Genomic DNA, 72,089 nt, shown 5'->3' with positions numbered 1-72,089 from the left:
TCTTTCCCATTCTGTTGTTTTCCTCTATTTCTTTGCACTGATAGCTGAAGAAGGCTTTCTTATCTCTTCTTGCTATTCTTTGGAACTCTGCATTCAGATGTTTATATCTTTCCTTTTCTCCTTTGCTTTTCACTTCTCTTCTTTTCACAGCTATTTGTAAGACCTCCCCAGACAGCCATTTTGCTTTTTTGCATTTCTTTTCCATGGGGACGGTCTTGATCCCTGTCTCCTGTACAATGTCACGAACCTCATTCCATAGTTCATCAGGCACTCTATCTATCAGATCTAGGCCCTTAAATCTATTTCTCACTTCCACTGTATAATCATAAGGGATTTGATTTAGGTCATACCTGAATGGTCTAGTGGTTTTCCCTACTTTCTTCAATTTCAGTCTGAATTTGGCAATAAGGAGCCACAGTCAGCTCCTGGTCTTGTTTTTGCTGACTGTATAGAGCTTCTCCATCTTTGGCTGCAAAGAATATAATCAATCTGATTTCGATGTTGACCATCTGGTGATGTCCATGTATAGTCTTCTCTTGTGTTGTTGGAAGAGGGTGTTTGTTATGACCAGTGTATTTTCTTGGCAAAACTCTATTAGTCTTTGCCCTGCTTCATTCCGCATTCCAAGACCAAATTTGCCTGTTACTCCAGGTGTTTTTTTTTTTTTTTTTTCACCATCAAACATTTTATTTACTCAACATGATGATATTTCCTTCTTTCAGAAGGCATTAATTTTTTTTAATTTTTTAATTTTTTAATTTTTTTTTTTTTAATTTTCAGGTATACACGTGCTCCCCATCCTGAACCCTCCTCCCTCCCCCTCCCCATACCATCCCCCCTGGGCCGTCCCAGCGCACCACTCCAGGTGTTTCTTAACTTCCTATTTGCATTCCAGTCCCCTATAATGAAAAGGACATCTTTTTTGGGTGTTAGTTCTAAAAGGTCTTGTAGGTCTTCATAAAACCGTTCAACTTCAGCTTCTTCAGTGTTACTGGTTGGGGCATAGACTTGGATTACTGTGATATTGAATGGTTTGCCTTGTTATTCTGTCGTTTTTCAGATTGCATCCAAGTACTGCATTTCGGACTCTTTTGTTGACCATGATGGCTACTCCATTTCTTCTGAGGGATTCCTGCCCACAGTAGTAGATATAATGGTCATCTGAGTTAAATTCACCCATTACAGCCCATTTGAGTTCGCTGATTCCTAGAATGTTGACATTCACTCTTGCCATCTCTTGTTTGACCACTTCCAATTTGCCTTGATTCATGGACCTGACATTCCAGGTTCCTATGCAATATTGCTCTTTACAGCATCGGACCTTGCTTCTATCACCAGTCACATCCACAGCTGGGTATTCTTTTTGCTTTGGCTCCATCCCTTCATTCTTTCTGGAGTTATTTCTCCACTGATCTCCAGGAGCATATTGGGCACCTACTGACCTGGGGAGTTTCTCTTTCAATATCCTATCATTTTGCCTTTTCATACTGTTCATGGTGAAAGTGAAAAGTAAACTTGTAATAAAAAAACATAGATTATATTTTGTAGCAGAGAAGCTTCATCAAGAAAAAAAGAAAATATGGCAGGAGGAAAGATACCGTGACTCAACAGGAAAACTTACCTGTGTTTTGCAAAGCTTTTTATTTCAGTAACAGGATATAATACGAGACATTAATAAGACACTACATATCTGCTGCTAAGTCGCTTCAGTCCTGTCTGACTCTTTGTGACCCTATGGACTGTAGCTTGCCGGGCTGCTCTGTCAGTGGGATTCTCCAGGCAAGAATACAGGAGTGGGTTGCTATTTCATATCACTCAAAAAAACAAATACAATAATTATATAATAGATATTAACTGGTACAATTAACTCAGAATTTCATGGTACAAACATTATAAACATGTCAATGCCATACATACTAACAAAGTATACAGAATCAGTTTTTAAAAGGCTACAGGTATCTAAAAATGCACACTGAGACCATGTGACATAATTTCAGAATGTAAACAGTTACTCTTTTTTGTCATTTTAACAAGAATTTAAAATATTGTTAGAATTTCTTTTAAATGAACTTGTATTTACTAGAACATGGCACCAAAAGTTTACTTTTATTTTGTCTGCAATAAGCAATATGTATTAACCTATCCAACTTTGCATATAAACTAATTGTAATTATTAAAATCCATGTAATTTAGCAGGTTTTTTAAAAAAAAATTACACCCAAGCAACACCTTTCCATATGGCCAATTAGTAGAGTCGTAAAATGCAACAAATATATGATGCTGTATTGAACATCTGTGTTGGTTATCCTATGGGAATTTTTAATAAAGGACCAAGCAGCATATTGATGTTAATTCTACGTTACCGGGACTTTAAATAAAAAACTAAAATAAATAGCATCCATTAAACTGATCATACTGTTGTAACTCAAATTGTGTTTATTATGCTAATGGAACATGAAATTAAGAAAAAGACCTTTATGCCAGTGGAATTAATTAATGAGCTTTATGAAGGCATTGGGATGTAATTTATTTCTAGATAAGTAAGTCTAATTTGCAGTTCCATGGGTCTCTGCAATGCTGATTGTAATAGTTATTCCTGCAGATGTGCAACTCACAGCATGTCTTTCCATTAGAACTGAACACCTCATTATATAAACTGTACCTAATTAAACATAATACAGTGGTGACTTGTTAAACTGGCCTTTTTAAGTCAGCAGCTGCCTAAGCTAATAATACCATACACAAGATTTATATCATCTTTCCTATAATACTGATATTAAAATATACTGCCCAAGGGATTGATAACTAATTTACCAGTATGTAACAGGTACATTTCTGATTCTGTGATAAGAAATTAAAGACCAGCAGCCCATAAAAGTAAAATGAATTCAAGTCCATTTGAAACTCAAGAGTACTTGGGAAACTTTATTAAAACTACATAACCATTTTAAAAAATCAGTAAAATAGTCATGAAAGAAAGTGAACACTAAAAGTAGAAAATATAAATAAATAAATGTGAAAGATATAGAGGTCCTTTGGGTATTTTTTCAAGTGTATGAAAAATTTTCTCAGAGTCAACAAGACACAGTTACATTCGTAAATTATAGTCATATCTGGATATGAAATATGGCATTTACCACTAGAGATAAGAAAAACACTTATAATAGCAGATCTTCCTTTTTTTAAACTAGGATTTTATTAGACATCTTTATAGACACCATAATACTCTTCTTTTTTTTTAATTGTTGACTGGCAAGGTGAAAATATAGTCATAAGACTTGAGCTCAGTAATACAAAGCACATACACAGAAATACTCATGCTAATTCATGTTCTTCTCCAACTCCCCATTCATATGGTTCAACTATTCACACTTCACCACTCAACTTCGTACTAAAATGCTCTGAAAAGTTATTCTTGACCACCACCCAATCTATCTTAGCTATTTTTCGTTATATCTCCTAAATATCACTATTTCTATTTCAGGTAAGATACTGCACCATTATAAATGTCCAGAATGTGTTTCTATCTTTTCACTCCTGACCACTCATAAGACAAGGTCTATCTATAATTTATCACTTCAACCCAACTCCTCTTCAGAACCTAGTGTTGCTTAATAAATATTAGTTGATTGGATGATTTAAATATGTAACTTTGCTGTTAATCCATTCTTCACCTAACTCTTTACAACTTTATAAGGATATAGGAGATAACTTGGTAAGTATTTTTCAATTTAACCCATCAACAGACCCTATTAAAACCATAGTCCATTTAACTGTGAACCATATTTAAACATCAGAAATTCCACACTTGACCAAACCTGGTACATCTCATTTCCAACAGCCACCTCACTTAAAATATATACTATTTGAATATAAAAGAGTCTTCTTTCAGCAGTTCCAAGTATCATATACTAGAAATTGGGCTTCCCTGGTAGCTCAGGAGTAAAGAATCTGCCTGCAATGCAGAAGATGCAGCTTCAATCCCTGGATCAGGAAAATCCCCTGGAGAAGGAAATGGCAACCCACTCCAGTATTCTTGCCTAGAAAATCCCAAGAACAGAGGAATCTGGTGAACTATCATCCCTGGGGTCTCAAAAGAGTCAGACACGACTTAGCAACTGAACAAAAAATAAAAATATTGCAAAGAATCCGTATGGCCATTTTAGAATTTTAAACATAAGGCATAATAAGTTTTGACAAATTGGTATTTATTTGTAGTATATAGTGGAGCCACCACAATCCCTATTATTGTTCACTCCTCCTAAAATGTCCTAAAAGTCCTGCTATCCTTATTTTAAGTTAGCAAAAGGCATTAATCAAGGGTTAAAAAATAGTCATAGGCTAGCCAAGGACTAGCAGCCAAAACAGACTGACTTTAAAAAAAAAAAAAAAAAAAACTAGGCAATAGTAGGGGACTTTAACACTCTATTTACACCAATAGACAGATCATCCAGACAGAAAAGTAATAAGGAAAAACAAACCTTAAATGATACATTAGACCAGATACACTTAATTGATATTTATAGGACATTCCATCCAAAACAGCAGAATACACTTTCTTCTCAGGTGTACACAAAACATTCTCTAGGATAGATCACATCTTGGGTCACAAATCAAGCCACAGTAAATTTAAGAAAACTGAAATTCCATCAGGCATCTTTTCTGATCACAACATTGTGAGATTAGAAATTAATTATAGAAAGAATACTCTAAAAAACGCAAATACATGGGGCTAAATAATATGCTACTAAATGACTAATGGCTAACTGCAGAAATAAAAAAAGTAATCAAAAAATGCTATGCTATGCTATGCTAAGTCACTTCAGTCGTGTCCGACTCTGTGCGACCCCATAGACGGCAGCCTACCAGGCTCCTCCATCCATGGGATTTTCCAAGCAAGAGTACTCGAGTGGGGTGCCATTACCTAGAAACAAATGACAACAAAAACACAACCCAAAAGACTACAGGATGCAGCACAAGTGGTTCTAAGAGGGATCTGAGAGCAATTTATTGACAGCAATAAAATCCTACCTTAAGAAACAAGAAAAATTTCAAATAAACAACCTAACTTTACACCTAAAGAAACTAGAGGAAGAACATCAAATCCCAAAGTTAGTAGAAGGAAATAAATCATAAAGATTAGAGCAAAAATTAAGGAAGTGGAATTGAAGAAAACGGTAGCAAAGATCAATAAAACTAAATGTTGCTTCCTTGAGAAGATAAATAAAACTGATAAACCCTTAGCCAGATTCATCAAGACAAAAAGAGAGAGAGCCCAAATCACTAAAATTAAAAATGTAAAAAGAGAAGTTACACCTGACACTGCAGAAATATAGAGCCATGACAGACTACTACAAGCAACCACATGCCAAAAAAATGGGCAACCTGGAAGAAGTGAACAAATTCTTCAGCTCAGTTCAGTTCAGTCGCTCAGTCGTGTCCTACTCTTTGTGACCCCATGAATTGCAGCACGCCAGGCTTCCCTGCCCATCACCAATTCCCTGAGCCTACTCAAAGAACCTGGAAGAAGTGTACAAATTCTTAGAAAGACAAATTCGTAGAAAACTTTCCCAGGCTGAACCAGGAAGAAACAGAAAATATGAACAGACCAATCACAAGTAATGAAATTGAAACTGATTTAAAATTTTCCAGCAAACAAAAGTCCAAGACCAGATGGCTTCACAGGCAAATTCTATCAAATATTTAGAGAAAAGCTAACATCTATATTTCTCGAACTCTTCCAAAAACTTGCAGAGAAAGGAACACTCTCCCACTCATTCTATGAGGCTATCATCACCCTGATACCAAAATCAGATAAAGATATAAAAAAGAAAATTACAGGCCAATATCACTGATGAACATAGAAGCAAAAATTCTCAACAAAATACTTAGCAAACAGAATCCAATGACACATTAAAGGATCATATGCCCTGATCAAGTGGGATTTAGCCCAGGGATGCAAGGATTCTTCAATATATGCAAATCAACCAATATGATACACCATATTAACAAATTGAAGAATAAAAACCATACGATCATCTTAATAGATGGCCAACAAGCACATGAAAAGATGTCCAATATCACTAATTACTGCTGCTAAGTCACCTCAGTCGTGTCCGACTCTGTGTGACCCCATAGACGGCAGCCCACCAGGCTCCCCCGTCCCTGGGATTCTCCAGGCAAGAACACTGGAGTGGGTTGCCATTTCCTTCTCCAGTGCATGAAAGTGAAAAGTGAAAGTGAAGTCACTCAGTCGTGTCCAACTCTTAGCGGCCCCATGGACTGCAGCCCACCAGGCTCCTCCATCCATGGGATTTTCCAGGCAAGAGTACTGGAGTGGGGTGCCATTGCCTTCAGCCATTAAATGAATGAAACTGTGCAATTTGCAGAGAAATGGGTGGACCTAGAGACTGTTAAACAGGGTGAAGTAAGTCAGAAAGAGAAAAATAAGTATATAATATCACTTATATGTGGAATCTAGAAAAATGATACAGATGAACTTATTCACAAAGCAGAAACAGAGACACATAGGTAGAGAGCAGATGTATAGATTCTAGGAGGGGAAGAGAGGGTGGGATAAACTGGGAGATTGGAATTGACATACATACACTGCCATGTATACAGTGGATGGTTGGTGAAAGCCTGCTGTATAGCATGGGGAGCTCTGCTCGGGGCTCTGTGGTAACCAGGATGGGAAGGAAATTCAAAAGAGGGGGGATTTATGTGTGCATGTGGCTGCTTCACTTTGCTGTGCAGCAGAATCTAGCACAGCATTGTGAAAAGGCTGTAGTCCAATAAAAATTAGTTTTTAAAAAAAAGACTCCATATCAATCCTTCAGTGTTTTTACTCTAACTGGAAAACACCTGCCAGTCTTTTTTTTTTTTTTTTTTTTTAGTGTATGTGATTTGCAGGTTGTGTTGTTTTCAGGCCTGCAGCAGATTGGGTCAGTTATGCATATGAATATGAAAGTCTTAGTCGCTCAATCGTGTCCGACTCTTTACAACCTCATGGACTATAGATTGCCAGACTCCTCTGTCCATGGGATTCTCCAGGCAAGAATATTGGAGTGGGTACCCATCCCCTTCTCCAGGGAACCTTCCTGATTCAGGGACTGAACCTAGGGTCTCCCACATTGCAGGCAGATTCTTTATCATCTGAGCCATCACGGAAGCCCACAAATGAATACATCCACTCTTTTTTTAAATTCTTTTCCCATGTAGGCCATTACAGAGTACTGAGGGAGTTCCCTGTGTTATGAAGTGGGTTCTTATTGGTTGTCTGTTTTCTGTATAGCAGTGTGTATATGTCAGTGTGTTTTTGGAAGACCTGGCCTTACTGTCAAAGAAGAATTTTAAGCTAAAAATAAAAGTCCAGAAAGACCGAAAAAAATAAATAAATAAAGTGCAGGAAGAATGTAAAAATAAGATGTATATACATGGATGTTTCCAGACAATGCATAGAAATTATTTTCGATCATTACCATATATGACTTATGAAAGAAATCTGGACCTCCAAATACTGATTATGGAAGTCATTTTTTGATTCTTCAGATACTTTAGGCAAGGCTTTTAGTTATATATAACCATGCAAGAAGAACTACACATGATAAGAACACAAAGGAATAAATAATGATGAAAAATTCCTGATTTTATAGTTAATAATCTGGCACTGTAATTTACACTGAACAATAAAATTATAGTCAATGTTAAGTTAAAAAATAAAGCTGGCAAATTACATTTTATTTTCAACAAAACTGGAAAAATAAACATGACTGGTTAGTTAGAAATGACGTTGCATGTGAAAATATTCACAGAATTGGGTAAGAGCCGTAGCAGGCCAAAGCTATTTACAAGCTAAAGATGTGAGAGAACAGAAAAGGCATAGAGTACAAGAACTGGAAAAGGTCAGTTTTCATTCCAATCCCAAAGAAAGGCAATGCCAAAGAATGCTCAAACTACCACACAGTTGCACTCATCTCACATGCTAGCAAAGTGATGCTCAAAATTCTCCAAGCCAGGCTTCAGCAATATGTGAACCATGAACTTCCAGATGTTCCAGCTGGTTTTAGAAAAGGCAGAGGAACCAGAGATCAAATTGCCAACATCCACTGGATCATTGAAAAAGCGAGAGAGTTCCAGAAAAACATCTATTTCTGCTTTATTGACAATGCCAAAGCCTTTGACGGTGTGGATCACAATAAACTGTGGAAAATTCTGAAAGAGATGGGAATACCAGACCACTTGACCTGCCTCTTGAGAAACCTGTATGCAGGTCAGGAAGCAACAGTTAGAATTGGACATGGAACAACAGACTGGTTCCAAATAGGAAAAGGAGTATGTCAAGGCAGTATATTGCCACCCTGCTTATTTAACTTCTATGCAGAGTACATCATGAGAAACGCTGGGCTGGAAGAAGCACAAGATGGAATCAAGATTGCCAGGAGAAATATCAATAACCTCAAATACGCAGATGATACCACCCTTATGGCAGAAAGTGAAGAAGAATTAAAGAGCCTCTTGATGAATGTGAAAGAGGAGAGTGAAAAAGTTGGCTTAAAGCTCAACATTCAGAAAACTAAGATCATGGCATTCAGTCCCATCACTTTATGGCAAATAGATGCGGAAACAGTGCAAACAGTGGCTGATTTTATTTTGAGGACTCCAACATCACTGCAGATTGTGTTTGCAGCCATGAAATTAAAAGACGTTTATTCCTTGGAAGGAAAGTTATGACCAACCTAGACAGCATATTAAAAAGCAGAGATATTACTTTGCCAACAAACGTCCGTCTAGTCAAGGCTGTTTTCCAGTGGTCATGTATGGATGTGAGAGTTGGACTATAAAGAGGGCTGAGTGCAGAAGAATTGATTCTTTTGAACTGTTGTGCTGAGAAGACTCTTGAAAGTCCCTTGGACTGCAAGGAGATTCAACCAGTCCATCCTAAGGGAAATCGGTCCTGGGTGTTCATTGGAAGGACTGATGTTAAAGCTGAAAGTCCAGTATTTTGGCCAACTGCTCTGAAGAGCTGACTCATTTGAAAAGACCCTGATGTTGGGAAAGATTGAGGGCAGGAGGAGAAGGGGATGATGGAGGATGAGATGGTTAGATGGCATCACCAACTCAATGGATAGGAGTTTGGGTAAACTCCGGGAGTTAGTGATGGACAGGGAGGCCTGGCGTGCTGCGGTTCACGGTTCACAAAATGTCGGACACAACTGAGTGACTGAACTGACTGACTGACTGACAAGGCGAGGTGAACTCTTGGTCAAACAAGAACAGTACAGTCACTCAATTGGAGTAGAGATGTGACAAAAGAGACCTCTGGACTTCCCTATACAATTTCAATCCACACAAGAAAAAGTCTTCCTTTTCTTCAGGCAACCTTAGTAGGCATCTGTTTTTTATACTTAAAAGAACCAAAATCAAATGCATTATTAGATGAGAGGCATATAAATTAGTATAACGCTAGTTACTATAACAAACAAGGTCCAAAACTTCAGTAGCTGTTCTATTAAAAAGTGTGTAATCTCATGGATGCATTCAAAGGTCAAAGAAACCAGTATTTCCAAACCACTACCAACAATTGAGCTAAAAGTGTTTGGTTCAATGTGAAATGAAGATACCAACTCTACCAAGGAGAAGAAATAACTCTGACAAAGACAAGAGGGAGAGAGATTTTTAAGTTCTATTTGTTTTTTAATACAATTCACACTATGTGTGCATGCTCGGTCATGTCTGACTCTTTGCAACCCCGTATATTGCACCTTGCCAGATTCCTCTGTCCATGGGATTCTCCAGCCAAGAATATTGGAGTGGGTTGCCATTTCCTCCTCCAGGGGATCTTCCCAACCCAGGGGTTGAACCCGTACCTCCTGCTTCTCCTGCATTGGCAGGGTCATTCTTTATCACTGAGCACCCACAATGCATGCATAACATCACATAATATTGGATCCAGACAAGGGAAAGTAGATTATGAAACTTAATAAATGTGAAAACTTGACTGAACATAACTGAAACTAACAGAAAATAAACTTCATGTTGCAAAACATGTAAGGAATGCTATTTAATTTTAGATACTCACGTTAGCAGCTTCTCTTCTTCACTGTTCTGTCACTATTGGGACTACCTTGAAGGTAAGCAACAGGGAGTCATGGAAGAAATCAGGGACCTGTTTGAATTCTTTCTTAATAGTTATGGAGCGTTTAGAAAGCTTTTGGAATATTTCTGAGCTTAAGTTTCCACATGTAGAAATAAAGTAACAACAGCAATCAAATAGCATAGAATGGACATAAAAACAAACACAGAGATCAATGTAACTGAATAGAAAGCCCGGAAATAAACCACATGTATACGTTTACTCCTTGGAAGGAAAGTTATGACCAACCTAGATAGCCTGTTGAAAAGCAGAGACATTACTTTGCCAACAATGGTCCGTCTAGTCAAGGCTATGGTTTTTCCTGTGGTCATGTGAGAGTTGGACTGTGAAGAAGGCTGAGTGACAAAGAATTGATGCTTTTGAACTGTGGTGTTGGAGAAGACTCTTGAGAGTCCCTTGGACTGCAAGGAGATCCAACCAGTCCATTCTAAAGGAAACCAGTCCTGGGTGTTCTTTGGAAGGAATGATGGTAAAGCTGAAACTTCAGTACTTTGGCCACCTCATGCGAAGAGTTGACTCATTGGAAAAGACTCTGATGCTGGGAGGGATTGGGGGCAGGAGGAGAAGGGGACAACAGAGGATGAGATGGCTGGATGGCATCACCGACTCAATGGACGTGAGTTCGAGTGAACTCCAGGAGTTGGTGATGGACAGGGAGGCCTAGCATGCTGCGATTCATGGGGTCACAAAGAGTCGGACATTAATGAGCGACTGAACTGAACTGAACTGAACTGATATGGTCAGTTAATTTATGACAAAGGAGCCAAGAATATACAATGAGGAAAAGACAGTCTCTTTAATAAATGCTGTTGGGAAAACTGAACAACCACATGCAAAAGAAGGAAAATAGACTATTATCTTACACCATACACAAAAATTAATTCAAAATGGATTAAAGACTTGAATCTAAGACCTGAACTAAAACCACAAAACTCCAAGAAGAAACCATGGCAGTAAATTCCTTGACATCAGTCTTGGCAATGATTTTTTGAATCTGATTCCAAAAGCAAAGGCCACAAAAACAAAAATATACAAGCAGGACTACACTAAACAGAAAACTTTCTGCATGGCAAACGAAAATTATCAACAAAATGAAAAGTCAACCTACTGAATGGGAGAAAATATTTACAAATCATATATCTGATAAGAAGCTATATCCTAAATATGTAAAGAATTCATATTAATACAATTCAATAACATAAAATATCCAACTTAAAAAATGACCAGAAAACATAACTAGACATTTTTCTAAGAAATATAAATGACAGACAAATACATGAAAAGATGTCAACATCCATAATCAAAACCACAATGAGGTAACACCTGTTAGAATGGCTATTACCAAAAACAAGTGTGTCATGGATGTGGAGAAAAGGGAACCCTTGTATACTGTAGTGTGAATGTAAATTGGTGCACCCACCATGGAAATCAGTGTGAAAGTTCCTCAAAAAATTAAAAATAAAACTACTATATGATTCAGCAACTCCAATTCGGGGTATTTATCCAAAGAAAACAGAAACACTGATTTGAAAAGATATATGCACCTCCTGAATTTCACTGCAGCATTATTTAAAAGCCAAGATATGGAAACAATGTAAATGTTCATTGATGGATGAATGAATGGATAAAGAAGATGTGGTATGTCCATACATACAGTGAAATACTATCCAGCCATAAAAAATAATGACAGCTTGTCACTTGTGACAACATGGATGGAATGTGAGGGCATTATGCTAAGTGGAATCAGTCAGATAAAGAAAGATAAATACTCTATAATCTCACTTACATTTGGAATTTTTTTAAAAAGCTTATATATTCAAAGAATACACTGATGGTTGCCAGAGGCAGGGGTTGAAGATGAGCAAAAATAAACAAGGTATGAACTTTCAGCTATAAAATAAATAAATCATGGGGCTGTAGGTACAGCATGACAATAGTAATTAATAATACTGAATTATATATTTGAAAGTTGCTAAAAGGACAGATTTTAAAAGCTCTCATAACAGGAAAAAATTATTTATCATTATAAATAAAGTTATTCTTCTTAAACAGTATCAGATCAGATCAGATCAGTCGCTCAGTCGTGTCCGACTCTTTTCGACTCCATGAATCGCAGCACGCCAGGCCTCCCTGTCCATCACCAACTCCCAGAGTTCACCCAGACTCACGCCCATCGAGTCAGTGATGCCAACCAGCCATCTCATCCTCTGTTGTCCCCTTCTCCTCCTGCCCCCAATCCCTCCCAGCATCAGAGTCTTTTCCAATGAGTCAACTCTTCGCATCAGGTGGCCAAAGGACTGGAGTTTCAGCTTTAGCATCATTCCTTCCAAAGAAATCCCAGGGCTGATCTCCTTCAGAATCGACTGGTTAGATCTCCTTGCAGTCCAAGGGACTCTCAAGAGTCTTCTCCAACACCACAGTTCAAAAGCATCAATTCTTCAGCGCTCAGCCTTCTTCACAGTCCAACTCTCACATCCATACATGACCACAGGAAAAACCATAGCCTTGACTAGACGAACCTTTGTTGGCAAAGTAATGTCTCTGCTTTTCAATATGCTATCTAGGTTGGTCATAACTTTCCTTCCAAGGAGTAAGCGTCTTTTAATTTCATGGCTGCAGTCACCATCTGTAGTGATTTTGGAGCCCAGAAAAATAAAGTCTGACACTGTTTCCACTGTTTCCCCATCTATTTCCCAAGAAGTGGTGGGACCGGATGCCATGACCTTCATTTTCTGAATGTTGAGCTTTAAGCCAACTTTTTCACTCTCCACTTTCACTTTCATCAAGAGGCTTTTGAGTTCCTCTTCACTTTCTGCCATAAGGGTGGTGTCATCTGCATATCTGAGGTGATTGATATTTCTCCCAGCAATCTTGATTCCAGCTTGTGTTTCTTCCAGTCCAGCATTTCTCATGATGTACTCTGTATATAAGTTAAATAAGCAGGGTGACAATATACAGCCTCGATGAACTCCTTTTCCTATTTGGAACCAGTCTGTTGTTCCATGTCCAGTTCTAACTGTTGCTTCCTGACCTGCATACAAATTTCTCAAGAGGCAGATCAGGTGGTCTGGTATTCCCATCTCTTTCAGAATTTTCCACAGCTTATTGTGATCCACACAGTCAAAGGCTTTGGCATAGACAATAAAGCAGAAATAGATGTTTTCTGGAACTCTCTTGCTTTTTTGATGATCCAGCGGATGTTGGCAATTTGATCTCTGGTTCCTCTGCCTTTTCTTAAACCGGCTTGAACATCAGGAAGTTCACAGTTCACATATTGCTGAAGCCTGGCTTGGAGAATTTTGAGGATTACTTTACTAGTGTATGAGATGAGTGCAACTGTGTGGTAGTTTGAGCATTCTTTGGTATTGCCTTTCTTTGGGATTGGAATGAAAACTGACCTTTTCCAGTCCTGTGGCCACTGCTGAGTTTTCTAAATTTGCTGGCATATGGAGTGCAGCACTTTCACAGCATCATCTTTCAGGATTTGGAATAGCTCAACTGGAATTCCATAACCTCCACTAGCTTTGTTCGTAGTGATGCTTTCTAAGGCCCACTTGACTTCACATTCCAGGATGTCTGGCTCTAGGTCAGTGATCACACCATCGTGATTATCTGGGTCGTGAAGATCTTTTTTGTACAGTTCTTCTGTTAAACAGTATAGTCATTTTTAAAAATGAGAACACCTATTCTGAAGTTGTGTGTAAATTAAAAGGATAATATATAAAAAGCTCCTCTTACCTTCTATACTATAGATCTTAGCTTAGTGTGGCATGGCTAGTCAGCTTCAAAATGTAACCTGAGCATGGCACTATTATTTTGATAACATGTTTAATCTAGATTCCTTTGAGGATCAGAATTGCTACGCTTCTGCTTTGCAAAACAACTGAGGTCTCAAGCTGTGGCTATGCCAACAAGTTCTGAATTTAAGAACACAGCTCCTCAAATATGAAAGTTATCTTAGCTGTGTTAGCCATCAAACTAACAGTGCAAATTATTCTCCAAAGCTATCTCCAGCCATGACTCGTTCAGTAGAATAGTTGATACTTTATTCTGAATTGTAACAGGAATTATAATCCAAAATCTTCCCAGTCCTCTACAAAATGCCGACAGCAATGAGGTTACCCAAAGAGCAACAACCCAAATTTCAGTTACCTCTGTATAATGCTGGAACTCAGCCTCCACTCAGTTCTCTCAAGCTATGTATGAAGGGCTGGGGGTTTTCTCACAAGTTCTCAGAAATACAACATCTTGTATTTACCGTGTGTCTCTTCTTCCCCCCACCCCACCCTCTGCTTCTAGATTTCTATTGCTCAGAAATTTACTTGAAGGCAATTTTTCACCTGCATTACTACCAGTACCATCCTTTTTAAAACAAAGGTTCCCTGCCTAAGATGCTGTCCCCAGGGTACCCAAAACTACCAGCGCCAAAGTGTTGAAGTTAGGCTATGTTCCTAACTACACTGAAGCCTCTCTAGGCTTTCATAAAAATGAACAGAATGTATCCCTCCATTATTCTATCATACGGGCCCCCAAAGAGAACTACCTCTGCCTTCAGAGCTAATAACAGATCCTCTCTAGAAAAGTGAGCTACTCCTTTCTCCTAAGAGAGAACAGTGTGCAGTCTTCCTCAGGCTCCCCATTCCCTTTGTCCTACTCCACTTTCAACAGAAGTTATCTTGCGTATCTCTGTTCCTTAAATAAATCAACTCATATAAATAAACACTAAGGGCAAAAGGCCCTACCAATGTTTCACACAGGCCAAGATATGGAAGAAAGTCAATGATGATACCACCAGTGCCTTGAATATAATAAAATATACAGAAATTAACATGCTAAGAAATATCCAATCAAAATACTCTCTGGTGGTCCAGTGACTAAGACTCCATGTTCCTACACAGGGAGCCTGGGTTCAATCTCTAGTCAGGGAACTGGAAACCACATGCCACAAAGAATGTCAAAGATCCCATGCGCTGTAACTAAGGCCCGATACAGTCAAATAAATACTTTTTAAAATGCCTTAGAAAACTATTTCACTCTAGTAGTCCCAGGTGTTCATTTTTCAAACAATTTTAGACTCAAGATGTACCAACTGGCAAATAAGCTAATAATTGGGCCTTCATAAAGATGGGGCCATATAAATGCTTCATATAGACATCATTATAGATTGACCAAAGAAAACCAAACTACTAGGTAGAGAATTCAACTCTCAGAGCCAAACCTTCCTAAATCTTTTAGCATCAGAAGTTAAGCTGTGCTCACACAGATAAATACATTAAGCAAATTTTGATTTTTTAAAATTTGTACCTTACCTACATCTAGAAGTGCCTGCAGTAACTCCACTGAAGAAGATCCTATTTGATTCTTCCAGGGTCAGTTCTCAGAATCTATAAAACAAAAACATTTCATAGGCATTCTTAGGAAATAAAGACAGAAAATTGAATGTTGTGACAACAACAAAACAAAAACACAACTAACAGGAGATAATAAGGTTACATTTCAGGGCTTGAAAATGAACTATTACTATCTTGAATATATCTATTTCTCTCTAATTTTACTGCCACCCTTTTTGGTTAAGTCAGGCTTATTGACCATCTGAACTATTGCAATAGTCTTGAACTTGCTGTCCTGCATCCTCACCTATATCCCTGTTTTGTCTTCTTTTTATCTGGCATATTTACATCTATTCTTCAGGTTTCAATGTAAATGTCAATCAGTATAAAAATGAAAGCTTACTCTGACACTCTTTCTCTAGGTAGATTAAGATCATGTTATAGGCAGAATAATGGCCCTTCAATGATGTCCTAATCCCTAGAAATTGCTTAATTTGTTATATTACACGGTAAAAGGAGAATTAAGATTGCAGATGGAACTAACGTTGCTAATCAGCTGACCTTAAGATAGGAAAAGTAACCTAGATTATTCAGATGGGTCTACTGTAATACACCATTCTTAATATGGAAAAAGGATCAAAAGAGGTGATCAGAGTAAATGTGAAAAAGGACTCAATCCACCACTGCAAGCATGGAAAATGTAGAAAGGGATCCACAAGCAAAAGGATGCAGGTAGCCTCTAGAACTCTTACTCCTTGGATGCTTACTCCTCGGAAGGAAAGTTATGACCAACCTAGATAGCATATTCAAAAGCAGAGACATTACTTCACCAACAAAGGTCCATCTAATCAAGGCTATGGTTTTTTCAGTGGTCGTGTATGGATGTGAGAGTTGGACTGTGAAGAAAGCTGAGCACCAAAGAATTGATGCTTTTGAACTGTGGTGTTGGAGAAGACTCTTGAGAGTCCCTTGGACTGCAAGGAGGTCCAACCTGTCCATCCTAAAGGAGATCCGTCCTGGGTGTTCATTGGAAGGACTGATGCTAAAGCTGAAACTCCAATACTTTGGCAACCTCATGCAAAGAGTTGACTCACTGGAAAAGACCCTGATGCTGGGAGGGACTGGGGGCAGGAGGAGAAGGGGACGACAGAGGATGAGGGATGGCATCACCAACTCGATCGACATGAGTTTGAGTGAACTCCGGGAGTTGGTGATGGACAGGGAGGCCTGGCGTGCTGCAATTCATGGGGTCGCAGAGTCGGACATGACTGAGCGACTGAACTGAACTGAACTGAGCCTCTGCTGCTGCTGCTGCTGTCACTTCAATCATGTCCGACTCTGTGCGACCCCATAGATGGCAGCCTACCAGGCTCCCCCGTCCCTGGGATTCTCCAGGCAAGAACACTGGAGTGGGTTGCCATTTCTTTCTCCAATGCAGGAAAGTGAAAAGTGAAAGTGAAGTTGCTCAGTCGAGTCCGACTGGAATAAGCAAGGAAGCAGATCCTTGCCTAGAGCATCTAAACACACTGATGATAGCCCAGTGAGACCTATGTTAGACTTCTGACTTCCAGAATTGTAGGCAATAAAGCTGTGTTGTTTTAAGCCACGATGTTTGTATTAATTTTTTATAGCAGCAACATAAAATGAATCCATCCCTTTATTATAAATTCTCATGGGACATGTTTAGCTAAAAAAGTCATTACACTAATTATTTGGTCAATGTCTGTTTCCTTTCTTAAAAAGAGCGTATTTGCAGTCTGTCATGTTTATAACTGACTTAGCACATTGCCTGGAATTTTGGGTTCTCTGTAAATATTTGTCAAATTTGTTGCTGTTCAGTCACTAAGTTATGTCCAACACTTTGCAACCCCATGAACTGCAGCACGCCAGGCTTCCCTATCCTTCACTATCTCCCTGAGTTTGCTCAAACTCATGTACATTGAGTCAGTGGTACCATCCAACCATATATTCTCTGTTGCCCCCTTCTCCTCTTGCCCTCAATCTTTCCCGCATCAGAGTCTTTTCCAATGAGTAAGCTCTTCACATCAGGTAGACAAAGTATTGGAGCTTCAGCTTCAGTGCCAGTCCTTCCAATGAATATTCAGGATTGATTTCTTTTAGGATTGACTGGTTTGATGTCCTTTCAGTCCAAGGGACTCTCAAAAGTCTTCTCTAGTACCACAGTTCAAAAGCATCAACTCTTCAGTGCTCAGACCTCTTTCTGGTCCAACTCTCACATCCGCACATGACTATTGGAAAAGCCATAGCTTTGACTAGACAGACTTTTGTTGGCAAAGTGATGTCTCTGCTTTTTAATATACTGTCTAGGTTGATCATAGCTATTCTTCCAAGAAGCAAGCGTCTTTTATTTCATGGCTGTAGTCAACATCTGCAGTGATTTTGTAGCCCATGAAAATGAAATCTGACACTGTTTCCACCTTTTCCACATCTATTTGTCCTGAAGTGATGGGATGGATGCCATGATCTTTGTCTTTCAAATGCTGAGTTTTAAGCCAGCTTTTTCACACTCTTCTTTCACCTTCATCAAGAGGCTCTTTAGTTCCTCTTTGCTTTCTGCCATAAGGGTGGTGTCATCTCCATATCTGAGGTTGTTGATATTTCTCCCAGTAATTTTGATTCCAGCTTGTGCTTCATCCAGCCCAGCATTTCATATGATATACTCTGCATATAAGTTAAATAAGCAGGGTGACAGTATACAGCCTTGACATACTCTTTTCCCAATTTTGAACCAGTTTGTTGTTCCATGTCCAGTTCTAACTGTTAATTCTTGTCCTGAATATAGATTTCTCAGGAGGCAGGTAATGTGGTCTGGTATTCCCATATCTTTAAGAATATTCCACAATTTGTTATGATCTATACAGGCAAAGGCTTTAGAGTAGTCAATGAAACAGATTTTTTTTTTTTTTTTTTGGCATTTCCTTGCTTTTTCTATGATCTAGTTGGCAATTTGATCTCTGGTTCCTCTGCCTTTTCTAAAACCAGCTTGTACATCTGGAAGTTCTCAGTCCACATACTGTTAAAGCCTAGCTTGGAGAATTTTGAGCATTACTTTGCTAGCATACGAAATGAGTGCAATTGTATGGAAGTATGAACATTCTTTGGCATTGCCTTTCTTTAGGATTGAAATGAAAACTGACCTTTTACAGTCCTATGGCCACTGCTGAGTTTTCCACATTTGCTGGCATAATGATCGCAGCACTTTGACATCATCATCTTTTAGAATTTGAAATAGCTCAGCTGGAATTCCATCACCCTCACCAACTTTGTTCATAGCAATGTTTACTAAGGCCCACTTGCCTTCACACTCCAGGATGTCAAATTAGTGAACTATATATGTAGTAAAATATTCCGTATCCAAGTAATGCCCAATCCACCCCCAAAGCTGAGTTTTTTGTGACTAAATGATATATGCAAGGCCTTAGATTTTTTAAAAAGGATCACTTTAAAAAGAGAAACACTTTTAATTTATAAACATTAAAAGGATGCAAGATTGAGTGAGAAATATGAAGGATAGTCAAAGAAGATCATGGTCGGAGGAGCCTGGTGGGCTGCAGTCCATAGGGTCACAAAGAGTCGGACATGACTGAGCGACTTCACTTTCACTTTTCACTTTCATGAACTAGAGAAGGAAATGGCAACCCACTCCAGTGTTCTTGCCTGGAGAATCCCAGGGATGGCGGGGCCTGGTGGGCTGCCGTCTATGGGGTTGCACAGAGTCAGACATGACTGAAGGGACTTAGCAGCAGCAGCAGCAGCAAAGAAGACCAAGTATACATTTAAGTCCCTAAAGAATAAAACCAAAACAAAGGAATGGAACAAATTTTAAAAATTGTAACTCAAAAATTTTCTAAAGTTAAAAAAATATTTGAAACTATATATTGAACAGCACTCATACTTGAGAATATCAACTTAGAAAAATCAACATTAGGCATATTTTAGTAATTATGGAGTATTTTAACTTGACAATTTCCTATGTCCTAAAGAATCAGATTCTCGTGCAGAAGAAATAGAAATAAGCAGAGTGGAAGTAAAAATCTTTAGTTCAAGAGATATTTAAAATTTAAGGACACATGCACACACATTTCCTAGATCTGTCTACTGAAAAGGTCTAGAAACAATGACTAACCCAGAATCAGTGAACATCATTAAAGCCCATACTATCCACAATGTACCATTTCCCAATAAGAGGAACCATGATTGTTTAGACTAATGGCTAATTTCAGGTCAGGAAGAGTAAATGTATACGGTTGGCCGAGAACATCTTCATATACCAGACAATAAAATTATCAAAGACTGCAAGGGTGAGATATGGAGAGAGAAAGGTATTTATCAACAGATAGATACAAACATATACATACATATATATGTGTAAGTGTGTATGTATATACATATATATAAACTTAGAAGACAACTTAAAAGGAGAACCCAATGGCCCAAAGACAGGAAAGTCTGAGCTTTGATAAGGAAAAGACTTGCAGAAGGGCATGGCAACCGACTCCAGTATTCTTGCCTGGAGAATCCCAAGGACAGAGGAGCCTTGCTAGCTATAGTGCATAGGGTCTCAACGAGCCAGACACTACTGAAGTGAACTGGCATGCACACAAGGATAAGATTACAATGGATTGAAATCTATTAATTATGCTTAAATTCGTGAATTTATAGTATCTATGAACAAAAAAATTTTGGTTATCTTCTGAGAATGACAAGGCATAAATTCAGTATCTTGAAAACTGAACAAATAAAAAGAAAATACCAAGATTTAATCCTGTCTACCTATGTGATTTGTACTAATAATAGACTATGAAAATAATAGGTGAGAGGAAGTATCTCCTTATAAAATTATTACCGCTAGTAAATAAAAACAACTTGGTAGAATTAGAACATCACCATTTTACAACCATCAAGGAATTAATGCTTCTAGGTATTGAGCATCAGTGGCAGTAAAAAACAACTATAAAAAGAGCAAAAACTGGATATCATGTGCTTCCTGATTAAAAAAAAAAACATACTACTACCTATAACATTGCCAAAGGATCAAACCTAAATCACATGCTGCCTCTGGATCCAGCAGCCAACTTACAGGAAATACAAAAGAAAGGACGGGAGTGGGGAGGGAGGCTCAAGAGGGAGGGGGTAGATTATAAATTATAAGTTATGACTGATTGGTACAGCAGAAACCAGCATAACACTGTAGAGCAATTATCCTCCAATTAAAAATAAACAATTTTTTTTTTTAAGGGAGAACAAGCAGAACTGCTTCTTGAGTATACAGTCAAGAAAATCCAGAATGTGGACAACTTTACAAGTCAGATGGCAGGTTTGCTGATACATATGTTGTAAATAAAAGAATGACAAATTATGTTAATTGTAGATTAAAAGATACTTAAAAGAATTTCATGTTTCTAACATATAGAACTGAACTACTAGAGTGTCTAGGGAAGTGATGAAACCATAAAGAAGTTCAAAGAAGTGACAACTACAGCAGTCAGATTAGTTACTTTTGAAAAGAGGAAAAGACTGTGACGAGGTACTAGGATGGCTGAAAAGTTCAATTTTGTCCCAGATGCTGATTGCCGTGGTTTTTACCTTGAAACAATTTACTAGCTTTATATTTTGGTGTGATTTCCTATACTTGCATTTTACTTTACAATAAAAAGTTTTTAAAATATAAATGCAGTTTTTAAGAATACAGACAACTAAGAATAGAGAAGCAACATCTTTCTCCCTGAGTTGGTCACAGGTAAATAGAAATCAATGCTGAGCAAATTCAGAGCAATAGAATTCATAAAAGATTGTTTAATTCTTATGAAAATATGCTTAAAGAATGAGGGTAAAGTCAGATTCATCTAGACAGTAAAATTCTGAGAACCTAATCATCCTTTCCCCCAGAACTTTAGCATGGTTACAGGGATGGGGGGTTGGGCCCTTGGAGGGAGGCCAGGGATGATAATTTGTGATAAATTGACAAAATCACAGCTACAAATTTCCATGGAAATTTTAATCTACACCATGGAAAACTGGAAAATTTGGGCTTTTTTTTTTTTTTTTGTAATCTCATTTCCTAGATTCAGCTGAAATCAGGGGTAGAAATAGCAAAACCAACTACTTGAACTGAACATGATCCTACTTAATTAAATAAAGAAATAATACAGTTAACCCTTTTCAATATAATTATTAATGATTTTATATGCTTATTTGAAATTATTTTAGTTCCAAAACATCAGAAAATTGGGATTCTTCTCAAAACCGAATTTCTAAAATACATACAGGATCAATGCAATCACTAAATACAACCCATGAACAATTTAGATCCAATTGCGATGAAGTGGAAAAAAATTAGATATTGTCCTGAAAATATGTTAAAATTAATAGAGACAGAAAATAGATTAATAGTTGCTAGAATCTGGGAGGAAGAAGGAATGGAGTGACTGCTAATGGGTATGTGATAAAAATGCTCTAAAATTGGGTAGTGTGATGGTCACATAAGTCTGTGAACAAACTAAAAGCCATTAATTTGTACCCTTTTAAAGGGGTGAATTTTATGATATGTGAATTATATCTCAATAAAGCTGTTACACAGAAACACACGCACACAGATAAATATTTCTGCTGCTCTTACTCCTGCTCTCACCTATTCTTTTCCTATCTTTATTCCCTTGCTCCTTCACCTGAAAGGTAATCAAATTAATTCTTTAAAATCTTTTAAGTGTGCTTTCTCTAAATATCAGGTCATGCATATAGTCGTAAAAGATTGCATCCTTTTACTGCAAATTAGAGCTTTGGAAATTTGTCATGCAAATTTATGCAAAATAAGAATATGAGTGTGTTAGTAACTTTCAATTCAGAGAAAAGAACACTGTCACTTTAAAAAATAGAACAAACCTACCTCACTGTTATCCTGATCTTTCTGATTTCAAGAAATAGCAACTGTTTCTGATTTAAATGCCTTCCTACTATTATATGTATTTTTAATAGGCATTAATAGCACATTACACATATTACATCCATTAAGTGAAACACATATCAGCAAATTTGTGTGCTGCATGCATCGAATGGAGCAGAGATGATAACATACTTGATTAAAATACTGGGTAAAAGTGTTTCTATCCAAGAAGTCTCTAGTATGGATATAATTTCGTTTATGTATATATAAATTATACTAACTGCCTTGGTTTCTAAGTGTTTAAGTGTAATGCTACAGTGATTTTCAGCAACATGTACCTCTACTACATTTCTCATGCCACTATAGATTAGATATGTCTTCAAAACATAAATGTAACACCAGAATTTTATCTTATCTTTTCATGACTGCTATCTATAAACCAAACACTTCAAGAATGTTTTTGAAATCCAAACACGACCACTACAGTTTTTGCATTGGAAATTTTTAAGTTATACTGGGCTTTAACTGAATTCTAACTGCATATTCTCCCTGATTATTTGAAAAGCATATCAAATTTTCCTTATAGCAAATGCTTCAAGCTTAAACATTATATTTGCATTTGTTTCAAGGCCAGAGATTTATTGAAACAATATCAAAAAAACATTTTTTAAACTTTAGTAAATACAGTGTCTCATTTTATAAAGCAAAATACTCAAAATTTGTGCCAGTTTTCCTGTGGTTTGTAAAATCTGGTGTACAGTATGTTTGGTGAGTGAAGCCAAATCATTGGGATAGAAAACACAGTCCCAAGTTAATACATCACTTTACCATCTAGCATTTATCAAACATGTACAGAAAAGTAGGAAAACAGTACGAAATATGTTTTACATTTTATGGTAGTAGATACATCAGGGCATTTTCTTAAAGTTAGATACCTTTGTTTAAAATAAGCTAATTCTCATTCTTTAAAAAAGGTGAGTAATTCATTGAAAATGACAAAATTATAAGAGAGGTCTGTCTTTCATCATTTCTTTTTTCCTTACTAGGACAAAATGGAACATATTTACCCCATTGCTGTCCCATTTGGCTTTGTGATTTCAGTCACAAAGATATTTCAAAAGCAGAATCTGAAATATTGCTGTAAGACAGACAACATTAGCCTAACACCATGGCATTCTCTGCCCATGGGATTCTCCAGGCAAGAACACTGGAGTGGGTTGCCATTTCCTTCTCCAGGGTATCTTCCTGACCCAGGAATCAAGCCTGGGTTTTCTGCATTGCAGGCAGATTCTTTACCGACTAAGATATAAGGGAAGCCCAGCAAGACACTAACTAAAGCAAAACCAGTCATTTATGTGGCAAGGATTTACCAAAATATAAAATATCCACTGTTTTATATTACCAGTGATGATTCTTCCTCAAAATTAGCAAAGCCTGTTAGAACATGCTACCCATGAGGCAGAACCTTTGTCTCATTCACCACTTTATCCCCAACACCTAAGATGGAGTCTGGCATATATCACGGAGTCATTACATATGCACTAAATAAATAACTTGCTAGTGAATTAATAAATTAATGAAACTGATGATGATTTATAACTGCATCTAAAATGCTTCATGTAAACACCTGAAATTTGAATGCATAGAGAGGTAGCATAGAACAACTGTGAGTTTAAAAAAATTTAATATCCCTTGTTAGCTCTTCTTTCATTTTTCTACATTTTTACTATCATCTAAAGTTTATGCAGATGTAAACTAATACTTTTTTGGATGACAATGTATAACATACATTATAAGCTTTGCATCCAGAACTATTTTTACAAATTTATCTGAAGACAATGATCAGAGATAGGCACAAATGTTTACTGACAAAGATAAAAGGGTTATTTATAAGAATGAAAAGTTGAAATAAATTATTCATCTAAAAGTAACAGAGTTGTAATCTACAGATGTAATGCAATTCGTATCAAAACACCCATGACATTCTTCATAGAATGAGGAAAATATTTCTAAAATTCATATGGAACTACAAAAAAACCAAATTGCCAAAGCAATCTTAAGAACAAGCTAGAGTTATCACCCTTCCTGACTTCGGACTACACTACAAAGCTATGGTAATCAAAACAGTATGGTACTGGCACAAAAGGATATCAGTGCAACAGAATAGAGAGCCTAGAAATAAACCCACACACTTAGTCAATTAATTTATGACAAAGAAGGCAAGAATATACCATGGGGAAAAGATAATCTCTCAAACAAGTGATACATGGAAAACTATACAGCTATATGTAAAACAATAAGATTAGAGCATTTTCTCACACCATATACAAAAATACAGTCAATATTTATTAAAGACCTAAATATAAGACCTGAAGGCATAAAACTCCTAGAAGAGAACATAGGCAGAACACTCTGACATAAGTCATAGCAATATTTTTTTGGATCTGTCTCCGAAAGCAAAATAAATACGTGGGACCTAGTTAAATATAAAAACTTATGTATAGCAAAGATGACCACTGACAAAATGAAAAGACAAATTATTGAATGAGAGAAAATACTTGCAAATGATATAACCATCAATAGGGTTAATATCCAAAATACATAGACAGCTCATATAACTGAATATCAAAAATAAAAATTAAAAAATGAGTAGAAGACCTAAACAGACATTTTCCCAAAAAAGACATACATATGGCTAACAAGCACATGAAAAGATGTTCAGCATCACTAAATTAGTAGAGAAATGCAAATCAAGACAGCAATTGGGTATCACCTCATGCCTGGCAGAATGACTATCATCAAAGAGTCTACAAATAGCAAATGATGGTGAGATGTGGAGAAAAGGGAACATTTATACACTGTTGGTAAGAACGTAAATTGGTGCAGTCACTAGGGAAAACAGTATGAAAGTTTCTCAAAAACCTAAAATAAGAACTGCCATATAATCCAGCAATTCTACTCCTGGGTATATATTCAGAAAAAAATGAAAACACTAATTTGAAAAGATACATGCCCTCCAATATTCAGAGCAGCACTATTTATAATAAGCAACCCAAGATATGAAAGATATGGAAGCAACTCAAGTGTTCATCAATAGATAAATGGATAAAGAAGATGTGATGCATATATACATAGGCTTCCCAGGTGGCACTATTGGTAAAGAACCTGCTTGCCAATGCAGAAGACATGGACACAGGTTCCATGGATCCCTGGGTCAGGAAGATCCCCTGAAGGAGGGCATGGCAACCCACTCCAGTATTCCTGCCTGGAGAATTCCATGGACAGAGGAGCCTGGCAGGCTACAGTCCATAGGGTTGCAAAGAGTCAGACATGACTGAAGCAACTTAGCACACACACAAACATATATATATGTATATGCAATGGAATATTGCTCACTATAAAAATAATAAAATTCTGCCATTTCAGGATGTAGCTGGACCTAGAGAATATTATGCTTAGTGAAATAAGTCAGATAAAGACAAATACTGTATGATATCACTTATATGAGGAATCTAAAAGATTAAAACAAAATGTATATTGAAAAACAGACTCACAGATCTAGAGAACAAACTAGCGGCTACCAGTGTGGAGAGGGAGAAGAGGCAAGATGGGGTATAGGACTAAGAGAAACAAACTACTATATATAAATTTGATATGCAACAAGGATATATTACACAGGACAGGGAATTATAGCCATTATTTTGTAATAACTTTTAATGGACTACAATCTATAAAGATACTGAATTACTATGTTGTACACCTGATATTAATACTGTAAATCAACTAATACATCAATAAAAATCACATAAAATAAAAAAACAAAAAGTAATGGAGCAGTCAATAAAGTTATGGAATACCTATAGAATGGAATAATATGCAGCAATCAAAAACTGTCGAAGTATTCAATAACACCAAAAAAAGTTCTAGAAATTTTAACTTAAAAAGTCAGAAAATAGTATGATCCCTTTCAAAATAAAGTTAATAGGCATATTCTTAAAGAATGGAAAGGGCTTTCCTTGTGGTTCAGATGGTAAAGAATCTGCCAGTAATGCAGGAGAGCTGCGTTCGATCCCTGGGTTGGGAAGATCCCCTGGAGGAGGCATGGCAACCTACTCCAATATTCTTACTTGAAGAATCCCCATGGAAAGAGGAGCCTAGCAGGCTACAGTCCATGGGGTTGCAAAGAGTCGGACATGACTGAGCAACTAAGCACACAAAGAATGGAAAAAACTTCAAAATATTCATGGTGGTTATTTCTTGGTGGTGGACTATAGGTGATAAGCATTTTTAATATTTTGTTATCATTTTTTTCAATATTTTCCAAATTTTATACAATGAGAAAACATTAATTTTGAGGCTAGATGATTTTGATGATATTGATTTAAAAGCAAAATGTCTCAATTCCAGAAAAATAAATGACCTAATCAAAAAATGGGCCAAAGAACTAAATAGACATTTCTCCAAAGAAGACATACAGATGGCTAACAAACACGTGAAAAGATGCTCTTCATCACTCATTATCAGAGAAATGCAAATCAAAACCACAGTGAGGTACCATTTCATGCCAGTCAGAATGGCTGTGATCCAGAAGTCTACAAGCAATAAATGCTGGAGAGGGTGTGAAGAAAAGGGAACCCTCTTACACTGTTGGTGGGAATGCAAACTAGTACAGCCACTACGGAGAACAGTGTGGAGAGTCCTTTAAAAACTGGAAATAGAACTGCCTTATGACCCAGCAATCCCACTGCTGGGCATACATACTGAGGAAATCAGAATTGAAAGAGACACATGTACCCCAATGTTCATCGCAGCACTGTTTACAATAGCCAGGACATGGAAGCAACCTAGATGTCCATCAGCAGATGAATGGATAAGAAAGCTGTGGTACATATACACAATGGAGTATTACTCAGCCATTAAAAAGAATACATTTGAGTCAGTTCTAATGAGGTGGATGAAACTGGAGCCTATTAAACAGAGTGAAGTAAGCCAGAAAGAAAAACACCAATACAGTATACTAATGCATATATATGGAATTTAGAAAGATGGTAACGATAACCCTGTATGCTAGACAGCAAAAGAGACACAGATGTATAGAACAGTCTTTTGGACTCTGTGGGAGAGAGAGAGGGTGGGATGATTTGAGAGAATGGCATTGAAACATGTATAATATCATATAAGAAATGAAAAAAAAAATAAAAGCAAAATATCAATACAAAAAAAAGCTTGAAACTAGGTTTAAAATTAGATTTAGGCAAAATGTTCTTATCCTGTCCCTTTATGTATATAATGCCATCTACATTGCAAGGCTTGATTTAGGATCCTGCACATAGCAAACACTCAATAAATACAGCTAATATGAAATACATCCAGTTAATACTACACATCAACATCTACAGATGAAGATTAAGAAATGCATTTTTAAAATTTTCCCTTTTAACATCTTTATACTCATCAAAAATGTATTTCATTTGTTACACAGGGTCAGTTCAAAGAACACTTAATTACATATGGAAGAACCATGTGAAATTACAGCCAAAGCAATTGCTAATGCAGTTCGTGAATGTATTTTTGAGCATATTGCTCAAATGCTTAAAATGTCATTTAAAAAAAAAATCTATCTAAAACATTTTATAACTGGCCAGCTTTTATGACAATTTAAATTTTTCCATATGGCTAACAGCTGACAGTATTACGCCAGCTTTAGTGTTCCTCTCCATTTTTATATAAATATGAACTTTCAAAAACAGATTTAAATTATTGAGAAGAGAACTATGAATTTTTATAGAGCTCATGTTGACCTAGAGCTTCATATTACTTAAGCTAAACTTTATATCTTTTATATCATTTTTCTCCATAGAACACATGGAGTTGTAACTCTATGAAAATACTTAAGAGGTAATTTTCCAATCTCTTTAGTGCTATTGATTCTTCCATAACAAATTTTGTGCTAATAGCCTAGCTCAATCTGAGCTTTTGACTGTCGAAGGAGATCCAGATTAGAATCTCCCAAATGTTTATCATCGAGCAAGCCCTAGCTCCACATAAAAACATGAAAGTAGGATTCTGTGCTCATAGGAGCTTGGGAAACAGTTTTCCCATTGGCGAGTCACTGGCACATTAACACACTAAACCCGCGATTCTCAAGACTGTTGAGGAGGCTGGTGGAGAGGACATCTGGAGGACATCATCAGAATCAACATAAAATCTCATTCTCCTACCCCCACATATCCAACAACCCAGCAATCTTGAGGTGAGGATACACTTTGGGGTGAAGTAAATTAATCTTTTTTTTAATTGAAGTATATTTTATTTACAGTATTATATTAGCTTCAGGTATACAACATAGCAATTCAATATTTTATAGATTATACTCCATTTAAGATGATTACAAAATAAGGGCTATATTTTCCCCTGTGCTGTATAATATTTTCTTGTTGCTTACCTATGTTATACAGAATAGTTTGCATCTCTTAATCCCATACCCCTATCTTGTCCCTCCCCACTGCCCTCTCCCCACAGGTAACCACTAGTGTGTTCTCTACATCTTTTGAATCTGTTTCTGTTTTGTTAAATACATTTTTTAAAATCTGTTTTTTAAAAGTATCTCAGAGATTCTGAAATAGGGGCATGTCAGAGCGTTTAAAACTTTTTTATTAAAGGTAAGAATTTCTCCATTAATATACAGGCTGGACTTTTTAATCTTGCTATTTAACACACTATTATAAGTAATATCTGGGCTTTCCTGATGGCGCAACAGTAAAGAATCTGCCTGCTAATGCAGGAGACGTGGGTTCAATCCCTGGTCAGATAGATTCCCTGGAGAAGGAAATGGCAATCCACTCCAGTATTCTTGCCTGGGAAATCCCAAGGATAGAGGAGACTGGCAGGCCACTGTCCATGGGGTCGCAAGAGTCAAACATGACTTGTTGTTGTTAAAACAACAAGTAACATCTATTAATACCCCACATAACTAAGTGTTTTTCAGAACAGGGCTTAGAAAACACTGCACCCTGAAATGTAAGTTAACATCATTGCAATTATTATTCACCACACTGGCATGAGAAAACCACCTGATTGAAGAGGTCACTAAAAGATGTAATCCATGCATAGGGCTCTGAAAGGTCTATGTGAAGTTTTCAAAGGTTGCCAGTTAAAATTTATTCTGAAACTGGGCAAGTATGCAATGAAAATACTCAACTAAAGGGAAATATAAAAGATGTCTATGACTTTGGGATAGGAAAAGCTTTCTTAAAATTCAGGCATCACCTTAAATATAAGACACAAGATTAATAAGCATTAGGCAAGTCTGTTTTTTACAACTGTATTGTCAAAAAGAAAATTAAATCCTTAGGTCTAAGTGTGCTATATATCCTTTTCTTTATGTACTCATTCACCAAATAGTTATTGTATACCTACTATGAAAGTTTGGAAATGATTTTTTTCAGAGACTTGTGTATTAGTTATTATTTTTTCACATAGAATTTCCTGCAGCGATCATAAGCCAAACTTTTCAGTCCCACAACAGTTAGGTAAAGTTTGAAACTGCGCTCTCTCTCTTAACACTGTTCTGTTTACTCCTTCCTTGGTCTTCACAACACAAGGCTTCTAGTACAAAACCACACTATTATTCACATTTGACTTGGAGAGATTACATATTCCCCCAAAATGACAGATTGAACCTTCAGGTAGGAGCAATCACAATGCCTCGTCCTATATAATAGAACTATAAAAAAATTTGATTTGAGGGTTTTTTCCAACCATTGGGCTTCCCCTGTGGCTCAGCTGGTAAAGAATCAGCCTGCTATGCGGGAGATTGTGGTTCCATTCCTGGGTCGGGAAGATCCACCAGAGAAGGGATAGGCCACCCACTCCAGTATTCTTGGGCTTCCCTTGTGGCTCAGCTGGTAAAGAATCCACCTGCAGTGCGAGAGACCAGGGTTCGATCTTCCCTGGGTTGGGAAGACCCCCAGGAGAAAAGAAAGGCTACCCACTCCAGTATTCTGGCCTGGAGAATTCAATGGACTAGTCCATGGGTGTCGCAAAGAGTCAGATACAACTGAGCGACTTTCACTTTCAGCCATTATTTCTTTGAATACTTTTTTCAGCCCCACACTTCTCCTCCACACTTTCTGAAATTTGGTTTAAATGACTGTCAGATCTTTTGTTATAGTTCCATAGGTCCCCGAAGCTCTGTTCATTATTCTTTAATCTATTTTCTCGGTTTTTCAAGTTGGGTAATTGCTATTACTCTAATTTTAAGTTCATATTCGTTCCTCTGTTCTGTGTATTACATCACTGAGCCTATCCAGTAAGTTTTTAGTTTTAGTTAACTGTATTTTTCCATTCTAACACTTCATTTGGTTCTTGTTCATATCTTCTATTTCTTTTTCTTTTTTGTAATTAGCTCTCATTCAATTTATTGTGCTTTGTTAATTACAACAAATTATACAGACATATGTAACCAAAGGGAGAAGGCAATGGCAACCCACTCCAGTACTCTTTTTGCCTGGACAACCCCATGGATGGCGGAGCCTGGTAGGCTACAGTCCATGGCATCATGAAGAGTCGGACACGATTGAACGACTTCACTTTCACTTTTCCCTTTCATGCACTAGAGAAGAAAATGGCAACCTACTCCAGTATTCTTGCCTGGAGAATCCCAGAGACAGAGGAGCCTGGTGGGCTGCTGTCTATGGGGTCGCACAGAGTGGCACCAAGTTGGACACGTGACTTAGCAGCAGCAGCATGTAACCAAATACATAGGCTGCAATAGTCATGGTGCTGATTTCTGTCAGTCGGAATTATGGAATTTCCTCCTTTATTTTTTTAATTTATTTTTCATTGAGGGATAATTGCTTCACAATGTTGTATTGGTTTCTGCCAAACAATAAGGCAAATCCGCCATAAGAATACACATGTCCCCTCCCTCCTGAATAGCTTCTATTTCTTTGTTGATACTTTCATTTTATCATTTGTTTCAAGTGTGTTAACAGTTGCTGATTGAGGCATTTTTATGATGGGTTGCTTTAAAACTCTTGTCAGATAATTCCAATATCTATGCCACTTTGGTGGGCTTCCCAGGTAGCACTAGTGGTAAAGAACCTGCCTGCCAATTCAGGAGACATAAGGGATGCAGGTTCAATCCCTAGGTTGGGAAAATCCCCTGGAGGAAGGCATGCCAACCCACTCCAGCATTCTCGCTTAGAGAATTCCATGGACAGAGGAGCCTGGTGGACTACAGTCCATGGGGTCACAAAGAGTCGGACACGCCTGAGAGACCCAGCACACATGCAGGCACACGCCGCCTTGAGGCTGCCTGGCTTCGGTTCATTGTATTTTCTCATTCCAGCTGAGATTTTCATGGCCTTTGATAGACACATGATTTTTTACTGAATTCTGAACATTGTGGGTATTCAGTCCTGAGAATTTTGGATGGAAGAAGTCGTCTGTCTTAGCAGGCTTCTGCGGACACAGCCCCAGCTGGGAGAGAGAGAGCTGCCTCATTTCTTCTGGGTAGGAATGAAATTCAGTCTCCCTACTACACCTTCCTAACATCATCCCAGCTGGGAAAAGACAAGGTGCTTTGTCACTGCTCCACACATGGCATCCACTAACACCTCGGCTCATGCACAGTGGCTCATGACCCCTGGAGGAAGGAGCAAGCCTCAGATCCCCTCAGCCTCTCAGGCACAATCCTAGTGAGGAGTGGGAGAAATGCCTCATTCCCTCCATGTGAGAGTGGAAGTCCTGGCTGCTCACTCAGCTTCTGCTGGCAAGGGTGGAAGGAAGACCTCAATTTTTTTCCCACGGTATTTGGATAGAGCAGGGACCTTATTTTCTAGAAGTTTTCCTTCTTACTAGGTAGATTTTTCCTGGGACTTTTGCTAAAGAGATCAGGCTTTTACTGAACTTCTTCTGGTCTGTAATGTTGGCGTTCCTTGGTTCCTGGCTTCTCCAGCTCCAGTTTGGGATATATATGGCAAAGATAAAACCCTCACCATGTTGTTCCTCAGACCCCAGGGTTAACTGGGCTGCCTTCTATTCTTCTTTCAGAATTTTCTTACACTTGTTTCATATGTAATTTCCAAGAGTGCTTAACAGTATTTAACAGGAGGAATAGGGAGAAGGGCATGCATCCTAGTTTTTCTAGAACCAGAAATCAATGTATTTAATTCTAACATTCTACATATTTTATGTATTTCATTTCTCAAAAAATTTTTGTGATCTATTTCATTCATTTGGAGGCTCACTTAGAAATGTTTTTCATAACTACTGTATCTTTACATATTTCTCTGAGAAATTTTCATTGTACCGTTACAATTTTCTTAATCTGCAATGCACATCAAATTGCATTTTTTATGCAAACCTATGTTTCTTGGAAGGTATAACATGCACAATCACAAACTCAATTTTAATGAAAGTACAGAGATAGTATATGATCATTCCACATGGGCGAAGGATGAGATTCTACTCATCATATCTTTCATAGACTTTTTCCAAATGCACACAACCTGATTATTCTCTTAATTTCAGCCTCACCTGAACAGATGTTCCTAGTTGATTTTCTTCTACTTGTGCACTGATAGTCTCATTTATTCTGATTATCATTTTGTGTTTTTATTGAGCATGATCTTCTATTTGCTCATTTTCATTCCCCATTCTTGTCTGAGCACCTCCATCATCTTTCACACAGTTTGCTTTTGATGTCTGAAAAAGCCAATAATACCCACAAATTTGCTGTGGCTCAGATGCTCACTACAAAAGTCTTTTCCTTTTCAGTCCATCTCCTGAAGATATTTTCCTGGCAGGCAATAAAACAACTTTGGAGAAATAATGTCTCATTTACTTCTTTCTACTTAATTTGCTTTTTAAAATTTTTCTCATCTTGAGAATTTATATGAGAGCAAAACTTCATTGTTTTGAGCCTGTCTCATGAACTAAACATAACCTTTGACAACATTTCAGTGATACAATGCTCATTTGGATATTTTACTAAAAATGTAAAACCTGTTTGGTGTAGCAAGCCATGCTCACCACTGGGTTTTTCACATCTGCACTATTTTGAAACAAAGGATCTTAACATCTAAATAATCTTGTCCCTGACTGTTGTTTTGGTTTGCACTGGGGTTTCACGAAACTTAATAGACAGATAACATAAATTCACACAAGTAAATTAATTCTAAAGCTGATTTGTATGCTGTGCGACACCACTTTTTTTATTTTTTGCAATCACCTAAGAAAGGATATTTTTAAGCAAAGAAAATAGAGTCTAAAAAAATCATAGAAATACTAGGCCTGCTGTTCTGATTTTTGCTCTTCTTGGCACGTATAGATTTGCAACTGAAGTCCTTTTGGCTCCTATGATGTCATTATAGAAATGCCGTCTTGCAAATCCTTCCCATTTGTCTCTTTCACTGCCTGCTCTATAGTTGAAACAATTCTTTTCAAAATAATTTATAATTTGTTTTGTATGACACCAGTGACATTTATTACAGGTGTCAAGTTCAGCAAAAGATACCCAATTATTTCCATTTAATTCATTTATCAAATGCTAAGGTCTATGGCAAGAATTTAGAGGTCATGTCCCTTAGTATCTCACAGTAAAGAGGAAGGACAGTTTTGTTCTCAGTCAGATTAGCTAACTTGGAAGACCATGGTCAACAGGAAATCTTCCAGAGAAGAAGAAATGGTGGCTTTGTACAGAGATGCTTTGGATAAGGGTCAAAGAGTAACCACAGTACAAACAGTTAATTTGATTTGCTGTCATTTTTTTCTTTTAATTTCAGAAGGTGGCTGTTTTCCATTATTTCTCCAAAACTGTGTTAGTTTATTTTTTTTTTGAAATTGTTAAATTACATGGGTAAAAGTGATTCTTCGGATAAATCTGACTCTTCAACCTCAATTATTATCTAATGAGTGTACTATTACACACACAGTGGGATTAACTTTGAAATGCAGGTGGAAACCATGTTCAATTTATCTCCCATTACTGCACATCATAAAGCTTTAATGCAACACAAATACTGCCCCCAAATTATTTCTCTTCATTGAAATTTTACCTGAAGAATTTATCATCACAAAATGGAGTTTATAGGACTCTGCATCTATCTGTTAGACAACAAATTTCCTTATCCACCATCTTTGCCTCCACTCATAGGAGAGAATATTCCAAACCATAGGGCTCAGCACCCGCTTTAGTTTCATTCACTCCATCCAATATAGGACAAAAACGATTGTTAGATAAAACTGTAGTATCACTCTCTTATTAACTTTCATTCATACTTGTTTATAACTGGAGCTGAAAAAAACTGGCCATCCTCGCATTTTAGATGTAGGAATGCTCAAACTCAAAGAAGAAAGTATTCTAAATTTGTGTTCAATGACATCTTAAATTGCACTATTTTTTAAACTAAACCATTTTTCACTCGTATTTCAATATTAACTGCTTTAATGTATTATGAGTATTACAAATCTACTCAAAAAATAATATTATTTGGGCAGATTGAAGCTCTTCACTAGTCTTTACAAATAAAAGATTCTCAAACTGATGGCCAGAAAACGTCTACATTCTGGGAACTTGCATGTGCATGCACACACCTGCTCAGTGGTGCCCAACTCTTTGCATTTGCAACCTTATGAACGATAGCCCTTCAGGCTTCTCTGTCCATGGAATTTTCCAGGCAAGAATAATGGAGTGGGTTGCCATTTCCTACTCCAGGGGAATTCGCCTCCCAGAATTGAATTCCCGTCTCTTGCGTCTCCTGCATGGGGGGGTGGATTTTTTTTTACTGCTGCAGCACCTGGGAAGCCCCTGGGTCCTTGGAGAATGCGTAAAAGAGATGTCACTTTGAATTGCAACAAAGATCACTAGTGAGGGAAGGCCCTTCAAATAGACCCCTGACTGGCTATCACACACAGTTGTATTATCATGGAAGCTGGTCTTTGGCTAAGAATACTCCACTGCATGACCCTCACACTGGCACTTGCACTCTAGAGTCTCTTTTTCTTGCAACATGAGAAAGTAGAAAATTTTCTTTCTGGGATGCTGAATGCGTTCATGTTTAATTCTTCATATAACTAATCAAACATCTGCAAGTTAATAGCACCTTGAGGTCTTTTAAATTTATTATTGTGCATTTTTTCCCTCTCTTGGACCACATATTCCCTTTTCTTCATCCATCTGCCTTTATTTCTCCTACTATATCTACCTATTTCTTGCAAAGAAATGGGACTCAAACATTTTCACTTGCAGCACTCCTTCCCCAGAGTCAGTGCCAACAAACTGCAACCATTCACCAGCCCTGGTGTGCTCAAACACTTGCGTACATCCCCACTAGAAACACTAAGAGACAGCAAGCAAGCATCTAGTGTGGATACAGAGCTAACATCCACCACTTGGCAAGCTGTGTTTAGGGAGGCTTACTTAGCTCTCATTCTGGGATTATTATAAAAATAAATCTTTTAGCATTTGTTTGGGATTAAAAGTGAGGGAATCTAGACTCACATTTTAAAATGCACATTCTGATGAATAATAAATACACTTAGTAAATATACATTAAGGGAGAATTATATTTTCTGCAGCTTGTTGTGTTTTACTGAAAGCATTCTCCACATAACAATGAATTAACAGAACCCAAATATCAGATGAAGTTGGAGTGGTGAGTATAATTTGTATCATCTAGTAGAAATTAAAGAGGTGGAAACAAGAGCAGATCAAAATGAAAGGGCTTGTTGTGAGAGGACAGAAGAGCGGCCTGCAGGGTGATACAGCCCAACACACAGGAGGCTGCCCAGGGTGTGTTGGAGAGCCCTGGGCTCAGAGCAAACAACTGTGAGTTCGAATCTTGGGTTCATCACCAGTCCCCAGCCTCTCAGGTTCCTCAGTGGCCAAAGGGAATTAAAATGCCTGTGAGGACCTCAGAATTACTTGTAAACTGTTTAATGACAGATAGGAAGGGCAGAAGTCCTTTAATTTCAGGATCAAGGAGACATCTGAGAAAATGATTCCATCAGGTCAACCACAAGCATATCAATGAAATCAACGTTCTGCCCCCTTCACTCCTCCCCTTTTTCATGATCATTTCCATAGCCCTTGCCTTCCAAGCCCCAAGCTGTGATCATGAGCACAAAATATTCACCTTCTCTCTGCTTAGTCTTCCCTTCATGCATACTCCGTCATCTGCTGGACAACACCCTCCCCAACTCACCACATTAAAGTTTAATTGTCCTGTACCCCCTTTATTGTGAACCCCATTTGCTGTCAACACCACACAGGAAGAACACACAAGTTCAGGAATCAAAGACTCTAAATTCAAACCTAGCTCTTATGCTTGTGAACTGAGACTTTGGCAAATAATTTAACCCCATGTGCCTTAGCCTCCTCCTCATCATACCTGAAGCTCATAACAGTATCAGTTTCATAGCACTCTTGTGAAGGTAAATAATAAGGATAAAATCTCTGGCACAGAGCCTAGCTCATAAATAAACACTTAATAAATGTAAGTAGTATTATTTGATCTAAAATGTTAATAGACATCAGCTTAAGGTCATTCCTCCAAAGCAACTCCCAATTTTACCAGCAGCCTTAACGTAAAGGACAGCATAGTTGTGTGATTTTTAAACACCATGACAAAGTGCTAGGGGAGATACTTAGGGGCGAGAGCAAAGGGTCCCTTAGGATAGGCTATTCCAACTTTAGTACCGGATAGTCCACCATCCAGACCAGCCCACTGGCTGTGATTGTGTCCATACATCCCCTGCCTCCTTTGCAGAACAACAGAATATGCAGAGACCTGGACCAGAAGACACAAGGGAATATCTGTCAGGACACAGTTTCCTCTGGGACCTTGTTAAATGATCTGCTTTTTATCCAGAACTGGGTAAACAGAAGTACTTCCTCAGAAACAAGTAAACATTGTACTATGCAGTGATTTCACAACCACTCTTTAATAGTCCATTACCAGCTTTTCCAGACAAGCAATCAGTGAACCTGCATTTTTGTGAAAGGACAGTCGTTGCTTTGTTTATGGCTTGGGGGTGTGGGGGAAGACAGGAGGGACAAGAGAGGTGACGCTAAAATTACTTGCCCTCTTTGAAGCTTTCCAGGTGAGCTGTGCCCAGACTCAAGGACAGTGTGTTAAGACTGACTCCTGTGTCGCCCCGGAGAAGCCCTGGGAATTTTAATTGAAATTACTTTTCTGCACTGGCATGCTGCCTTATTTACAGTTTGTATTATGAAGGACAATGCTAAATAATAAGGGTGACTTTTTTTAAATACAGACTTCAAAACTGTATATTGGCTGCCCTCCCCTCTCCACCTAAGAAATAAACACAAGATTTTTTTTTTTTTCCACTAAAGGACAGTAAACTTCTTTGGTTATCGATATTCAAAAACCAAACTAAAACAGCACAAAAACCAAACTAAAACAGCACAAAAACCAAACTAAAAAAGCTTTAATGGGAGAATGTCCCCAAAGCAGATAGCTACTCATGGAAATGGAAACAAGTAGAAGAACAAACAAAAAATCTTCCGGGGTTTATTCTATATTTCAAAGCTGCATTAAAGTCACAGTTCTTCTCATTGCAAGATGGTTCCTAAAACTTCATGAAACTGCCACAAAACAGGAAGTTCAGACTATTACTTTTTCAGTATTATCTTCCTTTCTCAATTCAGCTTTAGTTTATCCACTAACTTAACAGAATAATACTTTCTGAATAGGAAAACCTGGTAACTTCCCATGAATACCTTTCCTGCCAAGTCCCCTGCCCCTGGCTCTCATTTCTAGAGTGTTCTCAGCTGGTGGCTATGCTGCCTTCCTGTGACTTAAGAACAGCTTTTTCCAGAAGGAAACACAATGCTAAACAAGATTTATCTTTTCAAAAGCGCATCTGGCTTAGAGAAAATGATGCTTACCTAGTTGTAAGATAGAATGGTAATATGCGGAGGTGGGTAAATCAAAGTCTGCTCTTGAGAGGAGACAATCTCAAAAAACCTTCCAACTTCTCAATGTAGGAACATGGAAATCCTTTCTCAGGGCCCAGATATGTGCCAGAGATAATATGCCAAGAGATACATTATTTCCCTGGGATAGGCTACTATGATTATCTATCCTATTATGAGTCAAGCCCTTGAAAATCCAAAGGTAAGTAGCAGTTAAACAGCTATAAACAGTGGCTTATGAGAATTCTGAGGAAATCTGATGAGGTGACAATGCTGTGAAACTCACTGCAGAAATAAATCCCTCAGTATGGAAAAAAACAATGTGTCCTATATGGCAGATTCTAAGTTTTCTCTCCTTTTTCTTTCATGATCTTCTCTCTTCTATCCACCTCTTCCATTCTTTTTCCTTCTTTCTTCCATTCTATTTCATTTCTCCAGTTTATTTTTCTCTCTCTCTACTCCCTCTGCCTCTGTATCCCCATCTTTCTTGCTTGGATTTTCCTTTTTTTTTTTCATTTCCACATGTCATTACTCACCCCAGTGACGTGTCACAATATTGCATGCAAGTTCATTGTAAGCACATTTTGGTTCCCTGTTGTTACGTTTCTAATCCATCAAAGTTAACATTTTTATATCACTCTTTCTCTGCCCAAAAGGAAACCAAGTTAAGATACTTTTGATTTTTATATGATATGTCTCTATACTTGAAAATCACTCACCCAAAATGGGGAGAGGAAGGAGGTGAGGAACGGAAGATACAATCCTTATCCTCAAAAAAAAAAAGCCAAAGCTGTAAGGAACTCTTCAAACTAGATCCCTTTTATCCCATTTGTCTTGTTTCCCAGCTTTTTTTTTTTAACATTTACTCATTATAAATTTATTGAGTACTTAACGCTTGCCAGGAAGTTTAGGCATACAAACAATAGGTTGGTAGAAGGATTATAAGGAAAGGAGAAAGGTTTTTCTACTTTTTTCTCCCAAATGTATTCCTTTTCTTTGTGAGGAAACCAGAGCAGAAAGAAATAAAAGGTCAGAAACAAACCCATACACACACACCCACACGCACCCACCTGGATCTAGTGCAGGAACATCTGCTTGCCTCCTTTCCCCAGCCCCACCCTCCCCTGTAGACCTCACCCTGAGACCTGACCTTTCTTCCAGGCACACTGAAGAAAAAAATGTGAGAGAAAGCATTAACCAGAGGCCAAATTCTTTCCTTCACCAATCTAAAGAACTCTGAGCAAAAAGTTCAGATGTGCAGTTTGTTGGTGGTACTCTGACAGGTATATATGGCCACCTGCCCTGCAAGGTGGATATTATCCTTCTTGAACATTGAGTTTCAGGGAGGTGATTGAAACACTTGGTTCAGCAAGTATGTGGCAGCTTCTAACTCAGTTATCTGACTATGAGACCCACTCTAGTTCACTGCCACCTTCTCTACCTTAACAAACTCCAGCTCTGACTTGAACACGCAGTTAAGTTTCCTTCCTACTAAACTGATCCTTCCTTCTCTTGCCTCAGGCCCCTGACACCATCTCTGTTACACAGCACATTGTTGACAATTCTTTACTCCTTGGTTATTTTGCCCACTCACTTTTGCACTGCTACAGGGCAGAGTAACCATCCTGTTCACCTTTGAGGCTCCCAGACTCTCCATGCAGCACCTTATACTCAGGGTTTCAATAAATGTCAGTCGCATCAAATTAAGTGGAACACCAAAATACGGTAAAGCACATTGGGTTTACAAAACCTATGTTATCCTCAATAAATGAATAAATGGTAAAGCAGTATGATAACCATGGAAAGAAAAGAGGCTCTAAGTCTGAAATAGCACTTCTGCTGCTTCAGATGGACAGGCAGCTCAGGAAACACAATTTTCCATGGGGAACCCATGAGAGACTGAAGGACAAGAACCAGAGAACCTGATGGGTGGATTTGGGGTTATAAAGCTGATAAATAAGACAGAAAGTGTGTTTGGGCAAGCCTAACAAGATAAGGGTTAACTTACTGAGGAGAGAGGTAGAAAAGACATATTCTCTCATCAGTGATTCCAAAATAACCTCTAGTAGTTGGGGCTCTGAAACCATGGGTTAAATCAGTGTCACCTGCCTTCACTAATTAAGGTTGTTTTAAGACTTACTTGTCCTACAATCTGGCACGTGGCCTGAACAACAGGATGCAAACTCCAGTTACTTTCTGGGACCTAGCAGTCAGCGCCATCAGATTTGAGCTGAGCAGAGTCAGCAGAGTCGCATTGAGACCTCCCTGCCCCCAACCCTTCAACTGGGCATGCGCGTGTGTCCACGGGGTGACCTTTTGACGTAAACTCCACCCTCAGAAGACGCCCATAGTCTAGTCACACCTGCAGGATGACAGTTACCACAACTTTTTCCAAACACTTTTCCCCACCCTCCAGATGCTCCCCACACCCTGGACCGCTCAGCTTCCTTATTCACTGTTGCAAAAATACCTCAGCCCCTTTCTTGAGGAGGCAGATTTGAGAATGGTTCTCTCTTCGCCTTGCTTGACTGCCTTGTGAATATCCCCCTCGGCTGCAAATTTCAGCATGTCAGTGTTTTTGACTTGCTTGGCTTGGGCAAAAAAAACCTAGTTGGGTTACAGTTCTAATGTTATACCCAATTAACTGGTTGTAGAGGACACATTATGTAGAGGACACATAATCTTATACTCACCCTTAGACAGAATTTTTCTTAGCCAGTATTTTTGTTCAGCTTTATTGAGATACAATTGACGAATAATATTGTAAGATACCTAAAGCATACATCATGGTGACTTGATATACATTTACACTGTGAAAGGATCCGTCACGTCACACTTATATTTGGGGGAATTGAGAACATTTAATTCTGTCTCTTAGCAAATTTCAATTATATAATACAGTGTTAACTGCTGTAGTCATCATGTTTTACTTTATGTCCTCAGACGTTATTCATCTTATAGCTGAAAGTTTGAACCCTTTTACCAACCTCTCCCTATTTCCCCCACCCTCTCAGCCCCTAGCAACTACTTTTCTACTCTGTTTCCGTGAGTTTGACATTTTTTAGATCCTATGTGTAAGTGACTATGCAGTGTTTGTCTTTGGCTTATTTCACTTAGCATAATGCCTTCAAGGTACATCCATGTTATTGCAAAAGCAAGATTCCTTTATTTTTTAAAGCTGAAATATGCATATATATACACACACACACACACACACACACATAAAGTCACATCTTTATCCATTCATCTGTTGCTGGACACAGGTTGTTTCCATATCTTGGCTGTGGTGAATGATCTTAGCTGAAGTTTTAATTCAGCTTAAACTAACAGATATAGAGGTAAGTTACCACCCTCCCACCTTTAACTGAAGTTTGAGCAGATCTTTAAACAAACCTCTCTTTGAATTGTATCAACCATAGATAACAAATACAACCTTCACTATGAAGTGACATCACTTGTCTTATGGTTTTTGCATGGATTCCTACTACTTTAAAACATTTCTCAAATTTTTTTTCAACACATGATAAACTTTTATCATTGAAATTATGAAATTCTGCCTAGATTTTTTTATTTAAATTTGGAAGAAAATGTCACTTATTTGTATATAAAGTGCTTTTGTGTATGCTATGTTTTTGTGTGTGCTACACTTTTGTGTATGCTTAGTTTTCTGGCACTGAAGATTGAAAGTGTCAGACTTAATTTTGGGGGGGCTCCAAAATCACTGCAGATGGTGATTGCAGCCATGAAATTAAAAGACACTTACTCCTTGGAAGGAAAGTTACAACCAACCTAGATAGCATATTCAAAAGCAGAGACATTACTTTGCCAACAAAGGTCTGTCTAGTCAAGGCTATGGTCTTTCCAGTAGTCATGTATAGATGTGAGTGTTGGACTGTGAAGAAAGCTGAGTGCCGAAGAACTGATGCTTTTGAACTGTGGTGTTGGAGAAGACTCTTGAGAGTCCCTTGGATGGCAAGGAGATCCAACCAGTCCATTCTAAGGAGATCAATCCTGGGTGTTCATTGGAAGGACTGATGCTAAAGCTGAAACTCCAGTCCTTTGGCCACCTCATGCGAAGAGTTGACTCACTGTAAAAGATTCTGATGCTGGGAGGGATTGGGGGCAGGAGGAGAAGGGGACGACAGAGGATGAGATGGCTGGATGGCATCACTGACTCGATGGACATGAGTTTGAGTGAACTCCAGGTGGGAGGCCTGGAGTGCTGCAATTCATGGGGTCGCAAAGAGTCGGACACGACTGAGCGACTGAACTGGAATGAACTGAACTGAACTGAACTGAAGATTGAAAATTCAATTTTTTAGGTCTGCAAAATAAAATGTGATTTAGTAAGGTAAATTATTTAGAATGGTGGGGAAATGTTGTATTTTGCTTAACTCTAAGTTAAATGAACTATTCCTATTCACCATAAGAAAGAGACTGATTCTCAAAATGTGGGCAGTATTCTCACAAGACTTAATAAAAGTTTATAAATCTGTCTTGATTTCACTGGGGTCTTGAGTTCTTAGAAAGTCATTACAAACATTACAGTCATTACAAATTCTAATTATACAGTATGATCAGGGTAGAAGTTATAAGATTCTAGCCATTATCCATGAACAGAAGGTATGTGGATTATTTTAATGGCATTGTTGGAAGAGACCTAGCTGGGCCCTAGACAAGCTGTGAATAGTTCATTTCAGGTACCTCCTTTCCGCCCTCATCCACATCTCCATTCTATTTTTCTGCTTTCCTCCTCCCATTTCCTGTCTCTATTCCATCCCCCAAATTCCTCTAACTTGCTTTTGTTGTGGTGGTGGTTTAGTCGCTAAGTCATGTCTGACTCTTTTGCAACCTCATGGACTGCAGCCCACCAGACTCCTTTGTCCATGGGATTTCCCAGGCAAGAATATGGGAGTGGGTTGCCATTTCCTTCTCCAGGGGATCTTCCCAACCCAGGATCAAATCAGAGTCTCCTGCTTGGCAGACAGATTCTTTACCACTGAGCCACCTGGGAAACACCTAACTTGTTTTATGTTACAGCTGATCACTGCTAACATAGATATTAGTTAGGGATGAGGATAAGATTGCTACGATCCAGGAATATGTATTTGTCCTCTCAAGGAAGCTGCGTAAATAGGTGTCTCCAACACCCCCTCCTCTCCCACCCATGACTGAGACAAATGGAGACATGACCTATGCTTCATGGTGGTTTAGTCGCAAAGATGTGTCAGACTCTCGCTACCCCATTTACTGTAGCTCGCTATGCTCCTCTGTCCATGGGATTTCCCAGGCAAGAATACTGAGTGGGTTGTCATTTCTTTCTCCAGGTTATCTTCCCAACCGAGAGATCAAACCAGAGTCTCTTGCGTCTCCTGCATTTGGCAAGCGGATTCTTTACCGACTGAGCCACCAGGGAAGACTTACGCTTAATTTAATACAAAAAGCACTTGCTGATCTGACCCCTGGCTTTGTAGTTCAATCTACGGCGCTCCTGAGCACAAACCTACAGCCAGCTTTCATTTCATGTCATGCTGTCTTGGCATCCCACTTGCTTTTTCTTCTACCTGGTAAAACCTAACTTGCACCCATCCCTCCCCACCCTACCCCACCCCATACCACAATCACCTTCACCTTAATGACTGCCTTTGGAGGAGGGCTCAAATAAATACGGCAGGGAGAAGCTCTCCCAGGCCTCCCAATCCACTTTAGATGCCCCTCCTCCACACATCCCTGGCACTCTAGGTGCTTTAGGACACTTACTATTTCATACAATAATTATTGGTTCCTTTCTCTGTTTTTCCCCTAGCTAGACTGTAACCTCCTTACAGCCTTATCAGTCTTCATATTTTCAACGTCTAGCAAATTGCTCAGGACTCACAGCTCATTAAGGCTGAACAAATGAAAGATTGCAAGGAAATGAAGGAGGTTTGGGATACAGTGTTTCAAGGAGGGTGGAATTTTTTAATGCTGGAAATACTCATTTAAAATGTTGTCAACCTCCACTGTAGAATATAGGACTTAATATGCACAGAGCCAATAGCACTATAAAGTTTCCTGGGTTTTTTTGTTTAAAAAATTCCTGATACTAGCTTATTAACTTTTCATTTGTTCCTTTCTCACTAAAGAAGAGCACAAAGCAATCCCATTATTTAGGCTTCCCAACTGTCTAAGTTCCAGATAAATAGGCTCACCGAGTTTGTGTGTGCTTTTATGCACTTTAATCAATATATTTCCCAGTCTGAACAAGACAATAAATTAATTCCTGTCTTTTTTAAACTAGTTTCCACTTACTCAAAGATGTCACTACCCAACTTGGAAGTAGCCTTGAAGAATGAAAAAAACAGATTCCTTGAAGAAGTTAGTACCCTTGCAAGTTTCAGTCCTGACTCTGCCTCTGTAGACTTGGGAAAATTACATAACATTTACGGACCTGATTCCTCACCTATAAAACATAGGAGTTGGACCAGTTGATTTTTAAGCTGCCTGTCAGTTTTAAAATTCTATTATTGTATAAATCTTTAATTCTAACATACAGCAGGTAGACCCTGAAAAGTGCTAGAAATGACAATGCTGTACTGTCACACAAAGAAGATAATCTCCATCACAGGCAATTCATTTTAAAATTCACGACCAAGTCAAGTTGGCACGTACTACATCTGAGAGGGTAAGAGTAATAAATGCATCTATGGAAAGAGCAGGAAGCAAGGGGAAGCAGACCCATGCACTCTATGAGACAGTACACAGCCTAAATGTATTTTCTCACACTGATGTATTTTAAATTTGTGACTATGAATATACCACAGTGAACAGCTTGAAGTTCTTTGGAACAAACATCGTCTCGTCTAAGGTCACTCCTGAAGGAACAGCAATAATAACATTTGGCATATGTAGATAGAGTTCTCTGCAAAGTGGAGCGTGGAGAATTATACTCTGCATGTTCCAGAAAAGATGATCCATGATTCAGGTGAAAAAAAATGTCAGGTACATTTTTGACAGTGGCAGCAAACCCAAGCACTATAACCATACAATCAATATGGACGCCCTCATTAAAATCCCCAAGTAGCTTCGAGTTTGATTTTCAGCAAGTCTGGACAGGAATAATGGATTTCGTGGCCTGGAGGAACATTAGAAGTTTTAATAAAAGGAACTTAGAATTACCAGTGCTGGCCCTGGTTCCATGGAAGCCCTGGCTCCCTCTATACAACAACACAGGATGAACCTAATTCCTTGCCTCAGATTCTTGTTATTCAATTTAAAATGACATTTTATAGACAGCCTGATAATTTCTTCTCAAAAACACATTCATAAAAATTGCTTTAAAATTCTGATCAATGTTTTCAGTTCACATAGATATTAAACTGAATTTCCTAAAGCCTGAAAAGCTAATTATGCATTCAATTAGAGTTTCTTAATAAAGATTAAAACTCTGAAGTCTATTACAAGCACATATTTAATTCAACTGCCATTTTATCCATGCCATGGAAGTGTAAGTGGTAACAATGAATATAAATTATAATACATGCCATAGAAAGAATGCTATTTGTCCAAGTATGTTCCTATAAAGAATTAAATTTTGCTATCAGTTCCACGATCTAGTTAAAATTGGTATTCTTTATTTGGTCTTTCAATGTAGTCCAATTTCCTACTTTGAAAAACAAATTCTAGGGAATAAAGAAAAGAGATTAATTTATCATTAAGACTCTGCTTAATTGAAGTCAATTCCGAACAAACTTGAATTCAATTTCTGCTCATTAAATTGAATGTGCTCTGCGTTCCTCTCTGCATTGCTTTGAGCAAGCAGCTGAGAACAAGGGACTAACATCAAAATTATTAAATTGAGGAGATTTTATTTGGTCTTCACATGCCAGAGCCGCTTTGATGAGGAGCTGTTTTGGCACTGAAAGGAAAGAAGAGCAGCTGGAGGAAAAATCAAATGAAACTAAGCCTTGGAAAATTGAAGAAAACGCAAGCTTAATAATATTTAATAATTAAATTTCCACAAACAATAGCGGCAAATGAAGTAATCTGCAAAGTCTGTGAACTCATTTGCATAATTGATGCCGGTCCCCTGTAAATGAATAATGAAGATAATAAAAGATGTTGCTAAAAATGGGCACAATAACAGCAAATTTCATCAAGCCGCGCGCTCTGATTAATCTGCTCTTGCAAATCAGCAGCGAGAGGGGAGCGCGTGATTAACCGCACCGAGGCCTGCAGCAGGCGGCGGCGCTGCCCTTTCTCCGCGTGTCTCTGGGCGCGTCCTGCCCGCTCCCCGCGCCGCCCGCGCGCCTCTCGCCGCAGCTGCCGCTGGGGCCGCCCCGGGAGCGGCTCAACGGGGCGCACCGCCGCCGCCTGCCCGCCGCCCGGGCTTCACGCCTCGGCCGCTGCGCCGCAGCCTTTTGTCGCGGCTGCGTGCGGGGTGATGGCCGCCTTGCCCCGCGGTCCCCTCGCACCTCCGCTCCGGGAGCTTCCCGCCTGCGCCTTGGTAGGGGGAGGCCCCGGAGGCGCTGAAGTCCCCGCTACCCCCGTTCACTCTCCCGATGCAGAATAAACTGGGAAACAATTAGCTAGCCGGGTGGGAAGGTGGTGGGCTACTCCAAGGCCGGCGGGCTGTGTACCCCCGCCCTCGAATGGGGCTGGGGATCCCGGCAGTTGGGAATTGCTAATTAGGAGAGAAGATGAGAGCTGCCCGTTGGGCCCGTGAGGGCAGCCACTTTCGAAGAAACCAGGAATGGCGCTGTGAGATGCGCGGGCCCTGTTCCACCCAGCTCCCCATCACGCACAAAAAAGAACGGGCCTTGAAGGAGATGAGTTTATTATCCCCTTTTAAACGACTGTTCAGAAAAGATCAGGAGAGGAAAAAAAAAAATGCTTCCACCCCGCCAATTTCCTTCCCTTGAAGAAAAGAGAAAGAAAAAGCAACCCACAAAGGTAAGCTGAGCATTTTCAGATTTTGTGGGTTTTGCTTTATTTGTTTTTTGAAGAATCAAAATAACAGTTTCCAGTTTGCGACTTACATTTTCGTGTGCTTTTTTTCTCAGGGCCAACACAAGGGGCTAATAAAATCTCTGAGAGCTGTGGTACTCAAATACATGTTGTGTGGGAGTTTGTGAAAGCAACTTTGCTGAGTACAAACCCTAGACGATGAAACTGAAAACACTTCGAAAATCACAGGATCCTCTCCCAATCACGGCGCCGCACTTTTCCAGCTTTCTAGGATAAAGTTGTCTCAGGAAAATAAAAACTGTTGATAAACCATCGTTCCAGACTGTTACTTATTTTGCAACTCTCCGTTTGCAATCGATCATAGCTCGGGCCTAACAGAACTGACTCGGGCTTTTCATTTGTTTATAGAGAGTGCAGTGTTTTATACCTCAAATGTACCATGTCAGCTGTGTAATAATGCGTTATTTTTGTTCGCATCCTGGATCCACCTCTGCAATGGCTTTTGTTTAAAATAAAAGCCGTGATTATTTTCCATCATTACAGAATGGAAACTTCGATCCTAGACATCTAACATATCTTAAAAATCCAGTTGGGAAAAGTAGAGAGGAGCTCATGTTTACTTCATTTGTAACATGCAGTTGACTATTTAACTGGACCAGTTTTAATCCAATCTAATAAACCACTAGCTTGCTTCTGCTTCAGAAAAAGCGAGTAAGCGACCCTGAGGCCCAAATCCCATCTTTCACAGTGTCAGGTAAACCTGTGATTACCTTGTTTTTGCCAAATGAATAGCTCATACAGTGGCAGTTAATTTTTCTGGTGCAAGAATCACATTGTAATTTTCCCTAATTCCTCTAAGTACAAAGAAATCCTAATATCATGGAATTGTGAGCCAGAGGCAACCTCCTTACTTTATTTGGTAAGAAATGGAGACAGCATTAAGTACTGCCCACTCTCCTCTGGTCTCACCCTCCACACTCCAGGTTTCCCTACTCCCAGGCCAGTGGTCTCTCTCCACCCCTAACCTCTTGTACAGATCAAGGGAAAGAAACTGGGAAAGGACTCCAAAGCAACGTTTCAGGAACCACAGGGAAATCAAGGGAATGCAGTGACAGAATTCACGGGATGTGGGAAGGGTTCAAACAATAAATCCAGATGATAAAATGAGTTCTCAAAGAATTAGGAGCCACATGGTAATAGGGAAGCTATGTGAAGGGCAGAGATCGTGTAAAAAATGATCCGGAAAAAATAAGGACTGTGGCGAGAAAGTAAGTGGTTTATATGATGTATAAAACATGGGACCAAAGTTAGAACAAGAGAAGAAAGGAAAAGTCCATGGGATGTTTGTAGACAGGCAGATGGAGAATTGGTATCCAAAAGATTCCTTATGTGATGCTTTTGAGGAAGAAAGGCTGACATACCAGCTCATGAGAATAAACTAGTAAGGAGGCCAGAGACACCGAAATGGCCAGACAGTGACACAGTCAAGGTGAAGAGTTTCATCCAAGGAACATGATAGGAATGCCAGGGCTTGACCCACATCAAGGGTACTTTGTCTGCTCAGACATGGAGAGTGTCCTAAAACCCACCAATCCTTAGATGAAGAAGCACACTGTCCAGGGTCACCCAGCAGCTCCATGCCTGGCGTAGAAAATTCAGGCTTTCTCATCCCTGTGGGTGCACCCTCTAGTGATGCCACTTCTCTTTCCTATGATTAGGATTTGTTCAGTTAGGTGGGGTTCTGAAAAGATGCCCTCAGAATTCTTTGCTTTTTCCTGTTTCACATTACCCTGATGTATAAATTAAAAATGTATTCTACAGGGTTCTTCAATTTATTAGCTTTAGTATAAGAAATGAATGTCTCTTGTTGTCACTTGAAAACATCCACATTTTAGAAATGTCTGGGCCACTCGAAAGTAATAAAAAAACAAAATTTATTTCAGTTCATCAATATGGAAAGTACACTGACCAGTCATACTTTATCTAATTACTCCTGGTTCACACTGAAGAGATGGAAAAGAAGGTAAGATTTTACAGCCAAAATTCTTTGGTTTTTTTCCTGTCCTAAAAAAAATAATAAGACTAACCAGTTTGAGCAAGAGTCTAATGCTCTAAGCAGGTAAACTGTGCAGCTGTGTGTCTGAAACCCTGGGTTCTGTGATACTTTATGGCACTTAATCTCCTTCGAGAGCCGTTCCTCCTTAAGAGGCCAGGAATCTGAGTTCTGTATGGGCAGAAAATGTACCCACACAGTACTGTTTGCCTGGTTACCCTGGTTAACTGATGACGACCACATACAATACAAACCAGTGTCTAATTCAAAGGTTATTATCAGAGATGCCAGCTCCCCTTACACAGAGCAATAGACAGAAATTGCTGCTAATCTGACAAATGAAAATATTCATACCCTGTGATGTTTACTGTCTGTTCATAGACAAACCTGCACACAATCGTGAGTTATCATTTCCTCACAAATAATTAATCTCTAATGAATAATGATGTCTTTGTTTCCCCCATTCAATTAAAATTTCCTTACAAAAACAGAACATTTTATTAAAATAGATATTATATAAAGTTAGTATGTGGACTAAAAAAAGTATTTAAGTAGGAGATCCATAAGGCATGTAAAGCATTGTTTATGATTATATAGATATTTTAAACAATTAGGGATCTTCCCTCCCTGGTTATTAAATTTTTTTAAGGATAGCTTTGCCATCTACATTCCTCCAAAGGTAAAAAGTACAAGTTATTTATCTGTCCTGGTTTGACCAAGATTTTCTAGGATTTACAATCCGCTAAAAACAAGTGTCAAAACCCCTACATCTGCCCTATTTCTACTCATTCTGCCCTTCTCTCTGGAAGCCATAATGAAAAGGAATTAGAAGAAAAAAGCATGCAATTCAAAATTCCTTATTGACACTCTTTTCCTTCCTCACTATATTTGATTCAATCAGTATGTGCTGAGCACCCACCACATGACAGATGCTGAGGAAGCAGGTGAATATCTATGATCCCAGCCAACCAACCTGCCACCAGGGGGATACTACATGTACATAGATAATGTACTTACAGGGCTTCCCAGGTGGCGCTAGTGATAAGGAATTTGCCCGCTAATGCAGAAGATGCAAGAGACGTGGGTTCGATCCCTGGGTCAGGAAGATCCCCTGGAGGAGGGCATGACAACCCACTCCAGTATTCTTGCCTGGAGAATCCAATGGATAGAGGAGCATGGCGGGCTACATTCCATAGGATCATGGAGTCGGACATGACAGCACAACAATAGTGTAATAAGTACTCTAAGCCCTTAGCTCAGTTGCAGAACTGTGGGATGTTTTCTTAAGAAAAAGTTTAAAAAAAAAAATGGGGGAAATTGTTTGATAGCTTAATTCATGATCTGCTTGTTAACTTCATGATGGTTTCTTTCCAACCACAGACATCACCTTGTAATATTCCCCATCTCCAATATGTATCAGAAAAGTCACTTATTCATAATTCCAATGGGCTATTGGCAATCACAGTTTAATTCTACATGATCCCATGAACACATTTTTTCAGAGGGCTTAAGTTTGAAAAAAGAATCCCAGGCATACTTTGTTCAGCACTGAACTGTATGACATTGATTTGTTAGAGTGCTGTATATATAAGACCTGTTGTAAATATGTGTATGTGTATACCTGAATATATACATGTCTCACTCTGGATATTAAATTACACGTTTTATGGTGACTTGAGACACCATTAAGAAATTGGTCTAAGAAACCAAATGTGAGAATTATTAGACAATTAAGAACTAGAAGTTCTTGGACTTTATATATGGCATTATAAACATTATTGTAGCCTGAGAGGATTAGCCAACAAATGTATGACCAACAGCCAGAAGAAACTTTGACTACAGTGTGTCATGACTTCAGGGGATATGAAAAGAATGTAAGAGTGACTGCCAAAGCAGAGTACTGGGAATCTGTATTCTCAGAAACCATAACAAAACTATTGTATCAGACTCTATTGCTTTCACCTGTTTGGAACAGGAACCCTACTCAGCTAGCTTAATTAAATAGTTCTTTGCTTTTCACTTACTGGGAGACCAGGCAGGACTAGTTCAGCAGCCCTACAATTCCACAAGAAACTCAGTTTCCTGTCTTTCCTGTCTATCATCCTTAACATGCTTTTTATTTTTTGTTGTTGTTGTTGTGGTCACAAGATGGCCCCTTTACCATCTTATGGTAAATAAAACAGAGATGTTTTACCCCCAAGATGTCTATTCCAAGAAAAAAAAGGGGGTGGGGGAAGAGTAAAAGATATGTACCAGCTGAGTTTGGCCTTTTTTTATAGAAAAAAGTTTGCCAAAAGCCTCACCCAGTAGAGATTTCTGTTTACATATCACTGGATAGAAGTAGGTCTAGGTCACATGGCTTTAGCTGGAAAAGAGTCTGCTGGGGGGCGGGGGGTGGTGAGAAATTTTAACTGAACACATAGCTGTCCCAAGAAAATCCAAATTATCTTGGTAAGTTAAAAAGGAAAACTTGATACTGAAAAGAGAACCAGTGCAGCTTCATTAGGGTTTGCAATTCTGGAAGGTGTTGGTTGCCCCCACGCTAATTCATACAACCACTCTGTGTTGGTATACCATGTAGCACTGTTGTAAAATAAAGATATCAAATAATGTTCATACCTCCCTATGAGATATGGCATCCCCATACTTCTCCTGGGTAAAGAATTAGCATATTTGTAAAGTTATCAAGTGGCCTGACCATTTTTAAAGGCTGTCAAGACACCCAATATTACTATAAAGATACTATACTCCATGCTGAATCTTAATCCCACACTATGCTATATTTGTAAAGGGTTTTTCATCCTTGCTGCTGGAAGTTTATTTGTGAGCTTATCATAAATGCATGAGTAACATAAAGTAATGTTTTAATACACAAGACAAGTATGAAGGTATCTGAATGGGCTCAGGAATTGGGATCTGAATCAGTGATATAAAAGGAAGACATATGAACAATATGTTTTTATCATGGGACATCCTTGTCATGAAAAGCACCAACATGCACATATCATAGTTATCAAAATAAAACAGAAAGATGTCTTACTCCAATCAACTCAATTTTATTTATCCTGTTACCTATTTTTTTATAAACTCTTTATCCACTCAGTAGTACCTCAACCTGAGTAGCAGTTCAGAGTTGGGGGACAGTGACAAACCTCAAATCAGTCAACCTAATTATGTTATTAGCTATGTTGTTGGCTATAGTTTGAGGTTTGCTGAGAGAGGAGATTGAAGCTACTTGTAAAATAAAGCTTGTGTTTGTGGATTTCAATTATCCATGCTATTCCTAGTCCCTATTTCTATGGATAAACGAGAGTTGATGAATCTAAAACTATTATTTTGAAGCAAGATTTGGTTGCTATCTTTCAGAAATCATAGTTTGTGTAAAAATCATTTATCCCACCCTACTTTTATGCCAGACATTGTACAGTGGGGTCTTTTGGGAAAACGGCAATGTTATAGCAGCCCTCTTACTACATGCACATTTTCTTAGAAAAAGCAAGTAATAAGTATATAAGTGTATAACCTTCAACATTATGGAAGGAAAAGTACATATATTTTTTTCCTCAATAATTAGATGCAGATTCTTAGGAGTCTGGTTGAAGGCGTCAGCCGAGATGTATCATCTCATCTAGTTATCCCAAAAGGGAAGTTTGAGTGTTCAGTTTACACAAATGTGCTGACTTAGGTTTTACAAATGAACTTTTTTAAACGTCTCATGCAATGCTCCACACCAGACCCTGCTCTTTGTCTTCCTTTGATTGCAGTGCAAAGAGACACAGCACTGCCAATTACAATGTGACCTTCTGCAAGTTACTCATTTAACCTTTCTGAGCTTCCCTTCCTTCATCTTTAAAATGGGGGCAACAAATTCCACTCTGCAGAGTTGTGATGGGGAAGAAAAAAAGTGATTTTGGTTGCAAAAATCACTGTAAAATGTAATGGGCCAAACTAATATAAGGTATATTATCATTTCATTAATCCAAACATACTATTGGGGAATCTTTATCTAATGTTGAAGCCACTGAGCATCTGAAAGATTTAAAGCTTTAAATAATTTTGTTGAAGTACCAAAGACCAGCCAATGTCAACCAGCTCATTAGAAAATCTCTGGTTTTGAAATGAATGCCAAGGTAGTATACAGTGCACTTCTGCTTCAGAAATCCTGTTTAGCATAATCCTACTTTGGAAACAGTCACAAAACATTTTGCAGGTTTGCTGAAATAAACTTTCTTCAGCCTTCAGAAATAATAGATACATGAGTAGGTATGCTGCTGCTAAGTCGCTTCAGTCGTGTCCGACTCTGTGCGACCCCATAGACGGCAGCCCACCAGGCTCCCCCGTCCCTGGGATTCTCCAGGCAAGAACACTGGAGTGGGTTGCCATTTCCTTCTCCAATGCAGGAAAGTGAAAAGTGAAAGTGAAGTCGCTCAGTCATGTCTAACTCTAGCGACCCCATGGACTGCAGCCTACCAGGCTCCTCCGTCCATGGGATTCTCCAGGCAAGAATACTGGAGTGGGGTGCCGTTGCCTTCTCCGATGAGTAGGTATAGTCATCATTTATTTATTTAGTGGGCATGTGTGCTCAGTGCTTCAGTTGTGTCTGACTCGGCAACCGTCTGTTCTGCGTCCACCAGGTTACTCTGTTCATGGGATTTTTTAGGCAAGAATATTAGAGTGGGTTGCCATTTCCTCCTCCAGGGGATCTTTCTGACCTGGGGATTGAACCCTCATTTTCTGCATTGCAGGTGGATTCTTTACCCTCTGAGCCACCTGGGAAGCCCTTATTTAGTATTGAATGTTACTAATAGCCTTTAAATGTTTCAGAAGAAACCTTCACATTTTATGTACATTTTTCCTTTTTAAGGAATGCATTAACTAAAATGAAGACATTGCTCGATGGGGTGTGTTAGACTTCACAGATTCCTACCACCCAAAATATGGTTATTGTTTTCTCCTTTATTACCTAAGTTTCAGCTTGCCCAACTCAAGGAACACCAAACAATAAAAATACTGTGTAATCCTTGTCTGATATTTTGCATTAAATCATCCATGTTCTTTTAACACTTAGGTTGTTGCTATCACTATAAATCTCTTGGGTCACTCAGTTTTTATCTCAAGTATATATAAATTTCACAAACATTTGATGGAAAGGTTTTTTTTTTTTAATTGTTACTTTCTTAATTAATGCTCAGTTCCTCTAGCATTTTGTAATGATAGTTTCATGCTAAATAAGCATCAGGCATTGTGTTAAACTATTTTCCAATGCATGCTTCCAAACATTTGTGGATAAAGTCTAAAATGGATTTTGAGTAGAGGGTCTTAGGAAAAAGTATCAGTAGTATCCCTCCTCAGCTAATTTAGCCAAGTACATTCCACAACTCTTCCAATCAGTATATTAAGCAGATGTGGTCTTTGTCCACCTAGTAAGTTGAGTTAGACCTTTCAACACTCTGCAGTCTTTTTATCACTCAGCTGCCAAGTTCCCTAGGGTAATCATAGACAGCTTGTCAATTTAATTGCAAAGAAACAGGCTTTCTTGTGACCATTCCAATTTTAGCTGCTACTTTAAATTGTACATGATAGTTCTTCCATGCTGTCTGCCCTTTAAACAGTGTGGATCTCTGCAAGCCTCTTAATGGTGATGGAAAGAAGAGGCAAGGCTGAAAATCTGGCTAGCTGATAGAGCCTATAACATGCATTTTATTAAGTTGCTGCTTTCGAAAAAGAAGCTTTTCCTTCAGTCCTGTATGTTGCCATTACAATGCCAACGCTAAATTATTTATTTTTTCTTTTCAATGTTCCACTTTCATGCATATTTTCTTCCTTTCTGGGTGATAGAGGATTCATAGGCCATCTGGCTTCTGAAACATCTGGACACTGAATTTCTGCAGAGGAGAATCAGAGGGAAGAGACGATCACTGGTATTTGGTGTCTCCAGAGAGATTTAAATCAACGATGATATTTTGGTTGTCTCCCTGTTGGAAAGTTAACACAAAAAGTGAAAGGAAATAACACCACATCACAGGAACCCAGAGTTCCACGAAAACTAGGAATATATAAGAAGGTAGGACTTTTAGATATGAATTTAGGTCAGTAACTATTTAGTCACCCTGTATCAAATATCTCTATGTTAGACACCATTTCTACAATATCCCCCATTTTTTCAATTGCCATGAATTTTTGGATTTAATTTATTTAGATATAATTTTTAACAGTTATAAATTTAGATGGTATATTATTGAGCACAACATATTTTGCCTCAGATTGTGTATAATTCAAATCTATAAATTTTTATTAATCAAGGGCATGCTGCGGTTCATGGGGTCGCAAAGAGTCGGACATGACTGAGCGACTGAACTGAACTGAACTGACGTGTATGTTGATATGTTCAGCTAGATAGAAATATTTACCCAAATAGACTGGGGCACTATTTGGGTAAAACAAGAAGAGTTACTTTTCTAAAATATATAGAAGAAAATTAGAACAAAGAGAGAACAGTGATTCCCAAGACAGCTCAAGTTGCAAGCTTCTGGACCCCAAAATCCAGAAGTAAGATAGATAGCACAGGAGGGAGAGAGGGTCTCATCAGAACTTTAGAAAGTTCAACTGCCCTCCAACAAGCTCAGCCTTGAGCACAAGCACGTGTGTGTGTGTGTGTGTGTGTGTGTGTGTGTGTGTGTGTGTGTGTAAGGATCGGCATAGAGACAGAGGTTGCTCTGGAAATGCACAGGGGTCACCTCTTCTAGACTATCAGTCTTGGTGTTATACCACATATAATGTGACTATGCAGTTCGGTACAGTCAATCATGCTGCTGCTGCTGCTAAGTCGCGTCATTCATGTCCAACTCTGTGCGACCCCATAGACTACAGCCCACCAGGCTCCCCCGTCCCTGGGATTTTCCAGGCAAGAACACTGGAGTGGGTTGCCATTTCCTTCTCCAATGCATGAAAGGGAAAAGTGAAAGTGAAGTCGCTCAGTCATGTCCAACTCTTAGCGGCCCCATGGACTGCAGTCTACCAGGCTCCTCCATCCATGGGATTTTCCAGGCAAGAGTACCGGAGTGGGGTGCCATCGCCTTCCCCAAGTCAATAATGAGCACAGTGTTAATCACTGTCACTTTTCCCCATTAACGTAGCCTGGTCCACAGCCTTCCTTGAAGTTGAGATTCAGAACCAGAACAAGGGCTAGTTTCCCAGATTGTCCAACAACTCACAACAACAAGCCCTTAGATGACTCTTAAAGTATCTCTATGTTCAAAGGTACTATACTTAGCTGCCAGGCAAGTGTGAGGAGATGTTTAGATCCTGTGATTTATTTCCCATGCTCTTGCAAAATTATATTTTTTCCCTTTCACTATATTTTCTCTGGTAAATATTTGGGCTCTTAATTAATAGATGTTCTTTTCCCCAAATAATTGAAGTTGCTACAGAGTACTCTTTGAGAGATATGCATTTGAAGCAACTAATCTCATGCACCTTTCTGCTATTTTCCTGAGTATGTGACACTCTGCCATATATAAAAACAGAACTGTCAGTTTAAGTTGATTTCTAGGAAGCCAACAGTAAAACTGTAGTAACTATTCAAAAGAAAAAGAATCCAACTGTAAAATTTAAGTAACTATTTTTTAATTAGGCTACGTACATTTAAATACAATAACTCTCAAATAAGGGACTACAGATATATTCTCTGGTTTCTGCCAGCTCATTGTGTCCTTAATTTCCTCTAACTGCATCCTCGCTGAGCCCCACAATGAAGCACAATATTAGATGTTCAATTGTAAGATATCAACCTTGTATGAAGAGAATGAATAAAAAATGAAGTTCTTAGCTGTGATCTATTTCAGATTAGCAATTTTCATTTATAAAACTGTTTATTTTACTTTGTCAGCTTGAAGGTCAATCTAACTTCAAATTGCATTTTGCAGAATTTCAACAAAGATATGAGCCCCATCTCTGCTTCCTTTAAAACTAAAGGTAAAAAACTAAGTCTTAACTGGGATATTACACAGAACTTTATGAAATGGACCAGATCATATTGATATAAGACTTGCAAAGACAGTTCACTTTGAAGTCAAAGCATCAGAGCTTGGACAGTGTGGTAGATGGCATCGGGGTTAGCAGGTATTAACTGTAGACAGTAACCCAGGACAAGCTGTAGGAGCAAATTCAATGAAATAATTGTCATACCCTAAGGAAAGAATAAACAACAATCATAATAGCTACCATTATGATTAGGCTTCCCAGGTGGTGCTCCTGGTAAAGAACCTGCCTGCCAGTTTAGGAGACATGAGAGACATGGGTTTGATCCCTGTGTCGGGAAGATCCCCTGAAGGAGGAGGGCACAGCAACCCACTCCAATATTCTTGTCTGGAGAATCCTACGCACAGAGGAGCCTGGTGGGCTACAGTTCATAGGGTCGCTAAGAGTCAGACATGGCTGAAGCGACTTAGCATGCAGCATGCACTTTAAATACTTTACATGTATGAGGGACTATTCTATGCATTTTCGATAGATTATCTCCCCACATTTCTACAATAAAATTTGAGGTAGATACTGTTTGTTATCACATCTTACCAATGAAGAATCTGAGGGACAAGGTGGTTAAGAATCTTAGCCAAGATCACACAACAAGTACACGAGAGAGCACAGATTCAAAACCAGGCAGAAAAACTCCAAAATCCATATTCTAAATGACAAGGCTGTGTGTATATGCCTGTAAAGGATATGATGAAGGCCACCACTAAATATGCTCTGATACTGACCTACATTTTTAAAAATCTCCAGCCCCTCTTACATATTCCCATAGCACTTAAGTCCCCCTTCATTATCTCACACCTACCCCACTTGACTCTAAGCTTCACATGGACAGGGACCACCATGCCTGTTTCATTTGCTTCTATAGTGTCAGTGTCTAACCCATTACCAGACCTGCTGTGGCCTTTTGATGAATATTTACTGACTAAATATTTAATAAATAGATTTAGTGAGTATTTATTAAAATATGATTTCTTGTGAGACACTGCCCACTCGTCAGGGTGTTTTTAAATAAGACCACGGAGTCTAGCAAAGAGAACATGGGATTCAAATACAAATAACAGGTTCTTGCCCAAACACTGCAACATCCCACTTCTGTGGTCTTGGACAAACCACTAAACCTCTAGAGTCTCAATTTTATCATCTGACCAGCAAACGCAATAAAGATACATTTCTTAAGAAGTCTTTGGTGCCATACAAATTATCATTATTGAAACTATGGGTTCTTGTAGCTGATGATGAAATATCTATCAAGATAGATATAAATAAGAAAGCCAACTCATTGTGTGTTTGTGAGAGTTTGTGTGTGTGTGTGTGTGTGTGTGTGTTCTGGGGACGGGAACACAAAATAGGAAACCACAAATGCTAAATGCCCATTTCACTGACAAGACCCAATGTCCTCAGACTTGGCCTGAATAAGCCCTGGGGGCTTTTCTTGTTAACGGCTTCCCTGGCGGCATAGTGGTAAAGAATCCACTTGCAATGCAGGAGACACGAGAGACGAGGATTCGATCCCTGGGTTGGGAAGATCCCCTGGAGGGGAAATGGCAACCCACTCCAGTATTCTTGCCTGGAAAACCCCATGGACAGAGGATCCTGGTGGACTACAGTCCACAGGGTTGCAAAAGTCTTACACAACTGAAGCAAAGCAGCTTAGCATGCACACTCGCTTTTCTTGTTACACACACCTTCCGGTACTTGTTCTGAAGTAAACAGCAGCCTACGTATGCCTCTGGGATTACAGCATTTCCTGCTTTGGGTCATTCTGCCCCTTAAAACAGGCTGGATCTTTAACCATTTTTAAATGCACCCCAAATTCTTTGTCCAGAGGTAACTTCCCAAAGGCATCTTAGAGCTCTGACTCAAGCAGACCTTCTCAACGCTGCAACCATGCTTCCTGAAGATCTGCCTCCTCTTTAGGTGAGCTTATTTAAGAAGCAGTCTTTTGTCTCTGGTAAAATATACTTCTGCTTTTTGGTTAATTATCTTCCCTTTCTGAAAGGCCAACCTCAGAAACTATTGTGAGATAAAATTATAGATACACGTTTTCATATGGAGTGAGCCCAGATTTATTTTTTCTTTGACAGAAATTTTAGTAATCCCCACAGACTATATCAGTTCAGTTCAGTTCAGTCGCCTGGTCGTGTCTGACTCTTTGCAACCCCATGAACTGCAGCACGCCAGGCCTCCCTGTCCATCACCAACTCCCGGAGTTCACTCAAACTCACGTCCATCGAGTCGGTGATGCCATCCAGCCATCTCATCCTCTGTCGTTCCCTTCTCCTCCTGCCCCAAATCCCTCCCAGCATCAGAGTCTTTTCCAATGAGTCAACTCTTCAAATGAGGTGGCCAAAGTACTGGAGTTTCAGCTTTAGCATCATTCCTTCCAAAGAACACCCAGGGCTGATCTCCTTCAGAATGGACTGGCTGGATCTCCTTGCAGTCCAAGGGACTCTCAAGAGTCTTCTCCAACACCACAGTTCAAAACCATCAATTCTTCCGCCCTCAGCTTTCTTCACAGTCCAACTCTCACATCCATACATGACTACGGGAAAAACCATAGCTTTGACTAGATGGACCTTTGTTGGCAAAGTAATGTCTCTACTTTTGAATATGCTATCTAGGTTGGTCATAACTTTCCTTCCAAGGAGTAAGCGTCTTTTAATTTCATGGCTGCAATCACCATCTGCAGTGATTTTGGAGCCCCCCAAAATTAAGTCTGACACTGTTTTCAGTTTGCCCTTCTATTTCCCTTCTATGAAGTGATGGGACCAGATGCCATGATCTTAGTTTTCTGAATGTTGAGCTTTAAGCCAACTTTTTCACTCTCCTCTTTCACTTTCATCAAGAGGCTTTTTAGTTCCTCTTCACTTTCTGCCATAAGGGTGGTGTCATCTGCATATCTGAGGTTATTGATATTTCTCCTGGCAATCTTGATTCCAGCTTGTGCTTCTTCCAGCCCAGCGTTTCTCATGATGTACTCTGCATAGAAGTTAAATAAGCAGGGTGACAATATACAGCCTTGACGTACTCCTTTTCCTATTTGGAACCAGTTTGTAGTTCCATGTCCAGTTCTAACTGTTGCTTCCTGATCTGCATATAGGTTTCTCAAGAGGCAGGTCAGGTGGTCTGGTATTCCCGTCTCTTTCAGAATTGTCCACAGTTTATTGTGATCCACATATAGCTTTCCTAAATCAGTCAGTTTAGGAAGTGTGTCTGCATTTGGCAAGTAAATTTAAAAATGGATTCTCATTTTATAATAATCCATTTATAAGTAGAATTACTTATTAAAACTATTTGATAATTTTATGCTTACCTTACACCAATTAGGAGTCCATTCAGGCCCATCTGAAACCCACAACTTTTAAAATATTCTTTAAAACCAAATTTTATTATTAAAAAACTATGAATAGTTCTTTGTTATTAGATATAATAGTAGCTGACATATTTTTTAAATCATTAAGCATTAAGCATTGCTAGTATAAAAATAGATTTTAATATTGCAAATAAATCTTTTATTTATTTTTTTAATTTTATTTTATTTTTAAACTTTACATAATTGTATTAGTTTTGCAAATATCAAAATGAATCCGCCACAGGTATACCTGTGTTCCCCATCCTGAACCCTCCTCCTCCTCCTCCCCCCCATACCATCCCCTCTGGGTTGTCCCAGTGCACTAGCCCCAAGCATCCAGTATCGTGCATCGAACCTGGACTGGCAACTCATTTCTTACATGATATTTTACATGTTTCAATGTCATTCTCCCAAATCTTCCCACCCTCTCCCTCTCCCACAGAGTCCATAAGACTGTTCTATACATCAAAATGACCTATGTAGGGATTCTTAATGTGGTCCATGCATAGAATTAAGAAAGTCCCTGAATTTGGATAAGAACAAAACTTGCATTTTTATTTGTATAACCTCTAATTAAAATGTTGCATTTTCTTTCATTAAGAATACCAAGAACCAGTCACAATAGTATTAGCAATACCTGTGATTTTATCACCAATAAAAATCACAAACATTTAAAATTACATTACAGTTACTGCAGGTATTTCAAAATATTATTTTTATGCACCACTACATCAGAATTATGCTAAAGCTGAAACTCCAGTACTTTGGCCACCTCATGCGAAGAGTTGACTCATTGGAAAAGACTCTGATGCTGGGAGGGATTGGGGGCAGGAGGAAAAGGGGACGACAGAGGATGAGGTGGCTGGATAGTATCACTGACTCGATGGACGTGAGTTTGAGTGAACTCCGGGAGTTGGTGATGGACAGGGAGGCCTGGAGTGCTGTGATTCATGGGGTTGCAAAGAGTCGGACATGACTGAGCAACTGAACTGAACATCAGAATTACGGTACTTATTAGACAAACTTTTAGAGCATGTTATTTAATGTATTAATAAACACATATTTCTAGATCACAATGTTTCAGTATTTTGCTAACCCTCTCCATACAATTGGTTTCTATTGTAATGTTGTATAATTTACATTATGCATTTAAAAACTTTACTCTGAAAGGGGGTCCATAGGCTTTACCAAATTGCCAAAGGGTCTTTGGCTCCAAAAAAGCCTTATAAACCCGTATTCTAAAACCATATTAAATAATTCAGAGTATGCTATAGATTGGATTTATTAATATCTCCCCCAAGTTCAAATTCACGTGAAACACGAACCCTCAATATGACATATTGAGAGACAAGACTTTTATCAGAAATAATTAAGGTTAAATGAGGTCATTAGGGAGGAGAGATGATCCAATAGTATTAGTGTCCTTGTAAGAAGAGATCACAGAGCGCATTCAAGCTCTCTCCTAGTGAGGGCATGAGATAATGGCCATCTACACACCAGAAAGAAAGTTCTCATCAGAACCTGACTATGCTGGCACCCTAATCTTGGACTTCCAGCTTTTAGAACTGTGAAAAAATACATTTCTGTTGTTTAAGCAACCCAGTTTATGATATTTTGTTTTAGCAGCCCAAGCTGACTGATACCAGCTTTTTCCTTTTTAATACTTCCTTGCTATTAGTACTTCTTTTAGTTGCAAATCTGAGTGCTATTGGGGAATTCACTGTACTCCTTCACCAGGATTCAAGACCCAGAGTTTCTTTTAAGAAAAAAGTTCTGTGAGTTGCTATTTAAATAAATATCTCAAAAAAGAACCAATCTATTGGACAATAATAAACCACATTTTTCCCTGGTGGCTCAGATGGTAAAGAATCTGCCTGCAATGTGAGAGACCTGGGTTCAATCCCTGGGATCAGGAAGATCCACTGGAGAAGGAAATGACTATCCACTCCAGAAAATAAAATATTAGATAAATAATAGAAAATAATATTTTAAATACAGTCATCATTAGTGTCAGCTAAGTAGGTGGCAATTGCTGAAACAGCTATTAGTGTCTGCTTCCATCAGCAACATTGTTTTTACAAGTCCTTTGTGATTCAACTCCCTTCTGAGATGCTCAACAGTTCCTTTATACAGTGACTTTGCAGGCCCCTGTCCCACAGGGAACTAACCCTAACCCAGTTAGGCATTTGGATATCCCTGACTGTGTCTAATGGTGCCAAGGATTTTTGTTAAGGACCCATATCCCTACATCAGTACTTTTAACCAGTTTCAGGAAACACACCACACCATTTCTGGTTAACCTTAAAACAATTACATTAAAATAAAGAGGACTGTCAGTAGAGCAATTTTATAAATAGCTAAAATTAAACGGAGTAAGACTGGCAGTGCTAATACATAAGCAAAGAACTGACTTCCTGCATTTCATCGAGAATTCCTGATAGCAAACTGCAGTACGTTTATTATACATTAATTCAACACAGCATTCAAAATGAATTTATGCCCTGGCTGAAGGGTGCAATATTGAAACTAAGTATTATTTATTGTCTTAATATTAGTAATAACCACACTAAAAAAATTGTGTTAACAATTCAGGGTGTTTAGAAAGCTAAAGATACCATAGCTCTACTTACCAATCAACTGCTCTTGCTTTAATTTATGCAAGTGTAGCCGCTAAGAGCTTTGTATATTTGTTTCCCCATGGTATTAGTGCTCAAAAATAGGACACTCTTTCAAGGGCACCTTATAAACATAGAACTATAATTTATTTGGCAAATTAAAGCTCATATAAAATGTGCACACAGAGGTACAGATTAACATATTTAATTTCAATATTACCTGCAAACCTATTTTTTCCCATACACTGTTCTAATTAGTCATATAAAATCGAGTCTATGTATTATAAGCAATTATTTCAGTGGAAATAGAAACTGGATCTGAATTAAATATACTGTAAAAAGATATCACTTTTATGGAAATGAATATATCCATTTGTATCTAGAAAAATGTGTTCTAGTTAAATGGCATGAAAATGTTGAGCACTCAAAACCTGATTGCAGGAAAAGTCGAGATTTTTATGATTTAATAATACAGAATAATATGCAATCTTGATAATACACCAATATTTATATTTTGATGATATTTCTGAGTTTCCAAGTCCCTCGTTAACTATTATATTCACTTTATGCAGTGGAATTTTTCCTATTATGAATATTCACTCCCCCTACAGTTGAATGTGCAAATTGTTCATGAACATTTTATTTCACAAATGATTCTTTTCCTATTAAGCCTGTACTAGGAATTTTAGTGGTGTAGGTATAAAGCTTATGTTGCATTAAAACTGTTGCAAATTGATGTCAATAAAATATTATGCCTATAAGTAAGTAGAATCTATAACTTTAGTGGCAGGATGGTTAGGCTTTCTAAAAGTTGTCATAAACTGACATAAAGGCTTCACCACTTAAGATTTTTGAAAAGAAAAGAATTAAATTGAAGCCACTTGACCTAACACAGGACATGTGACTGGTGATGACCTCAGACTGTAAGCTTTCATTCTCAGGTCTTAGGTCAAATGTAACCTCCCCAGAGAAACTTCCCCGGAACCCCTGACTTCAGATGGTTCTGCTGCACCTGCCCAACCCACTACTTCTACCTGCCTATCTGCCATGTTACTTTCACGGGACCAATCAAGAATTTAGCACTGCTCCTTGTACCAAGAAGGGGCTCAACTACCAGTTTTTTGAAGGAATGGATGAGCAAGCTAATGTGATTTTTCTTTAAGACATTTCTATAAGATGATTTAGTATCTAGTTGTCAAGAAATCTTAGATTTCTAAAAAGGTTTTTCAGATATTCCCCTTGATTCAGGATTAGCTGTCCATTATATTCACACACACACACACACACACACACACACACAAGCAGCCTAGAAGAATCATGTCCTTCCCCTTCTGTTTACCTACCCAAACATGAGAATCTTCCTTACAGATTTAAATCATACTGTGTGAGGAGAGCTTGCAGAACTCCGTCATTGATATCCTGTTGTTTTTACAGCTACCCCTTGGGCCCAGGTAATGTTTTCTACAAAATACTGTAAACTTCCACAGCTCACATATACCTCTCTTCCGTGCTAACTACGATAACACTCATTGCTCCCAGCCCCCTGGAATGGTTTCCTACTTTGGGCCAATTACAATTAACAAGTCCAGTTGGCAAAACACTCTAAGATTCACTGTCCTTATTCACTTCTGTTTAAATGTTGCCAACTGTAAGTCTGTCCAGCTTCTAAAGACTTTCAGAAAAGGCAACCCTACAAAGTCATTGTAATGTATTCTAACGTCAAATTTTTTTTCCGCCTACCTCTCCTTAACTCTCAGTGGAGGCTTTTTTTTCTTTTAGGATTCTATGGGTAGATAGAAAACAGCTTGTCACCACTCATTAACCATGACCTGTTCCAACAGTAAAACACAGGACAAACACGACCAGCTACCCAGTCTTTTCCATATCATTCATTATTTTACATGCCTGCTTCTATTCTTTCCAATTTAAAAAGGTTTTTGAAACTCTCAGTCTGAGGGTCACACCACCAGGCACACCATACCTGGTTTCTATTATTCCTCCTTGGTCTTTTGTGTTTCTTTTTATGTTTTTTGTATTTCTTTTTATGCTTTTTTAAGTAAAATAGTGGCAATATTAAATATTACAATCCTACCTTGTTTTGGTTTGCAAATTTTCCATTCATCCTGCTTTCTCCCATGCCTCTCATATACATTTTAAGCAGAAACTTCTATTACACTGCCCTTGAAACACTCATTATTAACTTCTTTCCAGCTAAAGGCTTCTAATATGTTGTTTAATACTTTTTTTCTTAGCATTTTAAATGGCTTCTCATTGCTCTTAAATTCAAAATCCTCAGAAGGCTGGTAGCCCCTTGCTCAGTCTGGCCCTACGTTTCCCTTCAATCTCATTTCACAATACCTGCCCCTGGCACACAAAGCTCTTGCCACACTCTCTCATGCTGTGTTTTGCAAGCACACCAGGCCCCATCCTACCGTAGGTCACTTGCTTAGGCTAGCACTCTACCCTGCTCTCTTCTCCCAAACTCTCGTCTCTTTTTCAGGCCCATTCTTTCTGACTCATCCTTCAGGTCCTTTTGAAAGTGCCACTTTCTGCAGGAAGCTTGCCCAGACCAGCTTATACCTCAGAACCCCATGAAGCTCTCTTTCAGGGCACTTGTTCACAATTGCAATTACACAAGTAGTTCTCTAGGTGTATGTTTAATGCTGGTGGCATTGCAGTCCTCCCAGCTCCCTATATTCTCATCACCTGAGTCTCATCCATCCCAGGGCTTTAAATATTGTCAACATACTGACCATTCCCAAATGTACATATCCAATCCAGACTTCTCTCCCAAACTCAAGATACATACTTCAAATTTCCTACTTTGACATATGTGTGTGTGCTCAGTTGTGTCCTACTCTTTGCAACCCATGGACTGTGGCTCCCCAGACTCCTCTGTCCATGGGACTTTCCAGGCAAGAATACTGCAGTGGGTGGCAATTTCCTCCTCCAGGAGATCTTCCAGTTGACCTAAATAGACTTTTAAGCATATCAAATGCCAGGTGTCCACCTCTGAATTCCTTACCTTCCCCCCAAACCTGTTCCACCTGCAACCTTTGCTCCATTTCAGTGGATGACTACTCCGTTCTTCCAGGTGCTCGGACCAAGGAACCTTGGAGTCCTTTTCCACACATCTTCCTCTCTGATCTTTATCCAATCTCTCAGAAAATGCTGTTGGTGATTTCTTCAAGCTATCTTCAAATTTTGTCCACTTCTCCCTATTGCACTGTGCATTCCCTGGCCTGGGATGCCTCACCTGGATTACTTCCTTCACCTGATGACTGGACTCCTGAATACACTCACTCTTTACAGTCTATCTCAACACAACAGGTGGAATTTTTAAAATCCAAGTGAGATGGTCTCACTTGTCAACTTGAAATGCTGCAATGGTTCCCCCGTTTTCCTTCAAAAAGGAACCAAAGACCTTACAACCATCTGTGTTATCTGTCTGATTTTATCTCTTCACTCTGCTCCAACCACACTCAGTCAGTTCAGTTCAGTCACTCAGTCATGCCTGACTCTTTGCAACCCCATGAATCGCAGCATGCCAGGCCTCCCTGTCCATCACCAACTCCTGGAGTTTACCCAGACTCATGTCCATTGAGCACTAATCACCTTCAATTTCCTCAAATGGCCAGCCCGGCTCCTGCCTTGGGGTCTTTGCACTGACTGACCTTTCATCTTGGAAGGCTCTTCACCCAGCTATCCCCATGAATAATCCCTCAGTGCCTTCAAAACTTCTCTTTTGTTTATTTTTCCATAGCAATTATCATCTTCTAACATCGTTTATCGGAGAAGGCAATGGCACCCCACTCCAATACTCTTGCCTGGCAAATCCCAAGGACGGAGGAGCCTGGTAGGCTGCAGTCCATGGGGTCACTACGAGTCAGACACGACTGAGCGACTTCACTTTGACTTTTCACTTTCATGGATTGGAGAAGGAAATGGAAACCCACTCTAGTGTTCTTGCCTGGAGAATCCCAGGGATGTGGGAGCCTGGTGGGCTGCCATCTATGGGGTCTCACAGAGTCAGCCACGACTGAAGCGACTTAGCAGTAGCAACATCGTTTATAATCTAGCTATTTTTACATCTATTTATTTATTGTCCATATTCCTTACTCATCTATTCATTAGGTTAGAGATTTTGTTCACTGATATATCCCAAGCAGTTGAAATATAATGGATTCACAACTAATTGTGAGATGAGTGTAGGGAAACTCCTATACAAGCTGCAGTGTGTAAGTGTTTACAAGGTTGTTTTAAGGATAAATGAAATAGTGTCTGTGAAAGTGCTTTGTAGGCTAAAGTCTCCTTTGATAAATACCTCAGTCTTGATTCTTTTCACAGAAGTCACCAATGTATCAGTCAGTCATGCATTTTTTTCATTTTTAATATGTGTACATATACTAATAAAATATAATATTGTTTAATATAAGCTTTTCTAATAGTGAGCAGCATTACAATATTGAAAAACAAAAACCCTTTGCAACCTGTAAAGTTCTACATGTGTGTGATACTGCTGTTACTTTGGAGTAAGATTAAGGGACTCTCTAAACAAGGGATGAATTACAAATTTTTGCAGTAACCCTGTACCTTAACTCCAATGACCTTTAAATATACCTCTCTGAAAATAAAGTATCCTATAAAAATAGAAATAAATGCAGTTTCCTTAAGGTTGAGGCAAAGATTGAGGAGATAAAGTTCACTTTTCTAAGATATATTTTATCTGGTTTGTCATTCTCCATGTGTTCTGAGGGATTCTAGTGGAATTTATATTCAATTTCTGAAGAAATGCTGAGAGTTCTAGATTCAAAAAGTCACAAAAGAGGTTGTTGTCTCAATCTCCTGAAAGTTTAATTTTTATGTCTACTTCTAATTTCTGACTTCAAAATTGATGTAAGTCATAATTTATTGCTACATGTTTCTAAAACATTTGACTATTTTTAGGTCACCTAATTTGCTGAATATTTTATCTTTATTACCCACATATAATAACCATATAGCACTAACTTCAATATTTTCTTGAATGAAAAACATTAATTGGTTCCTTTGAAATGCTTTTCCTTTCTGAATGCGGCTTATTTACCTTAAAAGTAGATAATTCTGCTTTCTCTCTTAAAGACTTTGTCTTATTTGTTTTTATGTTTGTTAATTGTCATATAATTTTTGCAGTCTCCATCAAGATTGTTATTTCTAAACAAGTTAAGATAGGTTTGTAATAGGTTCATTGTAGTTTAACCCAATACATCTAGCAAACAAAATTGAAAGTTTGAGTCAGTGAAGCCAATGTGGGTTATCATTGCCAATTTTGCTATCAAAAGTAATCCATTATGATATAGTTTATTACAAAGTACATTTAACACATTAATTATTAACCCCAGTCCAAGCTTTTATGAAAAGCCTATCCTTGATTGCTTTGTTTTCCCAAGTAATTAGATTCCACAATTTTGTAATCTAAGATTAGTATTTGGCGCCTTGATCAAATTCCCAAAGTTCTGTAATGTCTCTTTCTATTGCCAGTAAATCCAGATGGAAGTGGCTTTTAGTGTTGTTATTAAGTGTGAGTTTATTAATGTTATCTATTAAGCCCACACTGCACATTGCCCATGTAAGAACTTTCAAAATCATACTAAATGATTTTGATAAATGAACCATACAAGTCCAAAAGGTTTAAGAACAAAATGAAGACTCTATTATATAAATTAAAACATTCTGTTGGTGCTTTCAAAGCATCTTGGACATAGAGTTCTGACTCATTAATTATATACTAGAGCACAGCCTCTCATAAGTAAAGTTTTCAAGCTATAACCACAAGTTTCCAAAATGAACTTTAAAATTAAGGGAGGAGGAGAGAAATAAAGCCAGTCTGAAAATAGTAGCTCCTCACGTGGGAATAGGGGTGAAGGATGGCTTGGGCCCTGCATCAGGAGGCAAAAATAAGCTGAGCTACAGGAATCATCTGCTGTTATAGAACATTCCTACACAAGAAGATCAACAGAAAATTAGCAGAGCCAATGCCTACAGAGTTGCCCAGAAAATAACTTTCACAGAGGCCAGTATATATTCTCTAACTGTTGATAAACACCCAGAAAACATCACTCTATTCACTTCTAAAAATTAACTCACATGCTAAGAAAATAAAAAGTAAAATCATGGAGCATTTAAAATGTTTGCATATCCCTGGACTCTTCCTGATATTATTTTCTTGAATAAGTTTGCTTTATAAATCAAGTTGTTCATTTAAAAAGCTAAAATCACACCTTTCTGGGGCTCTGTCTGATGGGCATTGGAATTGGAGATAAGCTTCATAGTTCCCGCCTCCCCTGAAATGTAGACTGTGAGCTCAGTGGAAAGCAGGAGTGCAGATGAAGCATCAGGCCGGGGTCAGGCACAGGGGTCAGGCTAGGTTCCAGCCTTAGGGCACAAGCTAGAGAAGAGGATGGTTTTTACAACAGCATGTGAAAAGCAGCAGGATGGTCCTCAATGTGCACCCTACTCTTTCCCCTGTGTCCAAAGCCAAAACTACAGCTATAAGAACCTATAACGAAGAGTATATACAAAGGACAAAACCCTGCATTAGTAAAGCCTCTGCAAGAAATAGCACACAAGCTGTTGCATTGCCTAAAACCAAGGTTGACATAGTGAGAGGGAGGTCTGTCTCCACTTTGACAAGGGTTAAGGAGCTGGCATGGATGCATGGCTAAGGCCACATCTCAAGTGGTGGTGGTGTCACAGCCTCCTCCCAGGCCTAGGCGCACCATTTGAGAGCAGAAAGAGATGATGTCACAATGTTGGAGTATAGAAGATCCACTTCCTTTACCCCTTTCCCACCAAGGACTTCCTACAATCATCTGAAAGGATTCCCGATTCTTCAAGGTGGAGAAGGAGGAGTGGAGGTATTGAATTGAAATTTACTTTTTGACTCTCCATGGAATCCTATTACACACTCTTGACTGAGTGACACAGAGCATTAACACTGCATCCTCTCCTTTGCTTCTGGAACACATAGCATCCTTTAGGTGCACCCCACTGAGCATTCAACCTAAAAGGTGGAGTCCAAACAGAATCCCCAGTTACGTCAACACATGGCTCGCAGAAGTTCCATGATGGAAAAAGACTGGCGAATAGAGTAAAGTATACCCCTCCAAATATACTCCCCCAGTTATCTATACAGTAGTACTCTTTATCTTCAAGGGATACGTTTCAGGACACCCAGTGGATGTGCTAAACAAAGGGATAATTTACGTCCCCAGTCCCAGAAGGGAAAAGGAAGATGCAAGATTTTTACATTACTCAGAAGAGTGTGCAATGTAAAATTTATGAAGTTTATTTCTGGAATTTTCAATTTAATATTTTGGGACCATGATTGGCCACAGGAAAATGAAACTGCGGAAAATGAAGCCACGGATAAGGAAGACAACTGCACCTAATAGGTGAAAATCATGTCGAGTAAATGGCTATTTAATAGTTCCCTCCTACCCTGCAATTTGTGCAAATTCTTTAAATCTTCTGTTAAGAAAGTCAAACGCAGATTCTTACCTGCCTCTGTGAAGCATGGCGGCGCATGGCACTACAGCAAGCCACTTGCTTAAAGTACAGTCATAATAAAAAGATGACCAGTTTTTAAATCTATCTCCATCCTTTGCTTCTCAATATTCCAATCTTTGTTACTTACTGGTAGTTTCTAGGTACAGGTTCATTCATCTTTTAAAAAGTCAGAATTTGTTACTTGCACTTTATCAGCAGGATTCACTCCCAGAGTTTTAGGTCAAAATAGCTCTGGGCAGCTGTAGGTGACCTCTCTGGCCATCAAACGGCTAAAATGGGCCCTCTCTTTTTATTGTAAAGGAACTTAAGATATGACAGTTGAACCAATGCCTCACCATAAAGTGCAAGGGGAGTGACAGAAAGAGTGACAGACAAATTAAAGAGTAACTTCTGTTTAGCAATTTTGGGTGACAGCACTTAAAATTTTTAGCTCCAGGGTTGTTTAGGAATGACAGTGTGCTGCTGAGAAAGGCAGTCTACCCATTATAAAAAGGAATTGGTGTGCGAACTTAGAACAAGCAGTTCTCAAAACTGGAAAAAAAAACTCTTTACCTATGTTATTTAAATAGTAACCCATTAACCTTTCACACAGTCTTCACATCATTTATTGCCACAGTTCCTCATCAGCCCAAAGCTTGAATCGAGGCGTTTGAACAGATTTTATTTCACCAACCCTATAGAATGTCATAAGAAATTGAATTTCAATTCAAGTCCTTGTTGTTATTATTGTCAACCTTCTCATTTTTCCAACCAATGACCTGTGCCATCACAAAGGTCACCTTCTAACCAGAAAAAAGCTTCAAGATGAAGGCTCCCCTTAGTAAGATGCTCATTGCCTGTGATAAACTTGCACTGATCTCGTAAGGGACAGTAATAACTTATTATGTACATTTTATATACTAGACACAATATCATCTGTCTCTGGCATATATAATGGACACTCAGTAAATGTGTGTTGGTGGGAAAGAAGACAAAAGAACAAGCTGAGAAAAGAAGGGAGGGAAGGACAGAAGGAAAAAAGCACCACTATAATTTATGACTTTTATTGAGCATTACTTTTTTAGGGAATTTTAAGAACTTGAAAAACAAGTTGTTTAGCAGGTGGAAATAGCCCTTTTTTTCTCAACAGGATGTACTGAAGCAGGACTCAAACCTAACGAGAAACACGCCCAAACTGCCTTTTTATTTTCGCTCTTACAGCTTTC

Source organism: Bos mutus, chromosome 3, assembly GCF_027580195.1.
Source record: "Bos mutus isolate GX-2022 chromosome 3, NWIPB_WYAK_1.1, whole genome shotgun sequence".
Lineage (NCBI taxonomy): Eukaryota > Metazoa > Chordata > Mammalia > Artiodactyla > Bovidae > Bos > Bos mutus.
This window is presented reverse-complemented; position numbering follows the sequence as displayed.